The sequence below is a fragment of the Apium graveolens genome, chromosome 10 (genome assembly GCF_009905375.1).
Source record: "Apium graveolens cultivar Ventura chromosome 10, ASM990537v1, whole genome shotgun sequence".
In the NCBI taxonomy this organism is placed as follows: domain Eukaryota; kingdom Viridiplantae; phylum Streptophyta; class Magnoliopsida; order Apiales; family Apiaceae; genus Apium; species Apium graveolens.
In genome coordinates this window covers 158,118,453-158,180,668 of record NC_133656.1, presented here as the reverse complement: position 1 = coordinate 158,180,668, position 62,216 = coordinate 158,118,453, and the positions used below count along the sequence as shown (strand labels likewise).

The 62,216-nt window shown below is 38.4% G+C and overlaps 2 protein-coding genes across 2 annotated transcripts; both read left to right on the top strand.

The window, feature by feature from the left end:
* The first annotated feature begins 4,942 nt into the window (after positions 1-4,942).
* On the top strand, positions 4,943-8,238 carry LOC141691200 (LRR receptor-like serine/threonine-protein kinase EFR). Its single transcript, XM_074495939.1, has 2 exons — positions 4,943-7,631; positions 7,814-8,238. Exons 1-2 carry the CDS (start codon positions 4,943-4,945, stop codon positions 8,161-8,163), a joined length of 3,039 nt encoding a protein of 1,012 aa, XP_074352040.1. The 3' UTR covers positions 8,164-8,238.
* A 367-nt stretch (positions 8,239-8,605) lies between these two features.
* Positions 8,606-10,331, top strand: LOC141692950 (glutelin type-D 1-like). The gene is made up of 3 exons (XM_074497914.1): positions 8,606-8,862; positions 9,084-9,804; positions 9,930-10,331. Exons 1-3 carry the CDS (start codon positions 8,667-8,669, stop codon positions 10,081-10,083), a joined length of 1,071 nt encoding a protein of 356 aa, XP_074354015.1. The 5' UTR covers positions 8,606-8,666; the 3' UTR covers positions 10,084-10,331.
* The last annotated feature ends 51,885 nt before the right edge of the window (positions 10,332-62,216 follow it).

The window sequence follows — 62,216 nt, the reverse complement described above, 5'->3', positions numbered from 1 at the left end:
AATTCACTGCTTAGAATACCAAGAACCTGTCAGTGAATAGTTACCGTACAATAAACTCCTTCTACCCTACAATGTCCCGATTAAATACAAGGCATGGATCTCGTGTCAAGCCTATCTAATTCAATCACTTTGCTTACCATTTACTATGCGTAGTTCTATGTAAATTAGAAACTCCTTTCTAATTTCATTCACTCTGGCTAGAGATTCCTGAACTAGCATAAGTGGATCAGCCTTGAACATTCGCTTCCTTCACTGGAAGGGGTAGATCCTTTATTGATCATACACTATCTTCGTGTACAAATTCCTATACCCAGAAGAGCCCTAATAATTGTCCCTGGAGACTAAGAACTAAACCAAAGCATAGTTCAGTGTACACAAGATGACTATGATGACCTCAAGTCAAAGGATACTTGTACAACTATCACTAAGCGAACAACTGCTGACACGTGAGTGAACTCCATCAGTTGTTCAGCTGGGTCATGTTCAGTGAACTTATTCTATAATAAGCACCTACATACTAGCTATAGTGTCACCACACAAATGTCTATGAGAACAGACATCCTTCATAATGAAGCAAGCATAGTATGTACCGATCTTTGCGGATTATTAATTACCAGTTAGTAATCCTACGAGCAGGAACTATTTAAGTTTAGAGTTATCATCTTTTTAGGTCTCACTATTATGATCTCATCATAATCCATAAAAAGCTTTACTCTAAATTATGGTATATCTTATTTAAACACTTAAATAGATAAAGCCCGTAATAAAAACAAAACAAGTCTTTATTAATATCAATGAAATCAAAACAGATTACATAAAAGTTATTCCTAAATCTTCATACATGATTGGACTTAGGACATATTCCTTTCAAAGATATACATCAAAAAAAAGTACAAGGACAAAACTACTAATATAAAGCACTTAGAGCCAACATTAAACAATATTTGGTTATCTAAAAAGGTATCCCGGGTCCATTGGGCACCAAGAGCCACCACAAAATTATACATCTTCACCAGGGCATTTCCACCGAGCCGCTCGGATGGGAACCTGTTATTTTTTAAAGCAGTTTTGTACACAGGCATAAACTCCAGGTCCCAGCCCCGGACGAAGATGAACCTCTGGTGCCAGCCCCGGAGCGAGTTCAACATAAAGACGGGTGCCTTTTTGGCATCAGGAGGCAACCCACAACCATCTATGTTAAAGGTAAACTCAAAAAGGGGAGGTAGGGTGGACTTCTTAATCTTAAAAAGGTAGTGGAAGAGCTTGAACGTGGGAAGATACTTCTTTACATGACAACAGGCAAGGAACCAAGAAACCCACTTAACAGAATTCGGGGCCAACTGGGTGAAGGGTATCCCGTAGACATCACGGCACAAAGATTTGGTAAATTGGTGAAGGTTGGGCCTCATGCTACGAAGATGCTCTAGAGGAATTGCTACCCAACCACCAACGGGGCGGTGATAAACCCTCTCGTGAGGCTCGGGCCACCTCCACTCCATACCATCCCCGAAGTGGAAAATGGCCTTCACTAAATCATCTATCTGCTCGTAGGCATACTCGGAAAGGTCGGGATGACGGGGGGCTGGAATATATTCAGTCCCAGGAGCATTATAGAAAAGCTGATCCATACGGGCCCCATCATAAGGCTCTATACCCCCGGGCCTATAAGCGGTAGTAAGGTCCCTAAAATAGTAATCATGTGGAGGACTATTCTCCCGGGCCTGAACAAAATAATGATCTATATCTATCCACGACCCGTCTCTTCTAACCAAAGTCTGTCCAGGGTTTAAAAGAAAAGTAGGCAACTCCTCAACTACAGGCTGGCGACGGAGAGGCATGTTATCAGGTTCCGGGGAAGGATCGCTAGAAGAATTATCGGGCAATCCAAAGTGGGGACGGTCGGGCCTACGCTTAAGGTTAGCTAATTGTTTCACTCTACCCCTCCTAACCATATAACTCCGGAGTCTATGCCAATTCGAGAAGAAAAAAGAAAAAAGAAAGAAACACAGAAGGCTATTCAGAAACAGTTAACATTAGAATCAAAACACCAAAATACACTATACAACCTATGCATACGCATATACACAAACATTAACATGCAAACACAAACCCAGATTTCCTGCATAAACCAAAACCCCTTTTGTCTCATATATACATAACCAAAAAACAAACCCAGTTCTCTACAATATCAATCGCCTTTATGAAAAACAGAATCAAAACTCTAAACAATGGACAACATCATCCCACATTAAAACCTCCAAAATTCGAAACAACAAAAGTAAACTAATTCGGATGATCACACACGCATGCATTCGAAGAACTCAGACTTCAAGTATTTGTCAAACAATCACGAGAAAGCAAAGAACGAAGAAAAAGTTTGAAAACTTACAAGAAAGCAGGAGAAATAAGACGGCTTCAAAGAGGAAAGCTCCCAAATTTGCCGAAGAAAGATTGAAGAGAGTGTTTGGTATTTGTAATGGCGTAAAGAAAAATGAAATGGCACGACAGGAATACTTATAGGCACGAGCGGAGTAATAACCCACTCAACTGCCACGCGATCGTGTCCGTTGGAGTAAGACACGTGGCGAAATCCCGGGCGTCCATAAAGTAACCACCGCAGTTAATGATTACACCACTGTAATTATTTAACAGGCGCGGCTTTTGAGGAGAAAAGGGGGGAAAACTGCAACGTTTCATACACATACATATATGTATACATATATTCATACAGGAAGCTCAACCGCCGCCTGACACTCCGAGAAAGGGGCCAAAGTACTACGCACCTGTCGTATCTGCACCGAGGGCCTACCCAAACACAACCCCGGGGGCTTGTACCTAACGACACCCCGAGGTTAAGGGCCACAAATTAAAGGAAAAATGAAAAAAATTTCCAAGTGATAAGACAGAGGACCTACCCAAACACAACCCTGGGGGCTTGTACCTAACGACACCCCGGGGTTAAGGGCCACAAACCAAAGGAAAAATGAAAATTTTTTCCAAGTGACAAGACAGAGGGCCTACCCAAACACAACCCCGGGGACTTGTACATAACAACACCCCGGGGTTAGGGGCCACAAATCAAAGAAAAAATGAAAATTTTTTCCAAGTGACAAGACAGAGGGCCTACCCAAACACAACCCCCGGGGCTTGTACCTAACAACACTCGGGGTTAAGGGCCACAAATCAAAGGAAAAATGATTTTTTTTTTGTTTTTTCAAGCAACAAAAGACAAAGGGCTTACCCAAACACAACCCCGGGGACTTGTACCTAACAACACCCCGGGGTTAGGGGCCACAAATCAATGGAAAAATGAAAAAAATTTCCCAGTGAAAAGACAGAGGGCCTACCCAAACACAACCCCCGGGGCTTGTACCTAACAACACCCCGGGGTTAAGGGCCACAAATCAAAGGAAAAATATTTTTTTGTTTTTCCAAGCGACAAAAGACAGAGGGCCTACCCAAACACAACCCCGGGGACTTGTACCTAACAACACCCCGGGGTTAGGGGCCACAAATCAAAGGAAAAATGAAAATTTTTTCCAAGTGACAAGACAGAGGGCCTACCCAAACACAACCCCCGGGGCTTGTACCTAACAACACCCCGGGGTTAAGGGTCACAAATCAAAGGAAAAATGATTTTTTTTTATTTTTCCAAGCGATAAAAGACAGAGGGCCTACCCAAACAGCACCCCGGGGTTTTGTACCTAACAGCACCCCGGGGCTAGGGATCACAAATCAAAAGAAAATGCAAGATCTTTTCTGAATCACGTAGCTCATAACACTGCCCCGAAAGAAAAGACTAACCCCCATCCGGGAAAACCCGCATAAGGGAGTGAGAGGCAAATGATAGGCCATGAGTAAATCAAGCCCAAACAAAGAAGTAAAAGCCTAGAAAGAAACCACCCCAGGCCCAAGGTGGGGCGGTCCCCGGAGCCACGTGACACAGGACAAAAGAGTCAACTGTCTCATATTATCCAAAATGGAACAATTGCATCCCAGCCGTCCATATGTAAAGATCCCAAGGCAACACTGATGGAGAACGGACACCTGACCACACAGTTCATCCAAGCCGTCCACGCACTCACCAACCAAGAATGATCAAAGGCTAAGATGAAAAGGTACAAAACCCAAAACCCTAAATCTTGGGACCTATAAAAGGACCCAAAAAGAGGGTTTTAGGGGTTGAAAAAATATTTGACTGCTATACATCTATACACACACCACTATACATATTTTGAATAGCTCCTTCTTCCCTCTTCTTCTTCTTCTTCAAGAAACCCCATTTCTTATTCTCACACCGGAGTTGCCGCGGGAAACGACCCCTCGGTTCTGTTTTGCAGGGTCCCTACCTAAACAGAGTTATCAGGTATTATTAACTGATTTCACTTTACCCCTTTAACATGCAAGCAAGAACTCCTCTATAGCCTAAAATCTGATCTTCTACTAAGACTTTTCTAGCCTTTAGGTCTCCAGTTCCAGCCTGCAATTTTTTTAAAATCTTTAAGCTCATATCATCTGTTTATTTGCTAGCTTAGCCTTTAAAGTCACGAATTCGAACCCCACAGTCACCAGCATCATAACATTTGACTCGAATTTTCCCAGATCCTTTGGGATAAAGTAGACAAAATGTGGAAACAGAGATGCCATGCCAGTATGGTAGTGGAAGGGTGGGCACAAAAATGCTCAGTTAAAAAAAAAGGAAGATAAAGTGGGTAAAAATTCTACTAAGTTAAAGTTAGTGCCATAATTTAAAGTAATTTTGCCTGACTTTGTGCAGAATCTATATTTTGAGACGTAGAGGGTTTGACTGTGCGTGAGTTTAACAATAAAAAATTATAATTTCCAACTTAATAAATTGAAATTGATATTGTAATGAAAAGACTCCTTCTATACACTGCTCTCATCAGTCACCCCCCTGCATCATTCTGTGATTGTACTAACCATGAGTTTTACCTATCTCCAGTTCATAATTTTCTTCAGTTTGATATTTTTAACAACATTAACAATATCATTAAGTAACACAGTGTATGCATATTCAAGTAATGTCACCGACCAACAGGCTTTGCTTTCGGTCAGGGCTTCCATAACAGGAGATCCTTTGGGCGTGCTGAGCTCATGGAACCATTCTGTCCACTTCTGTCACTGGAAAGGCGTTACATGCAGCCGCAGACGGCAGAGGGTAATAGCAATAGACCTCTCCTCACTACAGTTGGAGGGTACATTGTCATCTCATATCGGAAACCTGTCCTTGCTCAAAGCAATTTACCTTGATAAAAACAACTTCCGTGGCTCCGTCCCAGGAGACATAGGTAAACTGTTTCACCTAAAATATCTTCATCTGGGAAGCAATTTCTTTCACGGTAGGTTTCCAATGAATATAAAAAATTGTTCAAATATTAAAAGTATCAGCATGGAAAATAACATTCTCGGAGGAAAGGTACCTACTGAATCTTTATCTTGGTCTAAACTTACCATCTTCAATTTAAGGACAAATAACTTCACTGGATCGATCGCGCCTTCTATTGGGAACATGTCAGCTCTTAGTCTCCTTGATATAGGCAGCAACCATCTAATGGGGAACATACCTTTGGAAGTTGCTAACCTCTTGAAGCTAGAGCATCTTCGATTGTCAGTGAACAACTTGTTAGGTATTGTTCCCCTGCAACTTTACAACGTCTCTTCCATCTCTTTTCTTAGCCTAACTGAAAATGAGTTAGAAGGAAGTCTTCCGGGAGATTTGGGCTTAACCCTTCCTAGCTTGCAATACTTCCTTGTTGGAATTAACAAATTTGCAGGGCCTTTTCCACCATCCATAACTAATGCTTCAAAACTTATGTATATTGACATACCATATAATAATATTTGTGGTCCTCTACCCATGAATTTCGGAAGCCTTTTGAATCTTAAATGGTTAGACCTGGGCAGCAATCAACTTGGATATAATCAGCCCAATGGTGGCTTAAGCTTTCTCAGTTCTTTCGTCAACATTACCTGTCTCAAATTCGTGGGCCTATTTAAGAATGGTTTAAGTGGGGAGCTCCCTAATTCCATTGTCAATCTCTCGAGTACATTAGTTCAACTAGACTTTTCTAAAAATTACATTTACGGAACCATACCCAAAGAAATTGGGAATCTTGATAGCATGACAACTTTGGAATTGTACGAAAACTTGTTAACAGGAAGTATTCCTGATACAATTTGTAAGTTATCCCAGTTAGGAATACTGTCTCTAAGTCACAACAACATTTCAGGAGTAATTCCAGCTTGCATAAGCAACATTAGTGGATTAAACATTCTCAATTTAGACAACAACACGCTCCACGGAAGCATACCTACTGCGTTGTTTAACATCTCAACTTTACAGGGGTTTAGCCTTTATAACAACCACCTCAGTGGTGTGATACCCAAGCAAATCGCTGGACTTTCTTCTATCTGCCTTTATCTTTACTTGAATGAAAATCTATTGTCGGGGCCACTACCATCAGAAATCGGAAGTTTAACACATCTCGTCTCCCTAGATCTTTCACACAACAAACTTACGGGACAAATACCCACTAGTCTGGGTGATTGTGTTATGTTGGAGTATCTAGCAATGGACCATAACTATTTTACAGGTAGTATTCCAACTTCTTTTAAAGATTTAAAAGGTCTTCACTTTCTGGATCTTTCAAATAACAATCTGTCAGGAAATATTCCTCACTCTTTTGAAGAATATCGTCTAGTTGTGTTCCTAAATCTCTCACACAATAAACTTGATGGTGAAATGCTTATAAAAGGCCTGTTCTCAAATGTTAGTGCTTTTTCAGTCGTTGGAAATTCTCAACTTTGTGGAGGTATTGAAGCATTGCAATTGCCTAATTGTCCAGAAAACATCACGACTAAGAAAAAGTCGTTTACATTGATCATAATTCCACTCGCAGTTCTTCTCCCTCTTGCTACATGTCTTACTTTTGTTTGCTTTCGATTCAAGAAGTCCAAGCAGAAAAACGTCCAAATCTTAGATTTTCAGGACAACCAATACCCTAGGCTTTCATATCAAGATCTTCTTCTAGCAACAACCGATTTTTCCCTAAGCAATTTGCTAGGAGAAGGAAGATATGGTTCGGTATACAAAGGAACTTTAGAAGCATCACAGCAGATTGTTGCTGTGAAAGTACTGAATGTCCAAGTACACGGAGCTAACAAAAAATTCTTAGCAGAATGTGAAACACTGAGAAATATTCGCCACAGAAATCTCATCAAGATCATCACAGCTTGCTCTAGCATTGACTTTAAGGGTAACGACTTCAAGGCAATAATTTTTGAGTTCATGGCACATGGGAGTCTAGATAACTGGTTACATCCATGTCCTTACCCATCTAATCAAGGGAATGACAGAAATTTAACTCTACTCCAGAGATTGAATATTGGGATTGATGTTGCATTGGCGGTGGATTACCTACATCATCAATGCCATATAAAAATCATTCACTGTGACATAAAGCCAAGTAATATTCTTCTTGACGAAGAATTTGTTGCTCGAGTTAGTGATTTTGGTTTGGCCATATTTTTATCAACTAATACATGTGACATAAATCACGAACAATCAAGTTCAACTGGTGTTGGAGGAACCATTGGATATGTTCCACCAGGTAACTATGCCTCTGCCTTTTTCACCATTTTATGAATTTCTTGTGTGTTAAAAGCATTAATTTCTGGGAAACAAGCTTACAAATACTTCTAATAAGAAAAGTTACTTAATGATTGTTTTTCAGCTAAGACAATGTTTTATGCATCATATAAATGTGTGCCAAAAAACAATATTGTTCTGCAGAGTATGGAATGGGTGGGAAAATAACTGCAGAGGGAGATGTGTACAGCTACGGAATTCTTTTACTCGAATTATTCTCCGGACAAAGACCTACAGGTAGCAGCATATTACTGGAACATGCTACTAATCTTCACGATTACGTGAGAAATGCACTTCCCCACAGAGTGATGGAGATTGTTGATCCCCGGATAATAATACAACAACAAGATCATAGTACCATGGAAGCTTGCCTCTCTTCAATATTCGAAATTGGAGTTTTATGTTCATTTGAAAGGCCAAGAGAACGCATAGACATCAGTGTTGCTATTAAGAAATTATATGTTACAAGAGACAAACTTCTGAGACGCTGGTAGTTACTTGAGTGAGAGTAATAAGCTTTCTGTTTAATAATTTTTATTTTGCAATGTATAAACTTTTTAATATTTGGTTTATTTGTATATTTGAATTTTCGGTAATTAGCAGGTTAGAAGATAAAAAGATAAATATCAAACACAATGCACAGACAATTTCTCATCAAGTCTATCTCGTTTTACACTCTTTTGACAAGTCTAAGTCTTTGATATAACAACTGCATCTACACTTTTTATGTAAGTAGGTTATGTTGTATCCGAATATCATGTTTACATGTATAAGATAAAGATAAATGAAATTATCTTTAATCCGTATTTTAAGTGTTTATTGTTGAAATCAACAGGATAAGTTGTAATTGAGGATATATACTGTTGACTTAGAATTATAATCAAACTACAACTGTTAGCTAGCTAAGCCTATATATAGTGGCCTATTCAGCTTGCTCTATTCATCCATAATATATACTATATAACTTATTACCCTTCATTTCTCAAAGATTGTGAGAATGGATATAGATTTGACACCCAAAGTGGCCAAGAAAGTGTACGGAGGTGATGGTGGAAGTTACCATGCATGGTGTCCTAATGATCTGCCAATGTTGAAACAAGGCAATATTGGTGCAGCCAAGCTTTCTCTCAACAAAAATGGCTTTGCACTTCCCTGTTATTCTGATTCCGCTAAGGTTGCTTATATTCTTCAAGGTATTATCATCATCATCATAATATGTAGATCATTTTTTTCCATCAATAAATGTGTTTGCATTTGCGTATTTGTGAGTATGAGATATTGCTAAATTACCCGTTCTCCTAAAACCTCAATGTGTTGGAAACTATATTTTATTTTAACATCGATACCGAGTATTTTGTTCTATTAGATGGTTATGTATGTTATGCGCTTACGCATTTCATTTTATCTTGATTAGGGAGTGGAGTTGCTGGAATTGTTCTTCCGGAGAAAGAAGAGAAGGTTATACCTATCAAGACAGGGGATTCCATTGCTCTTCCTTTTGGTGTTGTGACATGGTGGTACAATAAGGAGGACACGGAGCTTGTAGTTCTTTTCTTGGGAGATACTTCGAAAGCCCACAAAACTGGTTCATTTACTAACTTCTTCTTGACGGGCTCTAATGGAACCTTCACAGGCTTTTCCACTGAGTTTGTAGGCAGGGCATGGGACTTGGATGATAAGGTCGTGAAGACCCTCGTCGGTAATCAATCAGGTAATGGAATTGTCAAGCTTGATGCAGGTTTCAAGATTACTGAGCCCAATGAGAAACACCGAAATGGATTGGTGTTGAACTGTCTTGAAGCCCCACTAGATGTTGATATCAAAAATGGTGGAAGGGTTGTGGTATTAAACACTAAGAATTTGCCTTTGGTTGGTGAGGTTGGACTTGGGGCTGATCTTGTTAGGCTAGATGGAAGTGCAATGTGCTCTCCTGGTTTTTCATGTGATTCGGCATACCAGGTGACTTACATCGTTCGGGGCAGTGGGCGTGCTCAGGTTGTTGGCATAGATGGAAAACGCGTTCTAGAAACAACTGTGGAGGCTGGTAATCTGTTCATTGTGCCTAGGTTCTTTGTGGTGTCAAAGATTGGTAATCCTGAAGGCCTGGAATGGTTTTCTATCATATCAACACCAAAGTAAGCACCACTTAAACATTAGCTCTTCGTTATCAGTTTTTGTTGTCGATCATTGTACTTGGTGCCATGTTACTTCTACTACCAAGTCTTAGTTGTAATTATCATGACATGTGGTCTTATTGCAGTCCGGTATTCACCCATCTAGCTGGAAGCATTGGTGCATGGAAGGCCTTGTCTCCACAAGTTCTCCAGGCATCTTTCAATGTGGGTTCCGATGTGGAGAAGCAATTCCGCTCTAAAAGGACCTCGGATGCCATCTTCTTCCCTCCCCCCAAGTGAAGAGCTGGTGCCTCACATCTTCATTTAGTCATTTAGAGCTCCTAGAAGCTAATCTTGTCAAATATTTCAGGTAGTTTAAGTTTATTTATGTTGGAAAATATGGGTATAAGTCCCATATTGGTAAGTCATATTTTTGAGCATTATGACTAAAAGATGTGTGAGATATGATGATATTCTCTTAATAATGGAAATTATTATTTTCCATTAGAATTTGGCTCAAATATTATGGCATAAATTAATTTGATTTTGTTTCAGATTAATTGATATGGTGTATGTCTTGATATATTTAATCTGATTCTGTTTCAGATTATTTATGGAATAGAGTAGCTTGCAAGTATTACACCGATTCCATAATTAATGATATTTAATTATGGAAAAGAGTAGCGCACAAGTCTATCTACACCTATATAAATACCTCTAAGGCGTTAGAGTTAGACACACCAAAAACATATTCGCCTCTAAACACAAATCTCTCTCTCTCGGTGATAGTTTCGTGCCCGTTCAAACTCGCTGAAGGTGCTCGTTATCCGTAACGCCGCCGCTATCTCGTTTTATCCTGGGAGGCTATCGACTCGCACATACGGTGAGAGGCGAAATAGCTTTAAGGAGACAGTTTCAACTGGACTCGAGGATCTCTCTTCTGTTTATATTTTTTCTTCCTCCGTTTGATTTCGTTTACTCACGCACACACTTGTTTGATTATTTGTATTAATCGCAGATTGTTTTCACAATCTTAAAGCTATTTTTTTTATATACATCTGTGACTGATACATCTGTATCTGCTTGTTTTGTTGAGTAACAGATCGATGGAGAACCAAACTGTGAACGATTCGATGAACATGACGGCTGATCCCAACGCACAGATCACTGGATCTGATGGGGTTCACCAGCAGCCGATTAACCCTAACGCACGGATCGTACGATCTGATGGGGGTCAAACGCCTGTTGGACATGTGCCTTCGGGACATGTGCCTGTGGGACACACTGTCATTGGACAGTTTAGTGTTCCTCTTGGACAGATATCGGCAGGATTCACTCCTCCGATCATACCTGCGGTGCCTACTGGTGTGCATACACCTGTAGTACAGACGCACGTACCATCTGTTCCACCCGTGGTGCCTGCTGCACCTGTTATGCCAACTGTGCCTGCTGCACATGCTGAAAAACCTGAGAAGTTCAACGGAACGAACTTCAAACGTTGGCAACAAAAGATGCACTTTTATCTGACCACGTTGCATATGGATCGCTTCCTTAAGGAAGAACCACTGTTGCTCACTGCTGAGAGTAACATGCAGACTGTGTATGCTGCTGATGCTTGGAAGCACTCTGACTACATCTGTCGGAACTATGTGTTAAATTGTTTGTCTGACTCGTTGTATAACGTATATAGCGCGAAGCCAACAGCTAAAGTCTTATGGGAGTCACTTGACCATAAGTATAAAACCGAGGACGCTGGGGCAAAGAAGTGGATTGTTGGCCGCTTTCTTGATTATAAGATGGCAGACTCTAAGACTGTGGTCAGTCAGGTGCAGGAACTGCAGGTGATCATTCATGACATTCATGCTGAGGGAATGGTCATAAGTGAGTCTTTCCAAGTTGCTGCTGTTATTGAAAAGCTTCCACCTGGATGGAAAGATTTCAAGAACTACCTTAAGCACAAGCGAAAGGAGATGTCTATGGAGGATCTTATTGTTAGACTTCGTATTGAAGAAGACAACAGAGGGTCCGAGAAGAAAGTTAACGTTGCCACTGAGAAGGCAAACATGGTGGAGCATGCTCAAAGCTCCAAGCCCAAGAAGGCTAATTCTGGTAAAGGGGCAAAGCTGGCACCCAAGGGAGGGATTTCGAAGTCGAAATTTCAAGGGAAGTGCTACAACTGTGATAAAGTTGGTCATAGGTCTTCTGACTGCAAGAAGCCCAAGAAGCCCAACAAGAAGAAAGAAGCAAACATGGTAGAGAATATCTCCAAGGAGATGGGTGACATAGACCTCTGTGCTACGGTCTCTGAAGTGAACCTGGTCGGTTCTAATCCACGTGAATGGTGGATTGATACTGGTGCTACTAGGCATGTTTGCTCAGACAAGGCGGTTTTCTCTAGCCTCAAAGCTTCCGATGCTGGTGAGAAGCTCTACATGGGGAATTCAGCAACTTCTACCATTGAGGGTGAAGGCACGGTGATCCTGAAGATGACCTCTGGGAAGAATCTGACTTTGAAGAATGTACTTTATGTGCCTGATATTCGCAAGAACCTTGTGTCTGGTTCTCTGTTGAATAAGCATGGCTTTCGCATTGTAATAGAGTCAGATAAAGTTATTTTGTCTAAGAGTGGTATGTTTGTAGGCAAGGGTTATTTAACTGATGGGCTTTTTAAGCTCAATGTAATGTCCGTTAAGGACGATAATGAAATGAAGAATTCTTCTGCTTACTTGCTTGAGTCTCCTAATTTATGGCATGCTAGATTAGGACATATAAATTATGACACTTTACGACGTTTAAGTGCAAAAGAATACATACCTAAACTTACTATCGATCCAAAACATAAGTGTGAGACTTGTGTTGAGGCAAAATTAACGAGATCATCATTTAAACGTGTGGAAAGGAACACCAAAGTGCTAGACCTAATACATAGCGACATATGTGATTTAAAATTCGCTCCAACAAGAGGAGGAAACAAGTATTTTATTACATTCATTGATGATTGTACAAAATACTGCTATGTATATTTGTTGAAAAGCAAAGACGAAGCTATAGATAAATTTAAAATCTATAAGGAAGAAGTTGAGACACAACAAACTGAGAAAATCAAAACGATACGAAGTGATCGTGGAGGTGAATATGTTGAACCGTTTGGGGAATTCTGTTCACAACATGGTATAATCCATGAGGTCACTGCACCATACTCCCCTCAGTCAAATGGTGTGGCTGAAAGGAAGAATCGCACTCTGAAAGAGATGATGAATGCGATGTTGTTAAGCTCTGGGCTCCCACAATCGATGTGGGGAGAAGCCATCTTAAGCGCAAATAATATTTTAAATATTACGATGCGCAAGAATAAGGATGTAAGTCCTTATGAAATGTGGAAGAAAAAGAAACCAAGTTACCAACACCTGAAAGTGTGGGGGTGCCTTGCAAAGGTACTGATCCCTACACCGAAGAAGGTGAAGATAGGTCCTAAGACTGTGGATTGTGTCTTCATCGGATATCCTCCACACAGCACTGCATATCGGTTTCTTGTTCATGAATCCAAGATTCCTGATATTCAAAAGAATACCATTATGGAATCAAGGAATGCCTCATTTTTTGAGACGATGTTTCCCTGTAATCCAGGAAACCAACAACCTACGACGTCTAAACGATCTCATGAGTCTGTAGATGACGATAATGAGAGTGACGAAAGTGAAGACGAAAATGTGGGGGTAGTGAGAAGGAGCAAAAGACAACGAACGGAGAAATCCTATGGGTCTGATTTTATGACCTATTTGCTCGAAGAAGGTGACCCAAAAACTTATAAGGAGGCGGTTACCTCACCTGATGGGCCTATGTGGAAAGAGGCCATCAAGAATGAAGTTGATTCAATTATGCAAAATCATACTTGGGAATTAGTGGACTTGCCAACTGGTTGCAAACCATTAGGTAGCAAGTGGGTTTTCAAGAAGAAGTTGAAAACTGATGGCACTATTGATAAGTATAAGGCCAGACTTGTAATTAAAGGATACAAGCAACAAAAAGGCCTTGATTACTTTGATACATATTCTCCTGTAACGAGAATAACGTCCATAAGGATGATGTTTGCTATTGCTGCAATGCGTAATCTAACTGTACATCAAATGGATGTTAAAACAGCTTTCCTAAATGGAGACATAGATGAAGAAATCTATATGGAACAACCTGAAGGGTTTGTTGTCCCAGGACAAGAAAGGAAAGTGTGTAGATTGGTGAAATCATTGTATGGTTTGAAACAAGCGCCTATGAAATGGCATGAAAAATTTGATGAGGTCGTGCTGGCCAATGGTTTCAAAATCAATGAATGTGATAGCTGTGCCTATTACAAGGATAACGAGAACAGCTATGTCAAGGAGAATGACAATGGCTATGTCATGATGACACTATATGTAGATGATCTACTTATTGCTGGAAGCAATGATAAAGTTATCAAATCTACAAAGGACATGTTGAAATCAAGGTTCGACATGAAAGATATGGGACTCGCAAATGTAATTCTGGGAATTCAAATTTCTAGAACATCAGAGGGTCTCGCATTAAGTCAACCACATTATGTTGACAAGATCCTTGAGAAGTTTCTTAAGGATGACTTTGAGAAAGCTAGGACACCTGTGGATATGACTTTGCACCTATCCAAGAACAAAGGTGTAGCTGTTTCCCAATTGGAATACTCGAGGATAATTGGTAGTCTGATGTACCTCATGAGTTGTACAAGACCAGACATTGCATACTCAATTAGCAAGTTGAGTAGGTTTACGAGTAATCCGGGAGCTGATCACTGGAAAGCGATTATAAGGGTACTAAGGTACTTGAGGGGAACTCGAGACTATGGACTGCACTATGGCAGATACCCAGCAGTATTAGAAGGATATACTGACGCAAATTGGATATCTAGCAAGAAAGCACTTAAGTCTACGAGTGGCTATGTGTTTACATTAGCTGGAGCGGCAATATCATGGAAATCCTCAAAACAAACGGTGATAACTCATTCCACGATGGAAGCTGAGTTTGTGGCACTAGATAAATGCGCCGAAGAGGCTGAATATCTACGTCAGTTTCTGGAGGATATTCCAAGATGGCCAAAGCCTGTAACTGTAATAGGGATTCACTGTGATAGTCAATCCGCTATTGGCAGAGCACAGAGCACGATGTATAATGGAAAGTCTCGTCATATACGACGACGACACAGTTCCATTAGACAATTGATCTCAACCGGAATTATCACTATTGACTATATACCGTCAAAGGATAATATCGCGGATCCACTAACCAAAGGGTTATCAAGAGAAGTGGTTGAGAAATCATCGAGAGGGATGGGCCTTAAGCCTATTGCTTAACGGCATCATGGTGGACACCCAACCATTGCTGACTGGAGATCCCAAGAACTTGGTTCAATGGGACAACTAAATCATGATGACCAAATCACTGTGGGGGTAACCCCTGGCCTGTTCCTATGATGAGGAAACAGTGAGACCCGTAAGGTACGAGGTTAAGCTTTGAGCCTTTAATGATCTTTGATGAATACATGGAGCTCAGGAGTGAACGCATGGAATTCAGTTGAGTAAACGCGGGTTACTCTATAAGATAAAGATCACCTATGTGGGAGAGAAGTGGGGCCGCTTCAAAGGAGAATTGCGAGGCACAATTCTTTAGAAACTTCTGCAGAACCAGGACAATGTTCCATGGCCAAAATGGACATACTCATGAGAGCTGAACGAGTCAGAAACGATATAGTGATAAGTATATCATCGTTTACATAAACGGTCGAACAGTTCAAGGACAAGCACGTCTACTGTCTACCAGTAAAGTCGGTATGCTTACTCGAGCGAAGGTTCAAGGAGCATTCTCTACCTATCGTATGCTATATCTGATCGAAGAAACTATCACCAAGTCAAACTCCGTGTCTGTCTGTCTGTCTGTCTGGTGTGTGCTACTAAGATCACCAATCTCACCCATGTGGGGGATTGTTGGAAAATATGGGTATAAGTCCCATATTGGTAAGTCATATTTTTGAGCATTATGACTAAAAGATGTGTGAGATATGATGATATTCTCTTAATAATGGAAATTATTATTTTCCATTAGAATTTGGCTCAAATATTATGGCATAAATTAATTTGATTTTGTTTCAGATTAATTGATATGGTGTATGTCTTGATATATTTAATCTGATTCTGTTTCAGATTATTTATGGAATAGAGTAGCTTGCAAGTATTACACCGATTCCATAATTAATGATATTTAATTATGGAAAAGAGTAGCGCACAAGTCTATCTACACCTATATAAATACCTCTAAGGCGTTAGAGTTAGACACACCAAAAACATATTCGCCTCTAAACACAAATCTCTCTCTCTCGGTGATAGTTTCGTGCCCGTTCAAGCTCGCTGAAGGTGCTCGTTATCCGTAACGCCGCCGCTATCTCGTTTTATCCTGGGAGGCTATCGACTCGCACATACGGTGAGAGGCGAAATAGCTTTAAGGAGACAGTTTCAACTGGACTCGAGGATCTCTCTTCTGTTTATATTTTTTCTTCCTCCGTTTGATTTCGTTTACTCACGCACACACTTGTTTGATTATTTGTATTAATCGCAGATTGTTTTCACAATTTATTTATGAAATAATGTTTGGCAGAGCAAAGTTTGTGTCCCTGGTTTTGGATATTATTGTTGAATGAATATATTATGATTTTGGATTTTGCTATGATGTTCACTTCTGTTTTTCTTTCTCAATTTTGGTTGTGTGTGCACATGTTCATTTTTGTTCACTCATATATATTAGGTCTCTTTTTTTTTGAACGAAGTATATTAGGTCTCTTGTTTCCCTTTCAAATTTTGTTCAAAAACTTTTTGTAGCATTTAATTCTTCTTTTTCTCGTTCTCTTGAACCAAACACAAGAATTCAGCATACTTAATAATTATCTTTGAATTTATAATGTTAATGATTTAAAAATTATGAAACTTTTACATAGTAATTACTTAATGCATGATACATCTCACTTAAAAAAATTTCAGTAAACGATCTCATTTTTGCAACATGATAGTATAAAATAAGCGGCAAAGGTACAATATAATAGTATCATATTGTCGTATGACATATAAATATCCAAATTAGTAGATATACAAAAACTAGTACTTTCTTTTGTTTTTTTGAAAATAAAAAAATTAGTACTCTTCGAAAGTGTTTCATTAGTACATAGCATAGATGTTGAAAAATTTTCAATTACAAAAAACAGTTAAAAAGAAGCAAGAATGCAAAATAGATAATTAGATATGTGTTACAAAATTAACTGATATTTAAAATGTCAATTCATAGTACAAAAGACACAAGAATGCAAAATGTGTGAAAAAATTTAATTATAAAAGGAAACAATTACAAAAGAAACAAGAATGCAAAATATAGGTGTGATGTAAACTCAAAAAAATTAATAGTTTGAAAAAATACAAAAAATCATGTAAATTTCTTCCGATATTTCATTCTTTCTTGAAAACTAATAAACAACATTCTTTGTTTTTCTTTGAAACTTGCATAGTTTATAAACTTTGAGCAAGCAAATACACACTAATATATTATCATATCATCCCAACTATGTGCCTTATTTAACTTTTATTTACGTAAAGAATGGATATTGATATCACGCAAAGAGTACACACAATTTACACATCTTATTCATGTGTGTTATAAGCATGATCATTTGTAAATTATAAATATACACATAACGTGATACATGTAATGTCATCTCAAGAATTTTAGGGCCTTATCCTATCATCCATTGCTCTGTTCAATGAAAGTAGCGAGCAGTATTTACCTGAGAGTAGTATTGTTCTTATCGATTTAAACTTGCAAACACCAAATTGTTAGGCCATGTTTGTTTCGTGGGATTATAATCCCGGGATAATAATTCGGGGATAATTAATCCCATCAAAATTAGTCCTATGGATTAAATAATCTTATCCTAAGTTTGTTTGAAAGGATTAAGTGTAGTATTAAAATATAATCATTTAAAAGTTTATGCTATGTTTGTTTTGTAGGATAGTACTTGAGATTGTAATAGAGTTCTTTAAATTTTTCAATCTTATGTTTTGTTTTATATGGGATAACAATGAGGGGGTTATAATTTTTTAAAAAATGACTTATATAGGAGAAGATAAAACAATACCTCCTCCTACCAAACATTAGATGAGATTATAGCTCTATCCTCTTCTCCAACAAAACAAACATGGGATAAGATAATTTAAAGGATTATAATCTTTGGATAACTCTTCACTAATTTTTTACAAAACAAATATTGGATTGGAAAATTTAAAGGATTCTAATCATATCCCCTACTTAATACCATTAAACAAACATGGCCTTAGTTCTTTATTAAATAGAAGCAGCTCAGATTTATCGAGGAAAAACCTTCCTTCACAGCCAAAATTGTATAAAAGAATCCGTATGGTATCAAATTATGAAAAAAATCAGTCACTGCATCCCATATGATCTTGATGCTTGTAAAAACCTCAGATACAGACCTTGTTTACTATTGCCAATTTAAAAGAAAGGAAAGAAAAGTTGTGCTATAGATGTCTATGTTCGAGCTCAACCCAAAATCTGTTGTAATACTCAATAACATCATGATAATCCCAAATCACCCCGGGTGGTCTCCGGGTGGTCTCTTTATTCTACCCGGACTCAAACTGCATTTGAACAGAAATGATGGCGACGTGTAGTGTAACTGTAGGATGGGCCCCTGTAAAACAAAACCGTAGGGGGTGGTGTCCCCGCGGCACCTCCGGTGTAAGAATGAGGAGGGGTATTGGAGAAGAAAGGGTAAACGGGAATTATATGGATATATATGGTGTATGTATATGTGTGTAAATGGGTTAGGTTCTATGGAGTCCCCTATTTTATTGGAGTCCTTGGAGTCCATATATGTTCTACAAGTAAAATATAGCTTAAATTGTTGCAAAACGTATTATTTTTTGAATGATATTCTACAAATATCGCAATTTTATTGAAAATCTTGCAGATTACATAGATTTTACAAGTAGAACGTTGCAAAATATATTATTCTACAAAATATGCTTCGTTTGCAGAACATAAATGTTCATGTTGCAGAACATACATATTGTACTTGTAAATATAAAAGATTTGCATGATTTAATTGAAGTAGTGATATTTGTGAAACAGGTTTTGCAAGATAACGCGTTTTAGAATATATTTTATTTGCAAAATTTAGATGGACTCCGAGGACTCCAATTAAAAGGTGGACTCCATAGAACTTTACTCTATATTAAAGATGAATTAACCCCTCATAAACCTTTTGTTCAGCCTTTTATAGGCTTCCCATTTGGGTTTAGAAGTTTGTACCTTAGATCTGGACCGTGGGCGAGTTATGGGCCTAGAGACACGTGAACGACTATGATGAGCCCAAGTGTTTCCGGATCCGGACCGTTAGAAGATTCTAGATCCGGACACCTGGACGGTAGGGATGTTGCCACGTGTCCCGGAGTCTTCCCGGGTTCATGCTAAATGTGCCCTGAGCTTCCCTTCTTTGGCCTTGGGCTTATATTACTGGGCCTGAACTAATATAGGTTATCATTTGCCTCACACTCCTTTATGCGGGTTTCCCGGATGGGGGAGTAGATTATTTATTGTTGCACTAATTGTAAGGAAAAAATTTGGGGGGTTTTGTTTTGATTTGTTGCCCCTAACTCCGGGGTTGACTTGGTTAGTCTCTTTTGATTTGGGTCCAAGGTGGGGTTACTTACTACTTAGAAAAATTTTAGGGGTTTTCTTTGATTCGTTGCCCCCGACCCCGGGGTCTTATGAATATGAGACTCCGGGGTTGACTTGGTTAGTTTCTTTTGATTTGGGTCCAAGGTGGGGTTCCTTGAACTACTCATAAAAATTTTGGGGTTTTTCTTTGATTTGTTGCCCATAACTCCGGGGATCTTATGAATATGAGACTTCGGGATTGACTTGGTTAGTCTCTTTGATTTGAGTCCAAGGTGTGGTTTCTTGAACTACTTAGAAAAATTTTGGGGTTTTGTTTTGATTTGTTGCCCCTAACCCCGGGGCCATATGAATATGAGATTCCGGGGTTGTTTTGGTGGGTCTTTTTGATTTGAGTTCAAGGTGGGGTTCCTTGAATTACTTAGATAAATCTTGGGGTTTTCCTTTGATTCGTTGCCCCCTAACCCCGGGATTTTATGAATCTCGGGTTGACTTGGTTAGTCTCTTTGATTTGAAATTTGAATTTTGGATAATGCTGGATGGATAAGGACGGGTTGTCCTGGATTTGATCGGACTCTGTAAAGTAGATGCGGAAAATCCGGGATGTCAGAAGTCTGTTGGGATTCCAGCCGGACTCACATATATATACGTGTGTATATATGTATGACATAGTGTACGAAACGTTTACCCCCCCCTTTTCGTTTACCATAATTACCGTGTCATGTGTGTAATAACTGTTGTGCAGTTAATATGTAGGAGCCAATTAGGGGATTCCACGTGGCCACGCTGTCCCCCTTATTATTAAAAATCGTCCGTCTCTTCTTTTTCTTCTATAAATACCCACCTTCTTCTCTCTTTTTTATTTTTACACGAACATTCAGTCGAGAGCAAAAAGAGAACAAAACAGAGATTTATATCAGAGATTTTTAGAGCTTTTTGACTTGAAGCCTTAGCGTTTCTCTCGCTACCTGTAAGTTCTTTACTTCTATGCTCCATTCTTTCGTTCTCCTCCGTTTTTTCGCCATGCATGTCATTGTTCCGTGCGACTTTCACTTTGATAGTCTCTTGTTTTTTGTTCGAGTTTTGTAACAATTTTGTTGTGGGCTTGGAGTTTTTGGTGTTGATCTTATATGGTGTAGTGTTTTGGTAATTGTTTAGCGTTTATTCTGTGTAAACAAAGTCATTTTGGCTAGAATTTTATGCGAAAAGACTTATTTTTGATAGTGTAAAATGTTGTTGAGCCCGGGGTATGTTCTTGGTTTATGTTTCTGGTAAAATTGTATATATATTGCATAGATCTTGTTTTTGATCTTAGATTCTTGTAGAATATGTTTCTGAATCTGTCTTGTTTTTTGTTTTATTTTTGTGTTTAGGTTCGGGTGTGGCATTGACTCCGGGGTGTGTATATATATATGTATAGTATATGCACAGTAGAAGATTTAAGCAGACTGCTAACCTTAGAATTTGGTACCCGGATAGTACTGATTGCTTATGTGCCTTGTTCTAGAACTTTTCTTCATCCTCCTCTAGTAGTGAGTCTTCATATATGCCTCCCCGCACTGAGAGACCAGTTCAGCATCTGGCCGAGACCTTAGTTTTAAGCCCCAGAGGTACTTTGTCCAATCCGGATAGGTCCTGGGAGGACTTGAATCATTATTTCGTCCAATGTAGGAGGGACCCTAAACCTTTGGGCTTTTATTATAGAGATTTATCAGAGGTATACGGGGGCCCGGAGGGATTAGATGGTAGGGAACCCTACGATGAAGCGTCCATGGATAGGCTATTTTTAACGCCCCGGGGACCCGGTATGAATGTGGTCCTGTACATAAGGAGATTGGGGAAAAACATACCGATACAGAGGTGGATGCTGCCATTAGGCTTGCCTTTAACCTCGGGGATGAGTACGACTGGCAGTGGCCCGAGAAAAATGAGAGGATTTATCACAGACCGACGCGGGGCTATGTCGGGATACCTTTAGAGCATCTCCGGGGTATACGCCTAGGGCTACATCAGTTCACAAAATCCCTCTGCTGGGACGTGTATGGTATTCCCTTCACACAGTTAGCCCCAAACTCTATGAAGTGGATTAGCTGGTTCCTGGCGTGTTGTCATGCCAAGGATTACTTTTCTACCTTTAGACTCTTCCACCACCTCTTTAAGATTAAGAGATCCACTAGTAGGCTAATATACGAGTTCTTGTTTAGGATAGAGGACTGCGGGTATCCGTCAGACAAAATGGTTCTTCCGATCAGCATGTTAACTTCCCTTAAGGGTTGGCACCGGGAGTTCAAATTTATCTGGGGTGGGGATTTGGAGTTCATGCCACTCCATAAGTTTGAATTAAAACAGATAAATTTCCGGTCCGGCGGCTCGGGCAAGGAGCTATCACGATGGTTTATGCCTTCTGTGGGGCACTCGGAGCACAGTGGACCCGGGACACTTTTAATAACAACGAGAATATGCATGATGCTGGATGTAAGTCTTTTTCCTTAGCTTTTTCTTTGGTCTTTATTACTGTATTCTTCTTCTATCCGGGGCTGATGTTTGAACTGTTGAAATTTTCAGGTATCCCGAAGTTAATTCCCTACCCCAGCAATATGTCTACTCAATTGAAGGATTTGGCTGCGAGGTGCAGGAGGATTGGGGGTTTGAACAGTGTGGATGCTGGGAAGAAGAAGGTTGAGGAAGGTGAATATGTTGCAGCTGGTTTCGGGGCCGGGAAGGCCGTGCCGACATGCCCGGCGAGGACTACAATCGTAATAAATGAGCCCTGGGCTGAGGCTGTGCAGAAGAAGGAGAAGTAAAGGGCCCTAGAAAGAGGAAGAATGCTCTCGTGGGGTCCGGGGAGGGGGTGATGAGGGTTCGAAGAGCCTCGCCTCGAAGAAGGTTGCTACCGAGATGGCCCCGGATATGCCTGAAACCCTTAAGGCGTTGTTGGCCAGTTTTACTCCAGAGACACGCCAGAAGGAATTGTTTGAAAATTACGCCACAACTGCCGAGAGGAGGCAGTATCGGAGGGAGCCACTCGAGGATTTTCTCGTTTCCATGCAGGAGGATGTCACCGCTGTAACTGTTTGCCTTATTTCTTGTACTTGTCTTTTCCTTAGTTCGTATTTCTCATTGTTTGATTCATGTTTGTTTTGCAGGCCAACTCCCGGATCGCAGGTTTGGTTGTGATTACCCAGAGTCTGAAGGTGAAGGCTGACGCCGGGGAGGTTGCTAAAACCGAAGCTGAAAACCTATCTTGGGAGATCAAGGAGATGAAAGAGGCCAATGCTAAGGAAGCTGAGGCTCATAAGAAGATTTTTGAAGAGATAAGGGAGAGCAGGACCGGGCCGAGGCTTCTGTCCGAGAGATGAGGGTCGAGAACCAGAGGTTGAAAGATGATTTGGCTGCAAGGCCCACTCCAGAGGAGGTTTTGGCAGGCTTCCGTGGCACTCCTGCCTACTTTGAGGAGCTGAATGAGAAGGCCTTAGAAAAGATTCAGATATGCTGGAGGGTTGCTTCCCTGTACCTTACCGAAAACCCCGGGGGAACCATCGATGTCTTCCTTAAGAAGTACATTAAAGAGGATACTCAGCTGGAGAATGAGGCCACCGCCATCTTGGCAAGAGAGTCCGGAGCCGGACCATGCACCACTGCGTCTCTTCTGCCCGAATCCCCGATATCTAAGCAGCCTCCTCTGCCTCAGGATGATCCGGAGCAGCCTCCTTCTCCTCCCCCCGAGTCAGCAACAGAAGATTGAACATTTGGCCTTTGTGGCATGTAATTTGAACTTAATATTTTTCTTTTAAGTAATTTTCGAACTTAGCTATTTTGCTTTGTATGTAATTTGAACGTATTTGTGTTTGTCCCCGGGGTAGGTTTCCCCGGGTTTATTTTGATGCATGTGTATTTCGCCTGCATTTTATCCCTTTTCATTTGGATTTGAACTTAGAGAATTTATTAAGTACACATGGGCTGTGACCTTTTTCTGATCCCGGGTTGGGATAAATTCAAACGTATAAAACTTTTTAAGTACACATGGGTTGTGACTTGTCTCTAACCTTGGGTTGGGGCAAATTCAAACGTATAAAACTTTTTAAGTACACATGGGTTGTGGCTTGTCTCTGACCCCGGGTTGTGGTAAATTTAAATGTATAAAATTTATTAAGTACACATGGGGTGTGACATGCTTCTGACTCCGGGTTGGGGTAAAATCAAATACATAAAATTTATTAAGTACACATGGGTTGTGACTTGTTTTTGACCCCGGGTAGGGGTAAATTCAAATATATAAAAATTTTAAGTACATATGGGTTGTGACTAATTTTTGACCCCAGGTAGCGGTAAATTCAAATATATAAAATTTATTAAGTACACATGGGTTGTGACTTATTTTTGACCCCGGTAGGGGTAAATTCAAATATATAAAATTTATTAAGTACACATGGGTTGTGACTTGTTTTTGACCCCGGGTAGGGGTAAATCCAAATATATTAAATTTATTAAGTACACATGTGTTGTGACTTGTTTTTGACCCCGAGTAGGGGTAATTCCATGTTTTACGTATGCCATATACTAAATAACGCATTCAATAGTATTAAGTTGACAAGAGAATAAACAGTTCTAAGGTATGAGATGCTCAAAACAATATTTTTCATTTAAACCGTATTAAGGTAGAAATTACATTCCGGGTTGTGTAGATATAGAGTTGAAATTACTTAATTGGGAGATAAGGATATAACAGTTTAAAGATAGAGATGGTCCCGGAACGAGCACCTTTTAGTTACTGGTAGAATTTCCTTAACCGGCCCCGTGCCAGGTGTTAGGGACCTCAGTATCATTGAGGTTGCTTAGCTTGTGCGTCCCGGGGCGCAGAACCTCCTTAACTTTGTAAGGCCCTTGCCAGTTGGGCTGTAGCTTGCCTTGATTTGTTGGGTCTGAAGCTTCAGTGTCTCGGAGTACTAATGTTAGGCCTCAATGATACTATAGAAGGGGGTTGAATATAGTATCTACAATCAATTCGATTATAAACACAAGTATGTAACAGAAAACAAGTTTATTCAATATATTAGACTCTGTTACAGTAGGTTTAATCTACTCTCTCAGTGATGTATGATATCACTAAAAGCTGCTAGGGTTACAATGAATAATATTCTCGAGAATGATAACACATATAGTGTAAACCCTAAGCTGTGTTTATATAATACACAGTTACAAGATAACTACCAATTGATATGATAATGATTCTGTTTCCTAGAATATATCAATCAGATATTATCTATTGCAGTCCAATAGCTGTCCAATTCTTCATGCATATCTTTACTTGTTTAATCCAGATCCTCTCCTGTAAATCAGCCGCTTTTCATCCCTGAAGTGTATCCGCACTTAAGTTCTGATATAAGTTCTGACGCCTTAAGTTCTGATAATTTCCTGTCTTCAGTAAGTTCTGATTTCCAGTTAAGTTCTGATATTCTGATAATAAGTTCTGAAACTAAACAAATCAGATTAGACATGACATCACAAATATATCTAACAATCTCCCCCAACTTGTAAATTGTTGAAAATATACAAGTTAATAGATTTGATGATGTCAAAAATATTTAAGTACAAATGCAATGAGATATTATTTTAAACAGCTAAATACAACTTACAGTACATGTAGCTTTACCAATATCACTGGATCAATCTGAATCCATAGTGATTCCTTGTAAAGTCTGTTACCAGCTTGTCCTCAGCATTCCTCAGAACTTCAACTAACTGTGCTTTGACTTGCATCAGTTCTTTATCTTCATTATCACCAATCTGATAAATGGCTGCTCTGAGTGCAGGAATTGATGTTCTTTCAAGTCCATCTCCAAGTCTGATAACTCTGGGATGTGAAGAGTCTTCATTATAGCATAAGCATCTTCCTTTCAGAATTAATTCTACCTTAGCAGAATTCTTCCTCATAGGAATTTCTCTTCCATCATCCTCAGTGATTTTTGGAATGTATTCAGAAGTTTTTGACCCAGAAATTCTGAGAAGATCTCTTATAGCCTTCAAAATGTAATATGACCATCTTCTTGTAACATCAGATTTTACTTCCAGAAGGTAGTGAATATGTTGAAGCTCTTTGACAGACTTCTTTAACGCATCAGAATCTGCTAGTCTGTAAGTTCTGCCATCATTGAGAAACAGGATCAATTTTTCTTTAACTTCTGATTTATCATGAGTATCCATGACAATTTGAGCAGACAACACTTTGTCAAGGTGCTTTTATTTGGTTTCTTCATATGGTTTATCTGTCAAAATGAAAGGATCTCTGAGAGTAACTTATACTCCTGTTTGTCTCTTTTCTTTGTCAGAACCTAATCCAGACTTGTCTCTAGCTTGCTTGGCTTTTAACCCAAATGTTACAAGTTGATTCAACATTAGATTGGTCTTAGGTTGCACTGGAGTAGCTTTGTTCCATAGCAGCTTCTTTTTCTGTTCAAGTGTTAAGCTGTATATGTCAACTTGAGTAGTGTCAGAGGTTGATGTCTTGATGAATTTGTCAGGATTTGCAGTTTCATCTGTAGCTTGCTGTTCTGAAATATCTTCACTCTGAACAACTTGAGCTATGTCAGAGGTTTTCTTAGATTCTTCTGTCATCTTCTTTCTCTTCAGAGTTTCAACAGTTTCAACTTCAGCAGCAGTATCATCAAAGACTTGAACCATCTTGCTCACAGGATCCATCAGAATTTGAGGAATCTTCATCTTCTGTTTCTTGACTGTCTCTCCAACTTTTCCTTTTCCCTTGTCTTTGGGATCAGTAACAGTTTGAGATCTAGTACTTGATCTAGGAATCTCTGTGGCAGATCTTTCTTATATCACAATCCCCTTTAATTTTGGCCTTGGTGGCTTTTTAGCATCAGAAGCTTTTGACTTTGGTTTGCTCTTCTCAGCAACAAATTTAGCTTCTTCTTCTCTTAATTCCTCTAAATCCACTCTTGGATTATCCTTAAGGAATAGTCTCTTGGCCAGTTCTTTATCAATAGTTTGAATTTTTGGGATCCTTGTAAAAGAATGTTGCTTTCTTTCCCTTGAATTTCAGAGTCAGCAAAAACTTCTGTGAATCTTGGCTTCCAGCTTGAATCATTACATCAGAAGTAGTTGTCAGAACTTGATCATCATAATTTGTGATCAATAAAGGAACATCCTGATTTGTAGGCTTCTTTCCTTCCTTATCCCTCCTTTGAGTAGAACCAGACAATATCTGATAAGAACCTGTCTGTTGAGAAGGAATCCTGCTCAATTGCTCTCCTTGACTGTGACCTCTACTCTTATCAGAGTTTCCCTGGTCATCACCATGATCATCCTTTTTCTTCAGTGTCTTGATTGGTGAGCATTTGGACTTAACTACCTTCTCCCCCTTTTTGGCATCATCTGTCAGGAGTAGAGAAAGAAGAAGTTCCACTCAAGATTGGATCTCATTTAACTGAGTCTGTGGAGCAGCCTAATTTTGTAATACCTCATCCCGTTGGGCCTGCTGCTGGACTTGAACAAGCTCAATAGCCTATACTTTTTCATGAATAAGTCTGATAAACCTATTCTTGTCTAGTTTGAGCACCATGTCTAGCTTATCAGCTGTTTCCTGAAGTTTATCAACCTTTGCATGAGTCATGGAGTGTTTACCTTGAAGAGATTTAGTATTGAGAGCAGTGACTTTAAGTTGTGTTTTGAAATCAGAATTTATCAGCAACTCATCAGCTTTTGCAACATGATCTGTCAGAACAGTTGGGCTGTGAATGAAATCAGGTTCATTCCACTTCTTTGTCCATTCAACTCCTCTAAAGGTTTCCTCCCATGAAACTGGAGCAGCCTCTTCCTCAAACTAGAATAATGGCTCTTTTCCCGTAGGCACTGGATTATTTACTGGAGCCGACTCTCCAGAACTTGTTAGAATCTCCTCATCTTTTGATAACACAAGAGTGTGTGTGGCTGTAGGAGATTCTATATCAGCTTTGTCTAAATTCTGATCTTCAGTTTCCAAATTCAGAATTGGTGTAGTAGGAATTTCAGCATTTAGTATTGGAAAAACAGGAGATGTTGGCTCCTTTGCTGGTGGTGCTTCCAGAAACAAAACAGTTGGAATATTCAACCTGTGAATATCAATTTCAGGACTTAACTCTGAATCTTCAACTGAGGTAGTTTCTTTGAATGGAGAGATAGGAGGTGTGATCACTGTGTCTTGAACAGTGTCTTCAGGTTGAGGTGGAGTTGTTAAAGCTTCAATGACTGTAGGTTCTGATGAGTTCAGAGATTCCTGATCCCCTTCCTCAGCATCTTCAGTATCCTCAGATTGAGTTTGTGCAATATGCACACCTGCTCTAGTTTTCCTTGATCTTGATTTTCTAGATGGAGGGGTGACATGATCTGTATCAGAATGTGAAGATATTTTCCTTTTCAAAATCCCAGAACCCTCAACTTCATTTTATTTCTGAGGATTACCTCTTCAGCCTCTAATGTCACAGGTTCTGATGCAGGAACCTGGACTTGTTCTTCCTCATCAGATTCATCTCTCAGAATCATCCTTCTTCTTCTCCTTGGTGGAGATTTAGGCACATAGATAGTTTTTTTGGTTTTAGGCCTAGAGGATGTGTCAGATTTTACAACTGACACCTTTTGAGAAGTACCAGAGGTTGGTTTGGTTTTGGATTTGAGAGGTGCAGTTCTTATAGTAGGTGCTGATGGTTGTGGTTGAGAGGATTGTGTTGGTTGATAGTAGGTTCTGATAGTAGGCTGTGGTTGAGTATTGGAAGGCTGGGTTGGTGGAGGTTGAGAATTAGTAGGCTGTGTAGGTGCAACATCAGGATATATGGTTGTGTATATGTGAGGATCAAAATTTACTAAGAATTGTTTGACATATTGGGGAATTTGGAGGGGTCTTAGTATATCCTTCTTATTATTAGCAGATAATAAGTCTGTGAAAGCCCTTTTGTGAAGTTTAAAGGGTTCAATTAACTCACTAAAGTTTTGAGGTGCATCAGAACAACAGAAACTTTATATAAGCTGACAGAATCTAGCAAAATATACTATGTTGCTATCTTCTTTCATCCTATCACCTATAAACCCTAGCACAACACTAGCATAATCAAAATGAGTTTGATTAAGAAGAGCATACCCGATTTGCTGACTCATGATTGAAATAGCATCAAAATTTGAGCATTTGTTGGCAAAGGCTTTGGTAATACAATAGAAAAAGAAGCTCCACACCCTCCTGATGAAGGGCCTCTTCAGTTGTCCCAGCTTGGACAAAGACTTCTCATAGCCAAGATTTGCCATCATGTTTTGAAGAACTGACTCCCCAACTTGTGAATTGTAAGTACAGTTTTCTGGCAGATACAATGCTTGTCGAACAGTTGACAAGGTTACCAAGTGCTCATCTTCCCCTGTTGTAAAAATGATGCTTGGGGACCCACTTTCACCACCATTATCATAGACTCTAGACCTCCAAAACTCCAGAATTTGTTTGCCTGAGAGAGTCTGTGGTTGGGTCAGAGCATACCCAATTTCATTTCGAGCGAGAAAATCTTGAATGAAGTGAAGTTCTGAAGGAGCCTCGTCCTTGTTGATAATAGCCATATAGTTGTTGGGGACAAACTTGGCTCCATCATAGATAAGATCCTTAGGTACCATATCTGTGAGAAATTAAGTGAAATAATGTGTGTGTAGAAAGTGTTTGATAAAATGCCTATAAGAAAGTAGCGTTAGAAAATAGTAAGAGTGTGAGAGAATAAGAGAGATGAGAAAAGAGTGAGAAAGTAGGTAAAAGATTGTAAAGTCTTTTATCTCTCATATATATACGCTCCACTTATTACAACGGCTAATTTCTGAAGCTGAACCGAACTTTTGACACCTGACAACATGTAATCAGTCAAAACATTATTATTGGGCACGGTAAACGTGCAGTAATAATTGTGCACATGCAGTTATCAAAACAAACATGTTTCCCATTAACCAAAAGATTAGAAATATTTTTATCTCACTTAAGTATTTTCTAAAAATATGATCATTACAGTAAATATCAAAAATAAGTCAAGTAAATAAATAATGCCATGTAAGCATCGGGATTTGCATCAGAACTTGACTAATATCAGAATTTAACGGTCATCAGAACATGGCTTCTGTACTCAAAAAGTGAATGAATGTTTCTGTGTTTCTTCATACAAATACTGACTGGTTTCTTCAGAGTTTAATCATCAGAACATAATCAGAACTTGTCCTAAAAATTTATGCAAATAATACTTAACTGTTTATCAGAAACAACTTAATCACCATAGTAATTTTCATCATTCATATGGAGTGATAGTGTGTGTATGTACAAATGATCAGATAAAGATTAAAATCTGATAAACTTCAGTATATCTTAGAAATAAGGCATAACTAAGAAAAATGCTTAAAATCTGTCTTGAATTGTGAAGTCTACTGAGAATAAAGTTATGCAATAATCCACCTCAACTGTTTGTGCTTATTTTATGCATCTTTTGAAAATTTTTTAACAATGGCTTCTCAGTGTAAATGAGTTACAACTGCCATCAGAATTTATGTTGTTATCAGAATATTTCTCCAGTAATCAGAAAATGTGAAAAGTCACCAAGAAAAATTAATTTGCTTTTCTAATGCATATAACTTAATACCAACAATGCACTTGGATCTTCCTTTTCACATATTTACTCTAGATCTCAAAGGAGTACCTGATTTCAATTTTTCTTTTCTTTTATTTTCTTCAGATAAGTGAGGCTTATCAAGCATGTAGTTCATCCTTAAGATTTACTGACATCGGAATTTGACAGATAAGAAGCAATAATCTAGTTTGTGACTTAGTAATAAGACATGAAGTAAATTTGACTAAGATCAAAATCAGAATTTGCTTGTGTTATTGATTTCCACATAAATAACTAATTCAAACATTGGATACATAGTTTGTTCAAGACTACTAAGTCAACATCTAACAAGATAATCCTTATTGGATTGAATAGTCACAGAACATTCAAAACACTTTTAGAGTTTATAATATCACATCAGATAATAAATAGTGTTTTAATATGTTACAATTTAGGCACAGATTACATTGAGATAAGAAAATCTGTAAACACTTATCATAAAGTCTGATGTATGAGAACAAAAACTAAACAGATTTTGAGAAAGAACCTGAAACCATTCCAAGTTTATTTACCAGTCTTGTAAAAGTAGCTTCACATAGTGGTTTTGTGAAGATGTCTGCTACTTGTTGATCAGTTGGAATAAAATGAAATTCCATTGTACCTTCCATCACATGTTCACTTATAAAATGGTACCTAATGCTGATGTGCTTTGTCATTGAGTGTTTAACCGGATTTCCTGTCATAGCAATAGCACTTTGATTATCACAGTAAATAGGTATTATAGAAAATTCTAACCCATAGTCCAGTAACTGATTCTTCATCCAAAGAATCAGTGCACAACAGCTTCCTGCAGCAATATATTCCGCTTCTGCAGTTGATGTGGAAATTAATTTTTGTTTCTTGCTAAACCAAGAAACCAATCCTGCCTCCAAGAAATTGGCAGCTTCCAGTAGTGCTTGTCCTGTCTATTTTGCATCCTGCAAAATCTGCATCTGAGTAACCTAATAGCTTAAAATTTGATTCCCTAGGATACCACAATCCTAGATCAGCTGTACCCTTGAGGTACTTGAAAATTATTTTCACAGCTATTAGATGAGGTTCTCTTGAATCAGCCTGAAATCTTGCACAAAGACAGGTAGCATACATGATATCTGGTCTACTTGCAGTTAATTAGAGTAAAGAGCCAATCATACCTCTGTAGTTAGTAATATCTACTGATGCTCCAGTATCTTTATCTAACATGATGGCAGTGGCCATGGGAGTTGATGCAGTAGAACTGTCTTGCATTCCAAATGTCTTGAGTAAATTTCTGGTATACTTGGATTTATTTATGAAAGTAGCTTCTTCAGTTTGCTTGACTTGAAGTCCCAGAAAATAACTAAGTTCTCCCATCATACTCATTTGATATCTTGACTGCATTAACTTGGAAAATATTTCACAAAGTTTTGTATTTGTAGAGCCAAATATGATATCATTAACATATATTTATACCAAAAGTAAGTCATTTCCATGGTTGAGGTAGAACAATGTTTTGTCAATAGTCCCTCTGTGAAATCCACTTTCCAGAAGGAATTGAGTCAGAGTCTCATACCATGCTCTAGGAGCTTGCTTAAGGCCATAAAGTGCTTTGTCAAGCCTGTAGACATGATTTGGAAATTTTGGATCTACAAAGCCTGGAGGTTGTTCAACATATACCTCTTCTTCCAATTCTCCATTGAGAAAAACACTTTTCACATCCATTTGAAAGACTTTAAACTTCTTGTGAGCAGTATAAGCCAAAAAGATTCTTATGGCTTCCAATCTAGCAACTGGAGCAAATATTTCATCATAGTCAATACCCTCCTGTTGAGAGTTACCTTTAGCAACCAGCTTTGCTTTGTTTCTTGTAATTATGCCATCACTGTCAGTTTTATTTCTGAACACCCATTTTGTACCAATAATTGATCTGTCCTTTGGTCTTGGTACTAGAGTCCAGACTTTATTTCTTTCAAATTCATTTAACTCTTCCTGCATTGCTTCCACCCAATCAACATCTTGAAGACTTTCTTCCACTTTTTTTGGTTCAGTTTGAGATTGAAAGGAATGATAGAGACATTCATTTGTTGTTGATATTCTAGTTCTGACACCTGCTTCAGGATCTCCAATTATTAAGTCAGGTGTGTGTGATTTAGTCCACTTCCTTGCAGATGGAAGTTGATCTCTAGAACTGGTTCCTCCCTCATGATCCATAATGTCTCTATCAGCATTTTCCGATGCTCCCCCTGAAGTTATGCTCTCTGAGATTCCAGAATTTGAGTTGGATCCTTCAGGAATTGAAGAATTAGAGTTTCCAGAATTGTCAGAATTTGGCTCATCAGAACTTGATGAATCAGAACTTGAAGAGCCAGTGACTGGTTCTGATGCTTCTTGAGAGTCTAGAGATATGGTATGATCATCAGCTTGCTCCCCCTGAATAGGTGCATTTTTCTTTGGAGCAGTTACCATAGTTTCAATGATATCAGAATTTAACCCATCAGAACTTACAGTATCAGGATTTAGGTCATCAGAATTTACATCTTCATTTTCAAATCTCAGCTAATCATGATCATTGAAATCTTCAAGTCCAGTAATCTTTTTATCATCAAAAGATACATTGATAGATTTCATGACAACCCTTTTTTCTTAAATTGTAGACTCTGAAGGCTTTTGTGGAAAGTGGATATCCAACAAAAATTCATTCATCAGCTTTTAGATCAAATTTTGACAGCTGTTCAGGATGAGTCTTAATAACAAAACACTTGCATCCAAATACATGAAAGTATTTCAGATTTGGCTTCTTTTTCTTCACCATCTCATATGGTGTTTTTCCATACTTGTTTATGAGGGTAGCATTAGTTGTAAAACAAGCAGTCTACACAGCTTAAGCCCAAAAATAGGTTGGAAGCTTTGCTTCATCAAGCATAGTTCGTGCAGCTTCAATAAGAGTCATGTTCTTTCTTTCTACAACTCTCCATTCTGCTGTGGAGTTCCAGGTACAGAAAATTCCTGCTTTATTCCATGCTCTTTGCAGAACTCTTCCATGATTGAATTCTTGAAGTCAGTGCCATTATCACTTCTTATTATTTAAACAGAATCTTTGACTAACTTATCCAGCTGTCTGACATGATCAGTTAGAGTAGATACAGTTTCATTCTTCTTGTTCAAGAAATACACCCAAGTGTATCTTGTGAAATCATCCACTATAACCATAGCATATTTCTTCTTTGTAATAGATATGACATTGACTGGACCAAATAAATCAACATGCAGTAAGTGATAAGGCCCAAGAATTGAGGATTCAGTTTTGCTCTTGAATGAAGATTTTCTTTGTTTTGCCTTTTGACATGAGTCACAAAGACCATCAGGAGCAAATATTGATTTTGGCAGTCCGTTCACAAGATCTTTCTTTACTAGCTCATTCATGTTGTTGAAATTTAAATGAGAGAGTCTCTTGTTCCAATTCCAGCTTTCTTCAATTGATGCTCTGCTTAACAGACAGATTGCAGAACCATCAGAATTTGTTGAAATTATGGCTTCATATATGTTACCATGTCTATAACCTTTCAGAACCACTTTGCCTGTAGAATTACTTACAACTTCACAGTGTTCTTCAAAGAAATCCACATGATAACCTCCGTCACAGATTTGAATCACACTTAGCAGATTGTGTTTAAGTCCTGAGACAAGAGCTACTGATTCAGTTATGATATTTCCAAGATTGATATTGTCATATTCCAGAGACTTTCCCATGTTTCCATCTCCATAAGAAACTCACGGGCCAGCTTTCTCCACAAAGTCTGATAGCAGGGCTTTATTTCCAGTCATATGTCCTGAACATTCACTGTCCAGAACCAGGATGTTTTTCCTGTTGCCCTGCAATCACAAAGACCACTATTGGTTAGTTTTAAGGACCCTGGCTTGCTTGGATCCTTTGGCATTGTTAAGTTTGTTAGCATTTACAGCGGATTTAGTTTCAGAATTTATGCTAACATGCTTTTTATCAGACTTTATATCAGACTTTGCATCATAATTTACACTAGAAGGAATTACACTAACTTTCTTTAAAGAAGGTTTTATTTCATAATAATCATAGTACAAACTATGATATTCCTTACAAGTATAAATAGAATGTCATAAACTACCACGATGAAAATAAGGATTTTGTGGTTTAAACCTAATAGACTGACTATTAACTCCTAACCTAGGAGGTAAAGAGTTTATATCTTTATTTTTCCTGCAAAAAGAAGCAAGATGGTTAGAGTTTCCATAATTATAGCATTTCTTTCTAGGACCATTGGGAACAGGCATATAATTATTACTTTTATTCACACCTTCCTTTCCATTCCTATTTTTCCTAGTTTCCTTTACCTTGTTCACATTTTAAATCTCTTTCAGCATATACTTAAGTTGCTTCTTTGTCATTAAGCCAATGTTTACAAAAGCTGGTTTATCCTATTTTAATTTGTCAGAAGTTGACTTTTCTTTGACTTCTGTTTTAGAGTCTTTCATCTCTTCAGAATCAGACACAACAGTTTTTGCAACAAATTTAACAGGATTTACCTTTGGCTTTACAGTTTGTTTGATAGCAGTTGGCTTAGTTGGCAAAGTCCCTTTCTCACTTTTACCATCTTTATAACCTAACCCCTCTTTCCATTTTCCACTACTTAGAAGATTCTGAGTTGTTTTGCCTGAGTTAATCCAAGTCCTGATGATTTTTCTTTCTTTTTCTAATTCAGTTTTTAGATAATCATTATGTTTAAGCAATTCATTCTTAACATACACAGCATTATCTCTTTCTGTCTGAATAGTGTTCATCTTGACTAACTCTTCTTCAAGATAACTATTTCTGTTTTTAGATTTTCATATTTTAATATTTCATTCTCTAAAGTCTGATCTCTATAGCTAATATAAATGTTTTTCAGAAATAATCTCAACTCAGTAATATCTTCTGTATCAAAAGCAAGAGTTGATAGAGGTACCTCTAATTTAAAAGCATCAGAACTGCTATCAGCATTTGCCATTAAGGCATAGTTCACCTCTTCCTCAGATTCTGAAGTGTCTACCCAGTTTTCTTCTTTATGATAAGTGTCTGTTCTTTATCACCTTTTCCTTTCTTGCAATCAGGAGAGATGTGGCCTCTTTCACCATAATTATAGCATTTGACATTTGAGTTGTCTCCTCTGTTAGACTTTCCTCCTTTGCCTTCAGACTTTCTGAACCCTTTCTTGTCAGAACTTCCACCTTTCCTGAAAAACTTCTTACCCTTTCTGAATTTCTTGTATGCTATCTTTGTGATACCCTTCACCATAAGAGCACACAGTTGCATCATCTCTGCATCAACATCCATTTCAGATAAATTTTCAGGTTCTGAATCATCATCATCAGAATCAGATGAATCAGAATCAGACTGTATAATAGAGCCTTTCCTTTTGCCTTCCTAGAGATAATTGGCTTTTCTTCATCCTTTAAAGCAACTGTCTTAGACTTGCCTCCATGCCTCTTCTTTTTTTGCTCCATCTTAAGTTCATGAGTCTTGAGCATCCCGTAGATTTCATCAAGAGACATATCAGCAAGTTCATAGTTGTCTCTTATTGTAGTAGCTTTCAAATCCCACTTTTCAGGAAGAGCTAGTAGGAATTTCATATTTGAATCTTCTGCATCATATTCCTTATCCACTAGTGACAGATCATTCAACAGCTTTGTGAATCTGTCATATGTCTCATTTAGTGACTCATCAGATTTTGAGTCAAAGTGCTCATACTCCTGTGTGAGTATTGTCTTCCTGTTCTTTTTGATGGCATTGGTTCCTTGACATCTCACTTCCAATGCATCCCAGATTTCTATTGCAGTCTTGCAGCCAATCACCCTGTTTGACATGACATTGTCAAGTGCACTATGAAGCAAGTGTCTTACTTTTGCATCCTTGCCTAGTGAAGAGATGTCTTCAGTGGTGTATTCTCTCTTTCCTTTGGGAATAATCCTCTGTGGCTCATTCCCAACTACAACAGAAAGCTTTGTGGGCTTATGTGGACCATCATAAATTCTGTCTAAATATTCTGGATCTGTAGCTTCCAGAAACATGGCCATCTTCACACTCCATACAGGGTACTCAGACACCCTGAGGATATGGACCCTGATGGTTTTGTTAGGAATATGTGTATTAGTTTGATGATAAGTTAAGCAAAACACTTAAGTAGAAATCTAGTGTTTGTAGCCTCAACGGATAAGACCATCTTGGCTATCCGTTGAAGGAGTAGCTTTACTTAGCAATAAGTTTAGTATTGTAGCACATTTCACTCTCTGGTTTCAAGCTGTAATTCTTAGATGTTGTTAGGAAATAATCAGTCATGTTGACTACTAATGGATGTATAAATAGGAGGGCTAATTGTAAATATTTCATGTCTTGTAATTTTGTATAAGTGAAGAAGTGTCAACGGATATTAAAGACCTTCAACGGATAAGAAACAAAGCTTCAACGGATGTCTATATTGCTTCAACGGATAATATCCATCAACGGATAAGTGCTTCAACGGATAAAGACTTCAACTGATAATGCATCAACGGATAAAGCTTCAACGGATAAAGCCTCAACGGATAAGGCATCAACGGATGAAAGCTTCAACGGATGCTTAGTTCATTAGCAGTTGATAGTGACAATTCACAAGCTAACAGAGGCACATGGGTTGACAGAGACATACTGGAATGTGGAAGCCTCTAGGAGGAATCAAGAAAATGCAGCATTTCCATTCTGATGCAAACAAGGAAGTATTCAAAGATTTACAGATTATCCTAGATTGCATTGGATAGAGAAATGAAGAAGAAACATGTGAAGAATCTTTTCAATTGTATTTTACAGTTTGTCTTCACTTGTAAACTTGGTGATATATAAACCAAGTAGCAGCTAGTAATTAGATATGAATTTTCCTGAGCTGTTTAGAAATATCAAAAGAGAAAATCATCTAGTTTGTATTAGGAAGCAGCTGTGATTTAATTCTTTGAATCACAGATTTTCTGAAATAACACATTTCTGGTGGAACAACAAATCCACCAGAAAAGTTTTTAAGTTCTTTGTGCTCATTTCATTTATGTTTGAATATATATCTGTCTGCATCAGCTTCAAGCAATTCACACATATTTGATCACTCAAACACTTAGCCTTAGAAACTGCTCAAAACTTGAAAAAGTTTTGAGATTTACATTCAACTCCCCTTCTGTAAATCTCATTGTTAGTCCACTGGGAATAACAATTGGTATCAGAGCAAGCTCTTAACGTACAAAGAGTTTAAAGATCTATTCTGCTAACATCATGAGTGCACAGAAGAATCCTCCTGCCACCATCATGAGTAGGAAGGATATTGGTGTAAAGATCCCAGTCCTGGAAAAAGATAATTATCATCACTGGAAAGTGAAGATGCATTTACATCTTCTTTCTCAAGATGAAAGCTACATCAACTGTATTGAAAATGGTCCTCACATCCCTCACAAAGTAGCCATAGCTGCTACTGCAACAGTTGCTGTTGGACAGTCCATTCCCAAGCCAAAAGCAGAATGGACTATTGAAGACATGGAAGAAATCCGCAAGGATAAGAGAGCTATGGACATTTTGTTTAATGGCTTAGATCAAGATATGTTTGACAATGTCATCAATAGCCAAACTACAAAGGAAGTTTGGGATACTGTACAAATAATCAGTGAAGGTACTGAGCAGGTCAGAGAGAACAAGATACAGCTTCTCATTCAACAGTATGAATATTTTCACTTTGAAGAAGGTGAATCATTAAATGATACCTTCAACAGGTTTTAGAAACTGTTGAATGGATTGAAGCTGTATGGTAGAGTGTACCAAGTCAAGGATTCCAACTTAAAATTTCTTAGGTCTCTGCCAAAGGAATGGAAGCCCATGACTGTCTCTTTGAGAAATTCTCAAGATTATAAGAACTTCACACTTGAAAGACTATATGGAATTCTGAAGACTTATGAACTTGAAATGGAGCAGGATGAGCTGTTGGAAAAGGGAAAGAGAAAAGGAGGAACAGTTGCTCTTGTAGCTGACAGTGAGAAGATGGAAGCCATGAATGAGGAGAAGACAATGCCAAGTCTCAAAATTGGCACAAGCAAATCAGAATCAAGCAAGGGTAAAGAGCAAGTTGCTGAGGATGAAGACAATTCCAGTCAGGATGAATCTGATGATATTGAAGAACATTTGGCCTTTCTGTCCAGGAGGTTTGCAAAAATGAAGTTCAGGAAAAACACAAAGTTCACTAAGCCAAACAAAAACATGGTGGACAAATCAAAGTTCAAATGTTACAACTCTGGCATTAGTGGACACTTTGCAAGTGAGTGTAGGAAGCCAAATTCTGAGAAAAAGAAATTTGAGCAAGTTGATTACAAAAAGAAGTATTTTGATTTGCTTAAACAAAAGGAAAGAGCTTTTCTCACTCAAGATGATTGGGCAGCAGATGGGGTAAATGAAGATGATGATGTGGAATATGTCAACCTAGCCCTGATGGCTAATTCTGATGAAAATGAAACTAGTTCATCAAGCAACCAGGTAATTACTACTGATCTCTCTCAGCTTTCTAAACATGAATGCAATGAAGCCATAAATGATATGACCAATGAATTATATCATTTGCGTGTTTCCCTTAAATCACTAGCAAAAGAAAACACTAGGATCAAGGAGAATAATGTGTTTTTAAGTGATAGGAATGCTGTGTTAGAGGATCAGGTAATTGAGCTTGAAAAGATAAAACTTAAATGCTTGACTGTTGAGAGTGAACTAGCAGAAGCTGTTAAGAAAGTAGAAATTCTTTCTACACAGTTAGAAAGTGAGCAAGAGGTAATCAAGGCCTGGAAAACATCTAGGGATGTTAGTATTCAGATTGCAAAGGTTCAGGGAATTGAATCATTCTGTGAGGATGCCTGGAAGAAAAACAAAAAGGAGTTAGAATTAATTGATGGATTGTCAACGGATGTGGAATCAACGGATGATGAAAGTTATCCGTTGAAGGAAGAAAGGGAGCATCCGTTGAAGGCTCATCAATTAAAACAGGCAAGTTCTTTTAAAAATAAAATTCTCAATAAAAAGAATGTTTCAACTCTCAAGAACTTTGTCAAAGAAGGAGCTAGCACATCCAGAGATGTCAGTAAGGTGAATATAGGACACATGACTTTAGATCAGCTAAAAGATAGGCTTAAGTTGGTTGAGGATAAGAAGAAAACTAAAAGAAAATCTAAAAGAAATGGGAAGGTAGGGATTAATAAACATAACAATTACACACCTGATAGGTATGCTCCTAGAAAAAGTTGTGTGCATTGTAAAAGTGTTAATCACCTATCTGATAATTGCAAATCTGGTAAAAATGCTCCCATGCCTTCAAATCCCTCCATGCCTAACATGTCTATGTCACCTCTGCATGCTATGCCTGTTATGTCTCACCAGAATCCCCATGCACATTTTGCAAACATGCCATATATTAACAATCCTTATTTTACTGCATTTAGTATGCCTCAAATGCCATACAATATGCCTATGTGGGATAACATGTTTGCACAACCTATGCCTTATCAAATTCAAACAAATGTGTTAAATGATTCTGTGACTAACCCTACACTTCAACCAACCACATCTGAGACCAAGGTTGACCCAAAGTTACCTAAGTCAAAAGATGCAGGAGGAATGAAGTCTAGGAAAAAGACTAACAAGGCTGGACCCAAGGAAACTTGGGTACCAAAATCAACTTGATTGATTTTGTTGTGTGCAGGGACAAAGAAGGAATCTATGGTACTTGGACAGTGGTTGTTCAAGACACATGACATGAGATTTCACCCTGCTCACAGAGTTTAAGGAGAGAGCTGGCCCTAGCATAACCTTTGGAGATGTCAGCAAAGGATTCACTATGGGATATGGCTTGATTTCAAAAGAAAATTTCATTATTGATGAAGTTGCATTGGTTGATGGTCTCAAACACAATTTATTGAGCATCAGTCAACTATGTGACAGAGGGAATACTGTTTCTTTCAATTCTGAAGCCTGTATTGTCACAAGTAAAAAGGACAATAAAGTGGTTCTAACTGGAGTTAGAAAAGGGAATGTGTACTTAGCTGATTTCAACTCTACAGATGCAGAATCCATTACTTGTCTTCTCAGCAAAGCAAGTACAGTTGAAAGTTGGCTATGGCACAAGAAGCTGTCCCATTTGAATTTCAAGACAATGAATGATCTAGTCAAAAAGGACTTAGTTAGAGGAATGCCTCTAGTGGAATTCACAAGGGATGGACTGTGTGATGCTTGTCAGAATGGAAAGCAAAAGAAAGTATCATTCAGTAAGAAGCTTGAATCTGCAATTGATGAACCACTACAACTTCTACACATGGATCTTTTTGGACAAGTCAATGTATTGTCAATTTCAAGGAAAAGATACTGCCTAGTGATTGCAGATGATTTCTCAAAGTTTTTATGGGTTTATTTTCTTATATCAAAGGATGAAGCTAGTGAAATCATCATCAATCATATCAAGCAAGTCAACAATCATCCTGATTTCAAAGTAAGGAATATTAGGAGTGACAATGGAACTGAGTTCAAGAATTCAACCATGAAGTTGTTCTGTGAAGAAAGTGGGATCATGCATGAGTTCTCAGCTCCAAGAACTCCACAACAAAATGGTGTAGTGGAAAGGAAGAACAGATCACTAATTGAAGCTGCAAGGACAATGCTTGAAGAGTCAAAACTCCCAACTTATTTTTGGGCTGAGGCTGTTAACTGTGCATGTTACACTCAGAATATTTCTCTAATCAATCAGGAAAAATGCATGACTCCCTATCAATTATTCAAGAGAAGAAAACCAACTTTAAACTTTCTACATGTCTTTGGTTGTAAATGCTACATCTTAAGGAATCAATCTGATCACAAAGGGAAGTTTGATGCAAAGGCTGATGAAGGAATATTTGTTGGTTATTCTGCTGGAAAATCATATAGGGTCTACAATCTAAGAACCAACATTGTCATGGAATCTGTACATGTTGTGTTTGATGATAAAAAGATTGATGGACTAACAGATGAGGGACATCATGAAGGACTCAAATTTGACAACATTGAGATATACTGTGATGATAGTGAAGACGAGAATGATAAAGAAGGCATCTCAAGAAGAATTCAGAATCTGCCTTTGGATAATGCACAGAATGCTGCATCCGTTGAAAGTCATAATTCAGCTTCCGTTGAAAGAAGTAATACAGCATCCGTTGAAAGACAAAGTGCATCATCCGTTGGAGTTCATAATGAAGCATCCGTTGATCACAGTCTGTCAACGGATAATCAATTCACTTCATCAGTTGATAGAGCTCCCAATTCCTTTCAAAGGATCAGCAACTCAGGGGGAGTTTCAACAAATCAATATTCTATCTCACGTCATGACAATACTGAGGCAACCTCATCTAGGGCTAATCTACCACCTCAAAGGAAATGGACCAAGAATCACCCTTTTGAACTGATCATTGGTGATGCTACATCAAAAGTACAAACTAGAAGGGCTACTCAAGATGAATGTCTGTATAGTAGCTTTCTATCACAGGAGGAACCTAAGAGAGTGGAAGAAGCTCTATTGGATCCAGATTGGATTTTAGCAATGCATGAGGAGCTAAACCAATTTGAGAGGAACAAAGTATGGAAGCTGGTACCCAAGCCAAAGAACAAGAGTTCTATTGACACAAAATGGGTATTCAGAAATAAGATGGATGAAAATGGCATTGTCATAAAGAATAAAGCCAGATTGGTTGCTAAAGGCTATTCTCAACAAGAGGGAATAGATTTTGATGAAACATTTGCTCCAGTTGCCAGACTTGAAGCCATCAGAATCTTTCTAGCCTATGCAGCTAATGCCAATTTCAAAGTCTATCAAATGGATGTCAAGAGCGCATTTCTAAATGGGGAATTGGAGGAAGAAGTTTATGTAAGCCAACCTCCAGGTTTTGAAGATCCAAATTTTCCAGACTATGTGTATTATCTGTTGAAAGCACTCTATGGACTAAAGCAAGCACCTAGAGCCTGGTATGAGACTTTGTCAAAGTTCCTTCTAGATAATCACTTCACAAGAGGTACTGTTGACAAAACTCTCTTCTTTAGAAATGTTAATGGCTCTAAGATACTTGTACAAATTTATGTAGATGATATTATATTTGGATCTACAGATGATAAGCTTTGTAAAAAGTTTGCTAAATTAATGCAAAGTAAATATGAAATGAGCATGATGGGAGAGCTAACTTACTTTCTTGGTTTACAAGTTAAACAAGTTAGTGGTGGAATTTTCATTAGTCAAACTAAATATATTTATGATCTTTTAAAGAAGTTTGACTTAATGGATTGTTCACCTGTAAAAACTCCCATGGCCACTGCCACTAAGCTTGAATTAAACAAGGCTGAAAAGTCTGTGGATATTACAAGTTATAGAGGCATGGTTGGCTCACTTTTATATTTAACTGCTAGTAGACCTGATATAATGTTTTCTACAAGTCTCTGTGCTAGATTTCAAGCTGACCCTAAATAATCTCACTTAGTGGCTATTAAAAGAATTTTCAGATATCTCAAGGGGACTCCAAATCTAGGAATTTGGTACCCTAGAGAGTCTGGTTTTGATCTAATTGGCTACTCAAATGCAGATTATGCAGGTTGCAAAATAGACAGGAAAAGCACAACAGGCACCTGTCAATTTCTAGGGAACAAGCTTGTATCATGGTTCAGCAAGAAGCAGAATTCTGTTTCCACATCAACAGTTGAAGCTGAGTACATTGCTGCTGGTAGTTGTTGTGCACAGATACTATGGATGAGGAATCAACTATTTGACTATGGTCTGACTGTTGACAAAATTCCAATATTCTGTGACAACACAAGTGCCATTGCCATTACTGAAAATCCAGTGCAGCACTCAAGAACCAAGCACATTGATATCAAGTACCACTTCATTAGGGAACATGTGATGAAAGGTACAGTGGAACTTCATTTTGTTCCAAGTGAAAAGCAGATTGCAGACATATTTACCAAGCCACTTGATGAATCAACATTCACAAGATTAGTAAGTGAGTTAGGTATGCTTAATTATTCATAATCTATGTCATCTATATAATCTGTCTTGAAGCCTGAAATGAAATTTGCTGCAAGAACAAAGTTGGCTTTAATTATGACTTATCCTATCAACGGATATTCTCTATCCGTTGAAAGCCAAAATTGTTCTATCAACGGATGTTCATTATCCGTTGAAAGACAAATATATTTCTGGTAATTTTATCCTTCAATGGATAAAATGGTGTTGTTCATCAACGGATAACTATTTCCCTTATCCGTTGAAGTGTCACGTCAGTTACTATAAGTGAGTCTCAGCCGTTGATTCTTTTACTCAACCGTTGATACAGATATACAGTGTTGTATGTAATTGTATTTAAGGTAGTTTTCAGAATTTCTACAGTTTTATTTATTCTCGAACGGCTGTAACTTACTTAAAATTATCATTCAATCATTTTATTTACGTTTTAATTCAAGAAAGTATAAAAGCCCAATTGAACTCTTATTCTCACTTTACGCTTTCTTGTAATTCTTATTCTCTTTCTCTCTAAATTCTCAAGTTTTTCTCTGCAATCTCTACTCACAACAATGGCACCAGTAGTCAAAATTATGTCTCAAACAGGATTTGTTTATGAAAAGAATAATTTCATAGCCTTGGTTGAAAAGAATGAAGCCCATTCTGATTATCACAAGATGATGGACTTCATCAAAAACTGCAAACTAAGCTATGCAATGCTGGAAGCCCCAACCATCTACTGTGAGGTGATTGAGGAGATTTGGATAACTGCAGAGTTCAACTCCACAGATATGACTATTGCCTTCTCTCTCAAAGGTAAGGACTATTGCATTAATTGTGATGATATACAATCTTGCTTTAAGTTGCCTGAGAATAATGCCATGACACCACACACTGATAAAGATGTCTCTGCTATGCTAGATTCCATAGGCTATGCTTTTGATTCTGCTAGTTTACGCAGTATTAGAAGGAAAGGCCTTAGGAAAGAATGGAGTTTTCTTGGAGATGCCTTTATTAAGGTTTTCTCTGGGAAGATTAGCAATTTTGATGCTATCACTTCATCTCTTGTTAATATGCTCTATATGCTAGTTTCTGATAGGTAATTTAATTTTAGCAACTGTGTTATGCTAGAATTAGGTTCCAGATTAGGTAGCAAAACTAATAGACCACATAACATCTACTATGCTAGATTCTTTATGTTATTGGCTAACCATGTTGCTGAAGGTTTGGTTATATCCAATGAGAATAATAAACTCAAATGCTGGGCACAAGAGAAAAGGGTCCTTGCAGACCTTTTGAGAATGAACCTCAACAGCCAGGTGCCATTGGTATACTTGCCAATCATGAATGCACCACAGGTAAGTGAGGTAAATATTTCTATAACTCCTACTATTTCCAACCCCAATGTTTCTTTGCCTTCTAGTGTGGCTATGGAACCTGTGTCTTTGTCCAAACAGGCTCCTACCAAAGCCACCAAATCTAAAGTTTCTAAAGTCAAGTCAAAGAAACCTACCTCTGTTGTTTCTCAAAAGACAACAGTTGTAACAACTACCATAAACCCTGAAGGGAGTGAACAGGGTGTGAGTGGTGAGGGGAGGGGTGAACATCAAAAAGCCCCCCAGGATAAGGTGGGAGAGGTGAGTGGTACCCAAACCAGCCAAGCCACAGTCTCTCAAAAGACTGTGGTGGTTCAAAAGGAGTCCAGCACATCCCTAGTTGCATCCTCCCAAAAGGATGTAACTATTGAAAATAGTCCCCAACCAGGGACACAGAACAAAAGAGAGAGGGACACTGAAGCCACACATTCAACATTTAAAGCCTTTTCAAGGAAGAAGAAGGCCAAAACCCTAGTTTCCACACAAGGGACACACACAGCACAAATACATCCACCAGTATTTGTGCCTTCTCAAATTCAGCTTGATGTGATTCCAGCAAATGTGGAATCACAGCCCCATTCTCTCAATATAGAAACACACCATTCATCAAACTCTCCAACACCCTCTCTGGATGTGGATATGATATTCACATAAATCCTGATTCTCCCTCATTAAAACTCAGGGAGGAGCCCCACTCAAAACCTGGTGATCATCATCTTTTAGATGATTTGTTGGATCATCAGCCAATTATTTCAGATGTAGTTGCAGAATCTGTGTCACCTCACTTAAAATCAATCCACACAGATTCCACAATTATGTCACTTTCTATATCTACATCTTTTCCTTCCTCAACGGATATCTCTCATCCGTTGACAAGTGGTTGTTCTTCAACGGATAAGCTTAACAGCAGTTATCCGTTGATACCATCAGTTTCTACTTCAACGGATACTCCCTATCCGTTGATGGTCTCTACACACTTAACAGAAACAATTCCAACTGTAGAGGACATGGCAACTGTACAATCACTTTTAGGTTTGAGGGAAGGGAGTGATCTTTTGAGTGAGAGGCTGGGTTGCTCCCAGGCAAAAGGAGAGGTTGAGAGTCACCAAATGCATGCTATTTCTTCCAGCATGGCAAAAGTGAGTGAGAGGAGTGCCACCTTAGAAGGTGAAGGTGAGGGTGTGAGGGTGTGTGTGAGCCAGGGGGAGCCCCTGATGCAAGAACAGAGAGAAATTGAGAGAAAGGCAGGTACAGAAGCTATAAGGGTGGATCCAGCCATTGCTAGTGAGTTAATGAAAGTGGATGATGCAGACAAGGGAAGACAATTTCAGCAACTTTACAAAGCTGTCATTGATAACATTTCCTTGGATGCTGACACTTTTACTCACCCTGTTTCAGCCTATCAATTATTGGCTACACAGGGCAATGTGGAGGCAGAACAGACACTACACATTGTACACACTTCAGAATCTCTTCTCAGAGACAAAGCTGCTGTCAACAGGCTGCCTTCTCAAGCTGGTGAGCCATCTGAAGAATTTGGAGTAAATTCTAATGATGATGACTCTAATTCTTTGAATGAGAGCATGAACTTAGGGGGAGTAGCAGGCCCAAGTTCTGTTCCTGATCTTCCTGCATGGGCATGGGCAAAACCTTCAATACCAGGAGAGTTTGGTGTCACTTTGGTCAGACAAGTCATGACAATTCAGCAGGCCCTTCAGGAGACTCAGGATGCTGGTACCAAGGCAATTCTTCAAGCTCATCTGGAATCTCTGCATCTCTTGCAGTTGCAGCACTACCAGCAAAATCTAAGTGTGGATGAGCTCAAGCTGGACATTGCTGATCTGAAATCCTACAATGCTGAGAAGTTGGATTCACTTATACCCTGTGGTACTATGCAAGATTTGTTGGGGAGACTGAGGAAAGCATCTGATGCTGACAAGAGGCTGGCCAGATTGGAAGATAGGGTTCAAATCATTGAAGACTCTATGGTCACCATCCTTCAGAATCAACAAACTCACACAAATCTACTCATGCAGCTGGCACAAGCACAAGGCTTGACCCCTACCCTTGATGATAACAAAAAGGGGGAAAATAAAGGGGAAGGGGAAGGAGAGCCATCTACAACAGTTCAGATTTCTCAAGTGCTAGTTCCTGTCATCACAACTTCTCCATCTATTCAAGTCAAAGGAAAGCTAGATGGAATTGATCTAATCCAGATAGCAGCAGCTGAATTGCAAGTCAAAGAGCAAAGGAAGAAGATTGATGAAAAGATACAACTAATATTTGGTTCTACAACTTCTCAATCACAATCTGTGAAGCATAACACAAAAGTGGAATCAATTATTATGGAACTCAAGCCAGTAGGGAGGCATAAGGATGGAGAAACTTCTTCCAAAGATCTGCAACCTATGGTTCTCAAGCCCAACAACAGATCCAATAAGGACTCTACAAAGAATCCTCTAAAAGAGGTGGATTTTCCTCTTCCAAAAGCTGATGAGGACAAGCTTTTAGGTAGAAGTATTGCATATCTCAAAGAGACCATGGATGAGGCTGTAAGGAGAAACATGGCTATTATCTTCAGAGAGGGAAAGAGCATATGTGTGATGCAAGGACATCCCAAATTCTCAATAGCCAAGAGGGAAGAAGCCAAACAGCTAAAGGCTGACAAAAGAGCACAAGCAAAGCTTGAAAAACAGCTAAAGTCAAGTCAGGCTGAAGAACAAAAAGAAATTGAAGATAAAGGTGAAGATGAAGCTATGGGGGACATGGTTGGTACTGAGATGGAGGAAAGAAGTAAGGAAGAATGGCAGAAAGGGAAAAGAAAGAAGGTCAATGCAAAGAGAAAGAAGGTAGATAAGACTGAAGAAACCCAATCAATATCCAAACCACTACCCTCTATTCCTGAACCAATTGTACCTGACCCCTTCATGAACATTCATGGTGAAACAATCATTCCCAAGGAGGAACCAATTGATTGTGACACCATCAAATTGCCCACCTTCCTAACCTCTTCTCCACCATCAAAGAAGCAGAAAAGAAGAATCAAATCAACACCCTCTAAAGCCTCAATCAAATTCACACGGAAGCCTAAGCCTAAACCTCAAACCTCTAAAGATGATTATGTTCACATCTGTGACATAAAAGAATTTTCAGACATTGAACTCTATCTGGATGAGCTGGAGGAAGTAAGGGGAATAGCTGCCTACAGACAGCTACCAGAAAGACTAGTGTTCAAATATAAAGGAGCTGGGGAAAGAACATGGCCTATTCACAGAATTCTGAATGAAGGCTACTCTACCTTGATTAGAGTCTACTCAGCCATACAAAAGGATTCTGGCTTTACCAGGACTGCCAAGACTGAGATTCTCAACAAGATTGCCAACATAAGGAAAACTTGGAGGGAGTCCAATGCTTTGCCTAGAACTTTACTCATTCAAGAAAGAGGAATTACAATTCACAAATTACCTCATTGGTTGATGGAGTTCAGAGACAACAAAGGAGTCAGAAGATTTTTCAGAATTAAAGATCAGCTAAAGATTGCCAGTAATGAAACTCTCAAGGATATGCAATCTAAGTTAGATATCAATGAAGAAGATGAAGCTGAATTCTACAGACAACTTCAACTTCAAATAGAGGAGAATGACAGGAGGCTAGGAAAGAAAACCAGGGATCAAAGGAAAAGAAAGTAATTTGCTCAGGCTAAAGGAGCACCCTTGGACACAATGTAATTCTTCAATTCCATCTCAGCATATACATTTTTGTAGCACTTTTGAATTTCTACTTTATTACAGTTTATATATTTGTTAAGTGTTTTGTTATCATCAAGCTAAACCCAAATTTATGCCTACAGTTCTAGTAGACATAAATAGGGGGAGATTGTTAGGAATATGTGTATTAGTTTGATGATAAGTTAAGCAAAACACTTAAGTAGAAATCTAGTGTTTGTAGCCTCAACGGATAAGACCATCTTGGCTATCCATTGAAGGAGTAGCTTTACTTAGCAATAAGTTTAGTATTGTAGCACATTTCACTCTCTGGTTTCAAGCTGTAATTCTTAGATGTTGTTAGGAAATAATCAGTCATGTTGACTACTAATGGATGTACAAATAGGAGGGCTAATTATAAATATTTCATGCCTTGTAATTTTGTATAAGTGAAGAAGTGTCAACGGATATTAAAGACCTTCAACGGATAAGAAACAAAGCTTCAACGGATGTCTCTATTGCTTCAACGGATAATATCCATCAACGGATAAGTGCTTCAACGGATAAAGACTTCAACTGATAATGCATCAACGGATAAAGCTTCAACGGATAAAGCCTCAACGGATAAGGCATCAACGGATGAAAGCTTCAACGGATGCTTAGTTCATTAGCAGTTGATAGTGACAATTCACAAGCTAACAGAGGCACATGGGTTGACAGAGACATACTGGAATGTGGAAGCCTCTAGGAGGAATCAAGAAAATGCAGCATTTCTATTCTGATGCAAACAAGGAAGTATTCAAAGATTTACAGATTATCCTAGATTGCATTGGATAGAGAAATGAAGAAGAAACATGTGAAGAATCTTTTCAATTGTATTTTACAGTTTGTCTTCACTTGTAAACTTGGTGATATATAAACCAAGTAGCAGCTAGTAATTAGATATGAATTTTCCTGAGCTGTTTAGAAATATCAAAAGAGAAAATCATCTAGTTTGTACTAGGAAGCAGCTGTGATTTAATTCTTTGAATCACAGATTTTCTGAAATAACACATCTCTGGTGGAATAACAAATCCACCAGAAAAGTTTTTAAGTTCTTTATGCTCATTTCATTTGTGTTGGAATATATATCTGTCTGCATCAGCTTCAAGCAATTCAAACACATTTGATCACTCAAACACTTAGCCATAGAAACTGCTCAAAACTTGAAAAAGTTTTGAGATTTACATTCAACCCCCCTTCTGTAAATCTCATTGTTAGTCCACTGGGAATAACAGGTTTCATATCTACTAGTGTTTTGACTGGGTTGAACCTTTGCAGGTTCTTGAGGGTCTGGTATTTTTGCTTGATCAGACATGATTGATTGTTTGTTTGGAGCTTAACTATTTATAAGCTTAACAGATTGGCTCTGATATCACTTGTTAGGCCTCAATGATACTATAGAAGGGGGTTGAATATAGTATCTACAATCAATTCAATTATAAACACAAGTATGTAACAGAAAACAAGTTTATTCAATATATCAAACTCTGTTACAATAGGTTTAATCTACTCTCTCAGTGATGTATGATATCACTAATAGCTGCTAGGGTTACAATGAATAATATTCTCGAGAATGATAACATATATAGTGTAAACCCTAAGTTGTGTTTATATAATACACAGTTACAAGATAACTACCAATTGATATGATAATGATTCTGTTTCCTAGAATATATCAATCAGAGATTATCTACTGCAGTCCTACAGCTGTCCAATTCTTCATGCATATCTTTACTTGTTTACTCCAAATCCTCTCCTATAAATCAACCACTTTTCATCCCTGAAGTGTATCCGCACTTAAGTTCTGATATAAGTTCTAACGCCTTAAGTTCTGATAACTTCCTGTCTTCAGTAACTTCTGATTTCCAGTTAAGTTCTGATATTCTGATAATAAGTTCTGAAACTAAACAAATCAGATTAGACATGACATCACAAATATATCTCACAACTAAATCTCTCACTTCATATTCCCTAATTTTGGCTTTCTTTGCAAAATAGAGCTTTGTCTTTTCTTTGTAGTTTTCCATCTTCTGCACGGCCCGGTCTCTTACCTCATTTAAGAGCTCCAGGTTGGTTTTAAGGCCTTCAATGTTCAAAACTTCATCGAAATTGACAACCCTGTGGGAGAGGAATCCGGTTTCGACTAGGAGCCGTGCCTCGATGCCATAAGCAAGTTTGAAAGGAGACTCTCCGGTTCCTGTTCTGGGTGTGGTCCTATAAGACCACAAGACTTTCGGGAGTTCATCCGACCAGGTCTTTTTGGATTCTTCCAATCTTTTCTCTAGGCCCCGGAGTATGGTCCTGTTGGTGACTTCTACTTGTCCGTTCCCTTGGGGGTGGGCTACAGATGCTTTCTTACTCTTGATTCTGAGCTCTTTCAGATATGCCTCGAAGTCCGATCCGACAAGCTGCGACACGTTATTTGAGATCAAGACCATCAGGATTCCGAACCTCATCACGATCGAATCCATGAATTTTATGCAATTTTGTTGATTGATGGTTCGCATGGCTTTAGCCTCCGCCCATTTAGTCATGTAGTTGATCGCTACTAGGATGTAGCGTAAATCTCCCTTGGCTCGGGGAAAAGGACCCATGATGTCAATCCCCCAGACAACAAAGGGAACCGGGGAGAGAACTGACCCCGGAAGGCTTGGGCTTTGCTTTGGCACATTGCTGAACTTTTGGCATTTGTTGCACTTCTTTACATATGCCACCGCATCTACGTGGATAGTTGGCTAGTAATATCCTTATCGAATGACCTTGTAGGCTAGAGCTTTGGAGGCTAAGTGATCTCCGCAAATTCCCTCATGAACTTCTCGGAGACAATAATTTGCCTCATCCGGATCTACACATTTAGGAGTGGGTGCAGAAAAGGTTCGCCTGTATAGTTGATTATCTTCAAGGAAGAAGCGGACAACTTTATATTTGAGGTAACGTGCTTTATTCTGATCTTCTGACAGGGCTCCATCTTTCAAGTAGGCAATATAGGGAGTCATCCAGTTATCCGGGCTGCTGATGCATAAGATTTCGGCCCGGTCTGTGCTAGGTGCCCCGAGCTCTTCAAAATATACCGAACTGCTTAGATCTGAGGTATTCTGCATGAGCTTGGAGAACTCATCTGCTTTGGAGTTTTCCTCTCTATTGATTTGCAGAATTGTGGTATCTGGGATGGTTTCCAGGATTCTTCACACCAATCACTTGATATTGTGCCAACTTGGGGTCTTTCGCGATGAGTTCTCCGTTGGTTTATTTGACCACGATCTGGGAGTCACTGTGGATGATCAACTTTGTTATTCTGAGTGATTTCGCTAGTCTGAGTCCGGATAGCAATGTTTCATATTCAACTTGATTGTTTTTTGCTTTAAAAGTGAAAGTTATAACTTATTGAATTGTAAAGACATCCGGGCTTGAAAGAATTAGGCATGCCCCGGACCTTTCAACTGTCGCCGAACCATCGACATATAACATCCATGCGTTATTGCCGATGGTTTCTTTATCGACTTCAGACGTGTTTGTTGGGTTATCCGGGGTTCCCGGGAAAGTACACTCCATGATGAACTCGGCCAATGCTTGGGCTTTTATGGTCGTCCTTGGAACAAACTTGATATTGAATTAGCTTAGCTCTATCACCCAATTTACCATTCTTTCGGATGCGTCTGGTTTGTGAATGATTCTCCGGAGTGGCTGATCCGTGATTACCTTGATCTCCCGGCCTTGGAAATATTTCCTTAGCTTCCTGCTTAAGTGTACAAGATCTAGGGCAAATTTTTCTAAGTTTGGATACCGATTTTCAGCGTCCTTGAGGACCTGACTTACATAGTAGACCGGGCTACGTGTTCCATTTTCTTCCCGTATGAGAGCCGATGAAATTACTCTTGGACCGGCTTTAATGTAGAAATATAGTGGCTCTTCGGGCTTGGCTTTTGACAGTATAGGCGGGTTCATCAGGTGTTGTTTGACTTCTTCGATGATTGTGTCACACCCCGGAGTCCATTCAATTAGCTTTTTATTTCGGGCTCCTTTTAGAAACTCAAAGAATGGAAGGCATATCTCTGCCAGTTTTGGGATAAACCTGCGAAGGGCTACCAAGCATCCTGCCAACTTTTGAATATCTTTCTGGGTCTGTGGAATAGCCATTTCCATGATTGCTTTAATTTTCTCCAGGTTGGCCTCGATTCCCCATTCACTAACCAAAAAACCAAGAAACTTCCCAGATGGGACCCCGAAAGTACATTTCTCCGGGTTCAGCTTCATGTTGTACTTCCTTAAATTGTCGAAGCATTTCTTGAGGTCTTTGATGTGGTCTGGTACCGTGATTGATTTAGATATCATTTCATCGACATAGGACTCCATGTTCCTTCCCAGTTGGCTCTTGAAAATGTTGTTCATCATTTTTTTGATAAGTGGCTCCGGCGTTGGTTAGGTCGAACGGCATCATGATGAAGGCATATACATTCCGGTGTGTTATGAAGGCAGTCTTTACAATGTCTTCCGGATTTATTTTGACTTGGTTATATCCCGAAAAGGCATCCATGAAGCTTAGCATAACATGGCCCGAAGTCGCATCAATCAGCTGGTCTATGTTAGGTAGTGGGTAAGAGTCTTTAGGGCAAGCCGAATTGAGGCTTGTGTAATCGATACATATTATCCAATTTCCGTAGGGTTTTTTGACCAAAACAACGTTTGCGAGCCAATCCGGGTACTTAATTTCGTAAATGATATCCGCCTTCAGCAATTTTTCTACCTCATCATCGATTGCTTGTTGTATTTCCAGGGTGAAGTTTCTTCATTTTTGCTTGATCAACCTTTATTTTGGATCGACTTCCAGACTACGCATTGCAACAGATTCGTTGATTCCCGGCATGTCTTCCGGGGTCTAGGCGAAAACATCAGCGTACTCTTTTAATAAATCTACAAGTTCCTTCTGAAAAGTGGTTTCCAGGCCCTTGCCAATTTTGACCTTCCGGGTGGGGTTCCCGGGCTCCAGCAAAACTTCCGTCGTCTGTTGGGCGGGCTCGACTTTTGTCTTTTCTTTGGTTTCCATAAATTTTTGAATCTGGGCATCAGCGTTGGTTATGCTGTATCCCGAATCTGCAATCATATTCACATCCAATCCGGGCCTCTTACTGAGATGTTCACGATGCTTCTTTCTACTTTGTCCCTTGGGGAGGGACATTATCTTCTTTCTATTTTTTGGCTATGTTTCTGCCATGATTAAAGCTTGGCCATAACATTTCCCTGCCATGTCCCTTTCTTCTTTTAGTTCTCCTATAACTTCCGGGGTGGGGAATTTGAGCTTTAAGTGAATTGTCGATGGAATGGCCCAGAGTTTGGTTATCGTGGGCCTTCCGAGGATCATGTTGTATGATGACGCTGCACTTATCACGTAGAACTTCATGACATGGAAAACCTGCTGGGGTGCGGTTCCTATATTTATGAGAAGATAAATAACTCCCCAGATTGGAATAATTGTGTTTTGGAACCCATATAATGGATCCTCAAGGCAAGGGTCCATACGTAGGTGGCTGAGCTCCATCCTGTTGAGTGTATGCTCGAACACAAAGTTAGCAGAAGAACCATTATCAACTAAAATTCTTTTTACCTCGTTGTCTGCCACATTGAGAGTCACCACCAAGGCCTGGTTGTGATCTGGATTGAGTCCTTCGAAATCCGGGTAGGAGAAGTATATTGGCTCATCTTCGAAAGGCTGGATCATCATGACGTCATTGTCCATATTTGGGCTCTGGGGTGGAGATGCGGTTCCACCAAAGATAACATTTACCACATTCTTTCCGCCACCCGGGGCCTTGTCTTTGTCATTCAGCTTCCTCTGAAGATAATGGTTTGTTAGGTCACACACACTGTAAAAGGGGGTTGAATACAGTGTTTAGCATAATCAAATCGAATATAAGAACTCAAGTAACATAAAACAGATTTTATTCAACACAATAAACTATGTTAAAATATGGAACTGTCATCTCTCAGTGATGAGCAAATTATCACGAGAGCTGCTAGGGTTACAAAGAATAATAACTTCGATAATGATAACACTTTTAGTGTAAACCCTATGCCTGTGTTTATATACTACACAGTTACAAGATAATGTTCTAATTGATATGGAATATAATTTTGCTTCCTAAAATATATCAACTAGTTATCTTTTCTTCCAAGTATTCTATTCTTCATAGAATTTTTTCTTCATGCATATTTCTTTCTGTCTTAGTCTCGATCTTCTTTCCTTTCAATCAGCCGCCTGCCTTATCTGAAAGTCATCTTAAGTCCTGATATTATCTCCTGATAAATATCTTCTGATAACTTAAGTTCTGATAACTTAAGTTCTGATATCTTAAGTTTTGTCTTCAGTATAAATGTTGATTTCCAGTTAAGTACTGATTTGTCCTGTTAGGTAAGATCTGAAAACTAAACACAAATCATATTACACATGACATTATCAAATATATCTAACAATCTCCCCCAATTTGTAAATTAGCATAATATGCAAGTTCAACAGATATTTGATGATGTCAAAAATATTAAGTACAAATGTATGAGAATTTGACTAGATAACTACAACTTATAGTCCTTTCAGCTTTACCATCTTTAACTTCTGATAACAGCTTCAGTCTGTGTACACTTCAGAATTTAAGCAGTTGTAGATCTCTGACTTGGCTTCAATTTCTGATCTCTTTGATATCAGGAGTTGTTCTGAGATAGTTCTTCAACAAACATCTCTCAGCATATTCAAGTTCATTGACCATCCTCCTTTTAGCATTTATCAATTCAGTTGTATCTTCACCAGTTTGAAAAATAGCTGCTCTGAGATCATTTATCTTAGCTTTTCTTATCTCCTGATCTAGTCTGATTAGATATGCCTTGTCAGACTCTAGATTGAATTCCACGGCCTTATAATTCAGAAAAGTAGTTAAAATCTTAGCATAGTTAGGCTTCATTTCGACAATATCACCTTTGTGATCTCTGTACTTGGGACAGTATGTGCTGTTAGGCTTTATAGAATAAAGCTTCTTCTGTCTTTGAATTTGAGACTTTAAATAACCTGCAGCACTATCTGTTAATCTGTCTTTCACTTGAAGTAGAAATAGAACATGTTCCAGTTCCTCAAAATACTTCAGTGGTATAGCATTCTGCCTAATCTGGTACACCCTTTCATCTGTCATAAAATATAACAAGATATGTTCTTTCAAAAAGGTATGGTAAACCATTTGTACAGATTCAAGTCGATTCAATCTTTCAGGAGTTGCTCCAACACCTGGTTCACTTAAGGAATTTGGATCATCGGTAGTGTTGTGTACTCTTCTTTCATCAGAACTACCCAATCCAGATTTATCTCTTGCTTCCTTTCCTGTAACAACTCTTGCTTCAAAACCACTTGTTGCAGTCTTCAAAGGTTGAGCCTGTTTAGCTTTGGTGAATCCTGGTAGGAGTATCTTTGAAGGTTTAACATGAGCAATGTCAGAGGTTTCCTTTTCCTTATCTTCTGATATCAAGCCAACTTGAGCTATGTCAAAGGTTGCTTGCTTCACTGTCATATTAGAACTTACTACATCTTGACTCTGAACAACATGAGCCATGTCAGAGGTTGTTTGAAAAATCTTCTTATGCATCAGAGTAAGATTAGCATCTTCTTCATCATCAATTATTTCTTCATCCATGACTGGAATATAAACCTTTACAGGTTCATCAACTTTTTCTTTGCCCTTGGACCTTGAATCAATTTCCACTTGTGATTTGGCTTTGGTTGCCTCAGAATTTGTTATTTCCTTTATCACAATACCCTTAGGTTTTGGAAATTTCTTTTCAACAACAGAAGCTTTAGATTTTGTATTGACACATTCTGCTTTGAGTCTAGCTTCTTCTTCCTTTAGACTCTCAAAGTCCATTCCTGGATTTTCTTTAAGAAATAACTCCTTTAAAATTTCTTCATCAAGTTTCATATGTTCACCAGAACTTATCCTTTTACCAGTATCAGAACTTATACTTCTCCCAGTATCAGAACTTATTCCTTGACTTGTAATTCTAGCTTTACTTGATGAAAATCCTTTGCCTTGACCTCTACCCTTGTTAGAGTTTCCCTGGTCATCATTTCCATCATCCTTTCCCTTCAGTGCTTGAGTAGATTTGCATTTGGACTTAATCACTTTCTCCCCCTTTTTGGCATCAGCAGGTAAAAGAAGAGAGACAAGCAATTCCACTGAGGATTGGATCTCATTGAGTTGATTTTGAAGAGAAGCTTGATTTTTCAGAATTTCAGCAATTTGAGTTTGTTGCTTTTCCTGAGTTTTCTCAATGTAGGCAATTATGTCAAAGCCTGGCTTGAAAAATCTGTTCTTTTCAAGTTTCACATTCATATCTTGTTGGATCAAAGTTTCTTGAATTTTATTCACCTTAGCATGAGTTGTCGAGTTTTGAACTTTAAGGTGCCTAGTACTCAATGCAGTAACTCTCAGCTGTGCCTTGAAATCATCATTTATCAGCATTTCATCAGCTTTTGCCAGATGCTCAGCAAGAATCTTTTCAGAAGGAACAAAACTAACTGTGTTCCATTCCTTAGTCCACTCCTTTCCTCTAGGAGTTTCATTCCAAGGTACTGGTGCTTCCCCTGTAACAAACTTCTTGAATAAATCAGCTTTATTAACTGTTTGTTGAGGTGCATGTCCTGATGGACCAGCTGCATCAGCATCTAAATTAGCAGCAGCTTCACCAGTAGTTTCTTCATTGGCAACATCAGAACTTGTAGATCCTGCAGTATCAGCATCCTCTGATAAAACAACAGTATGAGAGGCAATAGAGGCTTCAACATCATCCTCTAAATTCTGATATGCAGCCAGGTTCTGTTCAACATCCAAAATTGATGTTGTTGGAGGAGTGAGTTGAATTGGTGGAGCTTCCAAGTACAAAACCTCAGGCACAATCAAGTTATAAATATCAATTTCAGCACTTGTACCTGGTTCTTCAGTATGTACTGGATCAACTATAGGTGACATAAGAGGTGTAGAAATTCTGTCTTGAGCAGTTTCTTGTTGTGCAGAAGGAAGTGATTCAATAACAATTGGTTCTGTTGAGATCAGAGATTCCTGATCCCCTTCCTTAGCTGCTTCCACTACATCCTCTGAATCTGACTCAACTATGTCCCTGTGAGCTCTCTATTTCTTTAACTTCTTCAAAGGTGGAGACACTGTGGAAGCTTTATCATCAGAATTTAACTTTCTAATCCTTTTGAGGGGCCTAGAATTCCCAGTTACAGTATCTTTCTGAGAAGTAACCTTCTCAGCTTCTACACCAACAGGTTCTGATATTGGAACCTGTTCCTCAGTTGTTTCCTCAAATCAACAGAATTTAATCAAAACATTCATCACAAAATAAAATTAAAAGTCGATGAAGTAAAGATTAATAAATTGCAATTAAACATGCACAGTTACATAATTTGAGAAACAAAGAACAAATCTTGTAATTAAAGAAAATTTCATTGATATACCAGATGATTACATTCGATGAAATTTAGCAATTACATACAAAAACTACAAGATAGTCCTATTCTATGATTCTTAACATCAACAAGTCTAAGAAGACTGACAAAGCTGACGGTGAAGAGAAACGGATGGATAACAATTAATTCTTCTTCCTACTTTCAACAAAGAGAACAGCAAGACGAATGATTTGCTCCTGCTGTTAAAGAATACAAAGATGAGCTTCTCTTTGGAAAGACAGCATATCATGTTTAATGTTCTCTGCAAGTTGAATCTAGATGACAAATGGAATGTTGTTGATAGAATATGCAGTCGGAATTCCATTTCGAAAGATAGTCACAGTTTCTGTGCCATAAGAGTAATACCAACTAAAATGTGCCATTGTTTGAGAGAAATGAGCAGATGTGGTTTTACTGATGAATGATCAGTCATTTAAATAGGCAGTGGAATACTAAGGGACGTGAGGACTGGTTAAAAATTACAAGTAAAAATAATGACCCCTCGACTCCCTAGACTGATGTGTAATAATAACAGTCAATAAAAGATCTAAAGCCAGAGTTAATGTGCACGAGATATAATAATAATTACTGTGCACATGCAATTTTTCAAGACATACACGCTAACCACTAACCCATAATGATTATGACTGTTTTATCTCACATTAACCAATATTATGTAAAAATATTATCGTTCAAGTAATGACAAAAAATAAACCAAGTAAACAAATACTGCCACGTCAGCATCAAAACTTGATTATTATCAGGATTTAAAAGTCATCAGAATATGGCTCCTTAACTAGAAAAGTGAATGTGTATTCCCGTAATTCTTCACACAAATAATGATATGGTTTCATCAGAACTTAATCATCAGAACTTCCATCAGAACTTGTCCTCAGAATTTATGCAATCTGACACATAGACTGTTCATCTAAAACAACATTTATCATCATAGTAATTTTCATCATTCATATGGAGTGTATGTGTGTGCATTAAGCTAAATATCAGATGAAGAGTAAAGTCTGATTCACTTCAGTACATCTTAGAAATAAGGCATAACTAAGAACTTTACTCAAAATCTGTCATTATTCTGAAGTCTACTTTAGAATGAGTTCATGCATGAGTCCACCTCAACTGTTTTGTGCTCATTTTATGCATCTTTTTAATTATTATTTTACAGTGGCTTCTCAGTGTAAGTGAGTCATGACTGCTTATCAGAATTTATGCTATTATCAGAGTATTTCTCCAGTAATCATAGAGTTTGAAAAGTCACCAAGAAAATTTTATTTTGCTTTTCTAATGTATATTACTTAATACCAGCAATGCACTTGGGTCTTCCCTTCCACATTTTTACTCTAGATCTCAAAGGAGTACCTGATTTTTATTTCTTTTCTTTTTTTTTCTTTTGATAAGTGAGGCTTATCAGCACTTATTACATCCAACAGGTTTACTGACATCAGAACTTAACAGATAAGAAGCACTATTCTAGTTTTTGACTTAGTAATAAGATACACAAAGTAAACTTAACTAAGTTCAATATCAGAATTTGCTTGTGTTAAAAGATTTCCACATAAACAATTACTTCAAACATGGGATATTTAGTATATTAAAGACTACTAGGTCAGCATCTAGCACAGTTATTTTTCATTGGATTGAAAAGTCACAAAATCATTCATATCACTATCAGACTTTAGAAATTCATATCAGACAACAATCAGCACTTGAGTAATTTTCAATTTAAGCACAGAATACACAAAGACAGTAATATCTGTAAATACTGATCATAAAGTCTGATGTATCAGAACATAAACTAAGAAGATTTAGAGAAAGAACCTGAAACCATTACAAGTTCATTTACCAATCTTGTAAAAGTAGCTTCACACAGTGGTTTTGTGAAGATATCTGCTAGTTGTTGATCTGTTGGAACAAAATGCAATTCCACTGTACCTTCATCCACATGTTCCCGTATGAAGTGGTACCTAATGCTGATGTGCTTTGTCATTGAGTGTTGAACTGGATTACATGTCATAGCAATAGCACTTTGATTATCACAGTAAATAGGGATTTTAGAAAATTCTAACCCATAATCCAGTAACTGATTCTTCATCCAAAGAATCTGTGCACAACAGCTTCCTGCAGCAATATATTCTGCTTCTACAGTTGATGTGGAAATTGACTTCTGTTTCTTGCTAAACCAAGAAACTAACCTGCCTCCAAGAAATTGGCAGCTTCCACTTGTGCTTTTCCTATCAATTTTGCATCCTGCAAAATCTGCATCTGAGTAACCTATTAGCTTAAAGTCTGATTCTCTACGATACCACAATCTTAGATCAGTTGTACCCTTAAGGTACTTAAAAATTCTTTTCACAGCTGTTAAGTGAGGTTCTCTTGGATTTGCTTGAAATCTTGCACAACGACAGTTAGCATACATGATAGCAGGTCTGCTTGCAGTTAGATAGAGTAGTGAACCAATCATACCTCTGTAATCAGTAATATCTACTGATTTACCAGTATCCTTATCCAACTTTATTGCAGTGGCCATAGGAGTGGATGCACTTGAACAATCTTGCATTCCAATTTTCTTCAACAAATTTTTGGTGTACTTAGATTGACAAATAAAAGTTCCTTCTTCATTCTGCTTGACTTGAAGGCCCAGAAAATAGTTAAGTTCTCCCATCATCATTTGATATCTTGACTGCATTAGCTTGGCAAACTTCTTACAAAGTCTGTCATTTGTAGAACCTAAAATGATATCATCAACATATATTTGCACCAAAAGTAAGTCCTTTCCATGGTTGAGGTAGAACAATGTTTTGTCAATAGTCCCTCTGTTAAATCCACTTTCCAGAAGAAACTGAGCTAAAGTCTCATACCATGCTCTTGGAGCTTGCTTAAGGCCATAAAGTGCTTTATCAAGCCTGTAGACATGATTGGGAATTTTGGGATCTACAAAGCCAGAAGGTTGTTCAACATATACTTCCTCTTCCAATTCTCCATTGAGAAAAGCACTTTTCACATCCATTTGAAAGACTTTAAACTTCTTGTGAGCAGCATAAGCCAAAAATATCCTTATGGCTTCCAATCTAGCAACTGGTGCAAATATTTCATCATAATCAATTCCCTCTTGTTGAGAGTATCCTTTTGCAACCAGCCTTGCTTTGTTCCTTGCAATTATGCCATCACTGTCAGTTTTATTTCTGAAGACCCACTTTGTACCAACAACATACCTGTTCTTTGGTCTTGGCACTAGGGTCCAGACTTTATTTCTTTTAAATTCATTTAACTCTTCTTGCATTGCCTGCACCCAATCAGCATCTTGAAGAGCTTCTTCCACTTCCGTTGGTTCAGTCTGAGAAAGAAAAGAATGATAGAGACATTCATTTGATGTAGTTGTTCTAGTTCTGACACCTGCATCAGGATTTCCAATAATTAAGTCAGGTGTATATGCTTTAGTCCACTTCCTTGCAGATGGAAGGTTATCTCTAGAACTGGATGCTCCCCCATGATCCATGTTGTCTCCATCAACATTTTCTGATGCTCCCCCTGAAATTATGCTCTCTGAGTTGGATCCTTCAGAATTTGAGTTTCCAGAAATATCAGAACATGAGTTTCCAGAATTATCAGAACTTGGCCCATCAGAACTTGATAAATCAGAACTTGAAGAGCCTGTTGTAGATTCTGATGCTTCTTGAGATGTGATTGGATCTTCAGTATGCTCCCCCTGTACAGGTGCATCTTCCTTACGCATAGTCACCAAAGTTTCAATAACATCAGAGTTTAATCCATCAGAGTTAGCAATATCAGGATTTAGACTGTCAGGATTTACAGAATCAGAATTTAAAACTTCATTTTCGAATCTCAGCTGATCATGATCATTGAAATCTTCAAGTCCAGTAATCTTCTTATCATCAAAAGAGACATTGATAGATTCCATGACAACCCTTGTTCTTAAATTGTATACTCTGAAAGCTTTTGTGGAAAGTGGATATCCAACAAAAATTCTTTCATCAGCTTTTAGATCAAATTTGGATAGCTGTTCGGGATGAGTCTTAAAAACAAAACACTTGCATCCAAATACATGAAAATACTTCAGATTTGGCTTCTTTTCTTCACCATCTCATATGGTGTTTTTCCATGCTTGTTGATAAGTGTTGCATTCTGAGTAAAACAAGCAGTCTGCACAGCTTCAGCCCAAAAGTAGGTTGGCAACTTTGCTTCATCAAGCATAGTCCGTGCATCTTCAATAAGAGTTCTATTCTTTCTTTCAACAACTCCATTTTTCTGTGGAGTTCCAGGAGCAGAAAATTCCTGCTTTATTCCATGGTTTTTGTAAAACTCTTCCATAATCAAATTCTTGAACTCAGTGCCATTATCACTTCTTATGATCT

What these genes read in the sequence shown, in the direction of transcription:
- LOC141692950 (XM_074497914.1), top strand. Translation starts at nt 8,667, where the DNA reads ATGGATATAGATTTGACACCCAAAGTGGCCAAGAAAGTGTACGGAGGT. An exon ending in GGTTGCTTATATTCTTCAAG is followed by an intron (nt 8,863 to 9,083) that starts GTATTATCATCA and finishes TATCTTGATTAG; the next exon opens with GGAGTGGAGTTGCTGGAATT. An exon ending in TCTATCATATCAACACCAAA is followed by an intron (nt 9,805 to 9,929) that starts GTAAGCACCACT and finishes GTCTTATTGCAG; the next exon opens with TCCGGTATTCACCCATCTAG.
- LOC141691200 (XM_074495939.1), top strand. Translation starts at nt 4,943, where the DNA reads ATGAGTTTTACCTATCTCCAGTTCATAATTTTCTTCAGTTTGATATTT. An exon ending in CATTGGATATGTTCCACCAG is followed by an intron (nt 7,632 to 7,813) that starts GTAACTATGCCT and finishes ATTGTTCTGCAG; the next exon opens with AGTATGGAATGGGTGGGAAA.